At 30.0% G+C, this 72,089-nt stretch overlaps 4 protein-coding genes and 1 pseudogene across 4 annotated transcripts; 2 read left to right on the top strand and 3 right to left on the bottom strand.

Moving 5' to 3' along the window:
* Positions 1–23,589: 23,589 nt before the first annotated feature.
* Positions 23,590–24,444, top strand: LOC110645245 (uncharacterized). Its single transcript, XM_058145666.1, has 2 exons — positions 23,590–23,716; positions 23,794–24,444. The coding sequence occupies exons 1-2, from the start codon at positions 23,618–23,620 to the stop codon at positions 24,097–24,099; spliced, it is 405 nt and encodes a 134-aa protein (XP_058001649.1). The 5' UTR covers positions 23,590–23,617; the 3' UTR covers positions 24,100–24,444.
* Positions 24,112–24,825, top strand: LOC131183232 (uncharacterized). Its single transcript, XM_058153601.1, has 4 exons — positions 24,112–24,118; positions 24,219–24,226; positions 24,342–24,449; positions 24,544–24,825. The coding sequence occupies exons 1-4, from the start codon at positions 24,112–24,114 to the stop codon at positions 24,823–24,825; spliced, it is 405 nt and encodes a 134-aa protein (XP_058009584.1).
* Positions 24,826–37,568: 12,743 nt separating this feature from the next.
* Positions 37,569–48,161, bottom strand: LOC110634907 (acetylserotonin O-methyltransferase-like; annotated as a pseudogene).
* An 11,438-nt stretch (positions 48,162–59,599) lies between these two features.
* On the bottom strand, positions 59,600–61,167 carry LOC110668985 (acetylserotonin O-methyltransferase). Its single transcript, XM_021830413.2, has 2 exons — positions 60,379–61,167; positions 59,600–60,087 (listed from the first exon to the last, which is right to left on the bottom strand). The coding sequence occupies exons 1-2, from the start codon at positions 61,135–61,137 to the stop codon at positions 59,791–59,793; spliced, it is 1,056 nt and encodes a 351-aa protein (XP_021686105.2). The 5' UTR covers positions 61,138–61,167; the 3' UTR covers positions 59,600–59,790.
* A 4,761-nt stretch (positions 61,168–65,928) lies between these two features.
* On the bottom strand, positions 65,929–67,019 carry LOC131183229 (uncharacterized). The gene is made up of 2 exons (XM_058153593.1): positions 66,666–67,019; positions 65,929–66,534 (listed from the first exon to the last, which is right to left on the bottom strand). Exons 1-2 carry the CDS (start codon positions 67,017–67,019, stop codon positions 65,929–65,931), a joined length of 960 nt encoding a protein of 319 aa, XP_058009576.1.
* Between the last annotated feature and the right edge of the window lie 5,070 nt (positions 67,020–72,089).

Below are 72,089 nucleotides of genomic sequence, written 5' to 3'. Positions count from 1 at the left end.
ACCGAGGCAGAGAGGTGCAGACGGTTTGAGGAAGGGCTCAATGACAACATCAAAGTCATGATCACAGCACTACAGATCACGGATTTTTCTAAACTGGTGGATGCTACATCAAAAGTGGAAAGGGTCAGAATCATTGAACAAAATAGAAGGGAAAGACAGCAGAAGAGGGGTCCAGGTCAGTCCAGTGCATTTTCTGCTCCCAATAAGAAGAGTAAGGGTCCTCCTGCTCAGATTTTAGGACCACCACAGGGTCAGGGCCAGTCTCAGGGGCCCAGACCACAGTTCATACCTAGGAGAGGCCAGTCCACACCATCAATGGGCAGCTCTCCAGGGACGGTGTTTAGGGGACTAGCCCCTGCATCTTTTGCTTGTCAATACTGTCAGAAGTGGCATAAGGGGGAATGTTGGCGAGTGACTGGTGCATGCTTACGGTGTGGATCAACAGAACATCAAATCAAGAATTGTCTGAAGAGGACTACTGCAGTTGCTCTAACACAAACTGACAGACTTACTCCTACACCACAAAGAGGTAGGAAGCCTGGTAAACCTAAGGCAGCTGGTCCATCACTGAGGCCTGCATCCGAGTTAGCTGAGAGGCCAGACACTAGAATACCAACCAGGGCTTATGCCATCAGAGCTCAGGAGGAGCAAGATGCCCCAGATGTCATTACGGGTACGTTTTCCCTCTACAACACTTCTGTACATGCATTGGTGGATCCAGGATCCACTCATTCCTACACTTGCATCAAACTACCCATAGAGAGGGGAGTTCTAGTAGAGGAGAGTGATCAAGATATTCTGGTCACAAATCCACTAGGCGACAGTGTGGTAGTGAATAAGGTGTATAAAGATTGCCCGTTGAGAATTCAAGGGTATGAATTCTCGGCAGATCTAATTGAGTTGCCCTTCCACGAGTTTGACGTGATTTTGGGAATGGACTGGTTGTCACGTCATCAGGCAATAGTTGATTGTAAATTGAAGAGAATTTCTCTAAAAACTTCTGAGGGTAATGAGATCACTGTTGTGGGTGAAAGGACAGATTTCCTGTCCAATGTTATCTCAGCCACAGTTGCAAGAAGAATGATGAGAAAAGGCTGTGAAGCTTACCTAGCACACGTGGTTGATACTAGGCAAGCTAAGTCAAACCTGAGTGATATACCCACAGTAAGAGACTTCCCAGATGTATTTCCTGAAGAGTTGCCTGGTTTACCACTAGAAAGGGAAGTCGAGTTTGCTATTGAGGTAATGTCGGGTACAGCACCCATTTCCATTGCTCCTTATAGGATGGCACCCACCAAATTGAGGGAGTTGAAAACTCAGTTGCAAGAATTGCTTGATAAGGGGTTCATACGCCCTAGTGTGTCACCATGGGGAGTTCCGGTGCTATTTGTGAAGAAGAAGGATGAAACCTTGAGATTGTGTATTGATTACCGGCAGTTGAACAAATTAACTGTGAAGAATAAATATCCATTGCCTAGATTGATGATCTGTTTGATCAGTTGAAGGGAGCCGGTGTATTTTCAAAAATTGATCTCATATCAGGGTATCATCAGTTAAGAGTAAAGGATGCAGATGTGTCAAAAACTACATTCAGAACCCGGTATGGGCATTATGAATTTCTAGTGATGCCGTTTGGGTTAACAAATGCACTAGCAGCATTTATGGACCTTATGAACCGTATCTTCCATCCATACTTATATTGGTTTGTAGTGGTCTTCATTGATGATATTCTAGTGTATTCCAAGACCAGGAAAGAACATGATGAACATTTGAGGATTGTTTTGCAAACCCTGCGAGAAAAGAATCTGTATGCTAAGCTATCCAAATATGACTTCTGGATCAGTGAAATCTCCTTCCTTGGACACATAGTATCAGCTGAGGGGATTAGAGTAGATCCCAAAAGGATAGAAACAGTGATGGAATGGAAGCCTCCCAGAAATACAACTGAGGTCAGAAGTTTCTTGGGGCTAGCTGGGTATTACAGAAGATTTGTGAAGGGATTTTCCTTAATAGCTGCTCCAATGACCAAGTTGTTACACAAGAATGTCAGATTTAACTAGAATGACAAGTGTCAGGCTAGTTTTGAGAAGTTAAAGGCTATGTTGACAGAGGCACCAGTGTTAACACAGCCAGTGTCGGGAAAGGACTTTGTGGTCTACAGTGATGCCTCTCATAATGGGTTAGGGTGTGTATTGATGCAAGAGGGGAAGGTGGTCGCTTATGCTTCCAGGCAGTTAAGGCCACATGAACAAAATTACCCTACCCATGATCTAGAGCTTGCAGTAATTATCTTCGCGCTGAAAATATGGAGGCACTACTTATATGGTGAAAAGTGCTACATTTACACAGACCACAAAAGTCTAAAATATTTGCCAACTCAGAAGGAGCTCAACCTTAGACAAAGTCGATGGATGGAGCTCCTGAAGGACTATGATTGTGTGATAGATTATCATCCTGGGAAGGCAAATGTAGTGGCTGATGCTTTGAGCAGGAAGTCCATCACAGCTTTAAGATCACTAAATGCTTGTCTGTCCTTCGCTCAAGATGGAGCTATTTTGGCTGAGTTGCAAGTGAGGCCAACCCTACTACAGCAAATACAAGATGGGCAGAAGGTAGATGAAAAACTAATGGCCATTGTGGGAAAAATTCTTGAGGGGAAGGAAATTGAATATGAGGTGAAAATAGATGGGTTTCTGTACTACAGAGGAAGAGTGTGTGTACCAGATGATGGGGAACTGAAAACTAGTATTCTGAAAGAAGCACACACTATTGTTTATGCTATGCACCCAGGAAGCACAAAAATGTATAATGATTTGAAGCCTCATTATTGGTGGCCTGGTATGAAGAGAGATATAGCCGACTATGTGACTAAGTGTTTGACATGTCAGCAAGTTAAAGCAGAACATCAAGTTCCATCAGGATTGCTACAGCTTATAAGCATACCTGAATGGAAATGGGACCGGGTCACTATGGATTTTGTTAGTGGTCTACCTCTCACCCAGAAGAAGCATGATGCAGTATGGGTGATAGTGGATAGATTGACGAAGTCAGCATATTTTCTGCCAGTTAGGACTAACTACTCACTGGAGAAGCTAGCAGAATTGTATATTAGTGAGATAGTTAGACTGCATGGAATCCCACTTTCCATCATATCTGATCGAGACCCAAGGTTTACATCGAGATTTTGGAAAAAGTTGCAAGAAGCCTTGGGCACACAACTCCATTTTAGCATGGCTTTTCATCCTCAGACGAATGGACAGTCAGAACGAGTAATCCAAGTAAACATAAGAACTAATTGAATTTTCGCAATTAATAAATTGAAATGATAGTAACAATGTGAATTATGTGATAGATCTTGGAGGATATGCTAAGGAGTTGTGTCATTGAGTTTGAGGGGAGTTGGGATAGATATCTCCCACTGGCAGAATTCGCATATAATAATAGCTACCAAGCTAGCATTCAGATGGCTCTGTATGAAGTACTGTATGGGAGGAAATGTAGAACCCCAGTATGTTGGACTGAATTAGGCGAAGATAAGCTGGTAGGACCAGACCTGGTGAAACAGACTGAGGAGAAAGTGAAGATAATCAAAGCTAACCTGAAGGTTGCCTCAGATAGACAGAAATCATATGCCGACTTGAAGAGAAAAGAGATAGAGTATGCAGTTGGCGATAAAGTGTTTCTCAAAGTCTCACCATGGAAAAAAGTACTGAGGTTTGGGAGAAAGGGTAAGTTAAGTCCTAGGTTCATTGGCCCATATGGAGTCATTGAACGTGTGGGACCAGTGGCCTATCGGCTAGCTTTACCACCAGAACTGGATAAAATTCACAATGTGTTCCATGTTTCTATGCTGAGAAGATATCGCACAGACCCTTCACATGTCATTTCCATAGAAGAGATTGAAATCCAACCGGACTTGACATACATAGAAGAACCTATACAAATCCTAGCTCGGGAAGTGAAGGAATTGAGAAATAAACAAATTCCACTGGTGAAAGTGCTTTGGAGGCACCACAATACTGAAGAGGCAACTTGGGAAAGTGAAGAGATAATGAGGCAACAGTTTCCTCAACTGTTTGCATCAGGTAAATTTTGAGGACGAAATTTTTATTAGAGGGGAAGAGTTGTAACATCCTCACTTTAGCTAGTCCGTACAGTCTACTGTTTCACTAAATGTGACACCCCTTACCCGTCTATAGCGTAGTCGAGCAAGTTATGCCACTCAGTGTGTCAGAACACCAATTCATGTTTCAATTTCAATTAATCCCTTTTTATTCATTTATTTATAATTTTTGATAAATCTAAATTTTTCCGCAAATTTTATAGAAAATCCAGTAGAGTGCCGGCTATATATTGGAAAACAGTTCTTCTGAACCTGTTTAAAAATACTTCCAATATAATTATAATCTCAATCTCAGTCAACCACCAACATTTTTCAACAATTTCTCAAATCAATTCAGTATCTCAAAATTCACATTTATCTCATATCACACCCAATTCAATGAGAAATACTCATATTTATTTTTGAACACAGCTCATGGGTAATTACAGCAAAAATATGATTACATGAGTTTATAATAGACATAACAAAAGTTTACAAATACAAAAGACTTAGGTAGCTCAATGTCCTACCAATGCACTGCAATTGTGAGGTGACTTTGAACTCTGAGTGCAGATTTGAAAATTCACCCTATATGAGGTCTGCTGGACTCCCCAGCTATGTCTCCAGTACCTGCGCGTGGCAAAAGCGACGCGCTAAGCAATTCTGCTTAGTGGTGACAATATAAAATAAAATAAAATAAAATAAAAATATGTATGCAGAATGTATGTTTACATTTTTGGGTAGACTTAATTTCAAATATTTATTGCAATATTATTCGATTAAAAGTTTGGTAAGATTTATTAACATTGCCCGAGTAACCTATACTAGTTGACTGGACTGGATAAACGGGTAAACTGGTACTGGGTACTAAGTACCTCGGACCATCACACCATCGGTCACATTGTGTCTCCCGGTGTGCAACAGAAATAAGCTATAATAATTATCGAGGATTAAACCCGAGTATAACAACTCAATATCATAGCCAAAGGCTATTATGTCACAGAATGGTATGGAAAGCCATGAAGTACATAATGGCATGAAGCCATATGCAGTACTGCTAATAGAACCCTATTGGCATGCCAACCTATCCAAACCAATCACATTAGACCTACTAGGGCATTTAACACTTTTCATTTATGTAATTCTTTGAAATTGAATTTTTATGATTACTATTCATTTCATTAGTCAACCAAAATGTTGACTTTTGCATTGGCAATAGGTAAATTTAGTTTAAATATCATCAACATACCACATTTTGCATTTTAAACTTATTGGTATTGGTTGCCAATACCATCTCTAAGCTTAATGTGAATTGGATAAAATTTTCAGTTTTCAAGCTTTGGGTTTACTGTTCCATTAGTTACTTTTGCAGTAGGAATTTGGAAAAATGATCAATATGAAAGTTGTTCCTTATTTTGTCTAGTTGAATTTCATTTTTTGAATCACTCCATTTGGAGTTTTGTAGCTCAAGTTATGGCCTAAACACCATAACTGGCCGGATTGGACAGATTCCAAAAATCTGGGCAAAACTGGTTCTACCAAATTTGGTAACCTAAGTTTAGTTGGCAATTTCATTAGGTTATAATCATAATTTGGGTCAGGTTTCTTCATGAAAGTTGTTGGTCTATAACTCAGATTGTTTCTGGTAAAATTTCAGGTCAATTGGACCTTTCTACATTGAGTTATGGCCAAATGACCAAACACTGTTCATTTGGTCACTTTGCCCAGGCAGATTACAGGTCACCGGGATTAGGGAAAACTTTTGGTCATTGGTTTGGTTTTCTGGGCATGGTTTCTTCACCAAAGTTGTGCCATTATGTGTCTAGTTTCATGTAAAATTGGCCTTGCACCAATTGGACCTCTATAATTTAAGTTATGGCTGCCCAAACCTGCTGGACTCATGTCCAATTCTGCAGGTCACCTAGGGCAGCCACACCAAACCCAAATCCCATCACTCAACACACTTCATTTTTGGTTTAAACAGAACTAAATGGTCACTAATTGACCATTAATACCCATTTTCATCATTACATGGTCAAAGTCCCATTTCTCCACCCCAAACCCTAACTCACACATTACCATTCATGCATTTTCATTGCATTTCTTCAATCCACTTACAAAATGCACATTAAGGGCAGCCATAATAATCTTTTAACTTCATTAAAATCATCACAAACAAACCCTAACTATGGCTGCCAAAAATTTAGGGTTTACATACAATTGGTATTCAAAAATTTTTCTTTGTAATTTACACTCATTTATACTTACTTAACATAAATTTGAAAAGAAACATAAGTTTAAGTCACTAACCTCTTAGGGAGCTAATCCAAAGCTTGCAAGAACTCTTTCTTTTTAATTCTTTTTGCTCCCAAAAGCTTCACTAGGATGTAAGAACAAATTTTTATGTTGCTAGGTTAGGGTTTTATTGAGAAAAGACTAAGGAATTCAAGCTTTGTAAGCATGAAAATGGAGGAGGAAAAGGAGGAGTATGGGCCGTCTCTTTTGGGAAGATGAGTAGCTGCAGATTTTTTTTTTCTAGAATTGTCTTTTTTTCTACCCAATTTATATATTATAAATGTCTTCCTTTAATTTGATTGGCCATCCCTTTTTAATTACCTCATGCTTACATAAGCATGAGGTAATAAATCTCATTTTCTTTCATTTTCTTTTCATTTATTATCTAATTAATTTTGAATTAAATTTTTAACAACATTTAGTCACATTTTATGTTATATAAATTATTTATTTAACTGGACAAGTTGGCCAAAAATCATCTCTAAAGACGAAATGATCAAAATGCCCTCTGTTTGGCTTAACAAGCCAAAATTGTCTGTACCGATTGAAAATTTTTTCTAAGTATTTTCTTAGCATTTTAATGCCATAAGAACCTCAATAACCCTTCTCTAGAGTCCCAGAAATTATATTATAATTTTTTCCTCGGGTCTAGGGCTCCTAGTTGCGAGAACCGTAACTTCTCGCTAGGTTACCCATCGCTAGGGCACCGGCTCATTTAACTTGGTTGTATTTTATTTCTAAAATTTTTGCTAAATTTTTATTATTAATATTTGAGTTAATTATGGTTCTTCACTTTAGTTTAAATATTTTTTCGGACGTTTTAGCTGTTTGGACAGACACTGGTCACTGGAACAGTAGACTGTACGGACTAGCTAAAGTGAGGATGTTACATGACTGACCAACAGTGCCCTGATTGCTTGAAGCAGTGCCTCTACCTTTACCTCTTCCTCTGCCAACTGACTGTGAACCTCTAGGAGCAGGACTCTGAATAGATCCTTCGGCAGTAGTAGGAGCTGGACCATATTTAGGAGCACTCGTGGAGTCTTTTGCAAGATGGCCCTTGCCTCCACAGTTAAAACAGGCTCCAATGGCCCAATAGCATTCCCCCCCATGAATCTTGCCACAAGTCTCATAGGGGTAGGCAGAATATGATCCCCTGCTCGACTGCTGACCAGACCTAGGGGGTCTCTATCCAGAAAATCTGCCCCTACCAAATCTTCCACCTCGACCCCTACTGGGTCCACTAAATTTCTTCTTCTTTTCAGAGGTACCACCAAAACTTGGTTCGACTGACTTTTCCCCTTATCTTTTTCTAATTTCTCAGCTTTCTCTGATTTTTCTTTTGTTGGGGCCGCTTTTGATTCAATCCTTTCTAACTCGAGTGCTTGAGATATAAGTTCTGAAAAATTCCTGTGTCTGAATCCCACTACTTGCATTCACAAACTGGGCTTCAAACCAGTCTCAAATCTCTTGCATCTTACCTTGCTAGTAGAAAGGAGACTCCCAGCATAGTGGCTTAAGCGAGAGAAATCCCTCTCATCTGTTCCCTTGTTTCAGACTCAGAAATTCTTATAACTTTTGATCCACATATGCGTCTGGAATGTATTTCTTTCTAAACTCTCTGATGAAGTCATCCCAGGTCAGTACTGGTGGTTCAGCCAAGCTGTGGGGGATGGTCTTCCACCAATCATACGCATCCTCTTGTAGTAGAGACACAGAGTATTCAAACTTCAATTCATCTTGGCAGTGCAGCTTCTTGAACACTCTGTCCATTCTTTCAAGCCATTGCTCTGCCTCTAAAAGGCCTCTAAAAGCCATTGTGCACAAACCTTAAGCGAGTCGCCACTTGGCCTTGACTCGATTTTTCAGGTTCTTTCCCAGTGTTCTTTTCGACTGAAATACACAATTTTACAGTGTTTCAGTACCATAACTTAACATAAATCCAAAAATAAATTTAACTTCACTTTTACCTAGCTCTAATGTGCTAAACTCGACGTTCTTTAAATTTTGTGTTTCGGGGTTACTATTCACTACACTATTCAAGTCAAATTGTTAACTTTCTAAGGCTTAATAGGTATGAGAATTCCAACTTCACCCACATATCACATTTTGGTCACTAAATTTGTTGGTTTTGGTTGTTTATTCAAATTCTAAGTCTTTTAGGCAAATTTGATAATTTTCAGTTTTGGTGTATAAGGTTGCACTGTTCCATTGGTCATTTTACTGTTAGAATTTGACAAACCTTTTTTCATAGAAAATGTTCCCTATTGTCTTAGGTTTATTCTCCTTTTTGAATCACTCCAATTGGAGTTTTGTAGCTCAAGCTATAGCCGTTTGAGTCATGGTTGCCGGATTGGACTTAACCCAGATTTCTGGGCAAATTTTAGTTCTGGCAGTTTAAGGTCACCAACTTGGGGTGGCCAAATTCTTCATAAAAGTTTTAGGTCTATATCTCCTCTATACATTGGTAAAATTTCAGGTCATTTAGACATGCCTACCTCCAGTTATGGCCAAATGAACAGTTGTTCATTTGGTCAGTTTGTACAGAGTAGACTGAGATTTTCTAAATTTGGTCAATTTATTCACTAGGTTTTGGTCACTTTTTGGGCATGCTTCCTAAATGAAAATTGTGTCATTCGGTGTCTATTTTCATTCCCAATTGGTCTCATACCAATTGGACTTGTAAATTTTCAGTTTTTGTCCCTCAAATGGACCTTGGTCATGCTGCCAGCAGCATGACCACATTGAATCCGAATTTTCTTTTGGTTCAAACACTTCTAACACATTCCATTTGGTCACAATTAGCCATTTCTCACTTCAAACTAGGTCCAATACATCTTTTACCAATTTTTCACATTTTTGTCTCTAACCCTAAGTGTCCCAAAACCCTAGTTCACAATGTCTTTGCATTTAGTTAATTCAAAGCCTTTAACTATAATCACTCAACTACTTGAGGTTTATATTCCCTCCTAATTCAATCAAACCATGCAAATATACCCCCATACACATGCTGGCCGAAATTCACTTGTGGTCCCTCAACAAAAATTTTCTTTTTATTTAAAGTTTATTTCCGAGTTCAATAAGTTAAAAATGTAGAAATCAAACTAAAATTATCAAGTTTGCTTACTAACCTTTCTTAGAACTTCAAATCCTTCAAATCTCTATCTTTTGTTCTTCTTTCCTCTTTCAATCTTCTTCTTAGGTTGAGATAACAAGCTCTAATGAGGTATTTATGGAAACTATTAAGGTTTAGTGAGGAAATTTAAGCTTGAGTGCAAGCTTCAATGGAGGACAACCATGGAGAGGGAGAGAAAGGGTTTCGGCTAGCAAGAAGAAGAAGAAGAAGGAAAAAATGATTTTTGTTTCTTTATTTTGTATTTTTATCCTCTAATTGACTTAGTCAAATTATCAAGTAAATAAAATTTATTTATGACCTCATGTATGATGTCACCATGATAATGTCACTACCTTTTTAACTTTTCCTTTTCTTTTTTTTTCCTATTTATTTTTCTATTAGTTCTTTAATTTAATTTCCAACTCTGAAATTTTTTTTTCTCTAATTTTATTTGACAGTTAGGTCAGGAGTCAGCTCTCGGGGTCAATTGACCAAATTACCCCTCGCCGGTTCAACTCGGTTTGTAAATAATTTAATATTTCTTCCAGCTCCCTGACCTAATTATTTGACTGACTTAACAATTCTTTTTCATGATTTTCTCTTTTCCACTATGTTCGTAAGGGTCCTAAGGACCGCAGTGTCACATTTTACGGTTCGAAATTTGAGTTTAAATCGACTTCGCAGTCATTCCCGAGAAGGTCACCCATCGTTGTGACTCTCGGCTCGTTTAACTTCTTATGTACTGTTTTTCTTATTTATACTTAACTAATTGACAATTATTAATTATTTGTGTTTATAGGTTATCTAGTTGTCTTAAGAGTGGTTCTAAACCCCTTAATTGTTCGGATAGACTCCGATCATCGGAACAGTAAAATATAACAGGCTATACAAATAGGGGTGTTACACTATTACCCTTGTCATATACTCTTTCTAACTCTACCCTGTCATGAGCCTTTTTAATTTTCTTCCCTCTGTTCACTTTACTTGTCTTGCCTAAAATAGGGCTCTAGTTATTTCTCTCAGTAACTATGTGTTTCTTCCTGATCAGATAGTCACAATAAGTGACTATACCTTTTCATGGTCTTAGCCAGGTCATGCACTTCACTTACATATTCTAATCATTGGTCCTTGGACCACTTTGGATTGCACTACCCTTAGTGTACATGCCCTTTAACTTGCTAGACTAAAGACCAAATCTACTACCTTAACCCTCGTTTTTATGTCCTTCCTCCTATCTTTTAGTGCCTATGGACTAGTTGTCATTGTCTTATCACCATTTTCCTTTTCCTCAGCTAAGTAAGTATTCTCATCCTGTACAATAGGAGGCTAAGGAGGGAATAAGAAGAAACGGTCATGTTTTCCTCACTTACTACCCTTTTTTCTCTACTCAAGTTGTAGACTACCCCTTACAATTTAAGGAAGGGGTACTATTAGGGTTTCTCTATCTATCTCTATCGCTTATAGTTAGGGTTTAGGTTACTAGGTGTGTAAGATTCTATCATGATTCTCTAAGGCTTTGTATCTATTAGAATATATATCTAATCGCTATCATAGGGTACTTGTAACACCCTACCCTTATAGAATAAATTTTTTAAGAGTGGGAGGCGAGGAGAAAGGAAGAAAAGCCAAATGAGTGGTTTTCAGAAGCCAAAAGTGAATTTTGACAGCTGAAAGTCCCTTTGACTAGATACGTATAAATAGAACCTCTAGTGGATGAAGGGAGGGAGAAATCGATAAGTATCTCTCCTGCCCGCCCCCAAAAGTCCACCTCTGTTTCAAGCTTTTCTTTCATTTTCTAAGCCTCCCAACTTTGCTAATCAAGATTTTTGGTTGTATTGAACAAGCATGAGGAAAAAAATTAAAAAATGCCCTTTGATTTGTGGCTTTGAACAAAGTTGAAAAAGATATGAGTATTAGATACTGTAAGAGTTTCTTAAAGTCTTATGTGTTAGATGTTCAAGATCGGATGTAATTCGACTATTTTCTTTTAAAAGATTTAGTCTTTTTCCTTATTTTGCATAAATGTTCTTGTAATCTTAATCCCTGCACGTTAGGGCTTAGGTTAGAATTTAGGGATTTTTCAAATTCTATATCTAAACTTTAATGTTTGAATTGAAACTTACACATGTAAAAGTTTTAGTTATTTAAATGCTCCTTCCAACAAGTTCTTTGGCCTTGGATGATTTGAACAAATTTAATAGGGATTATGAAATTGATTTAAAAATGGTTCTTTAACAATGATTTTGGGTTTTAACAAATTCTTGTTGCATGTTAAGGTTTGAGGTTGCCTCTTGTTGTTGTGACTTATCTATGTGAGTTTATATGTTTGGTTAATGTTCTGAAGCCATATGGTTTGAGTTTGATTGTTTATTTTGAGTTGGGTTATTGTAGAATAGAGCTTGAGAATTCTAAAAATTCCTAGATTTGACTGCCGAAATGGGGACTTTTGATAGCCAAAGTTGCTACTGTTCCTCGAGGACATTTTATGCTCTGGACTTCAGTAACAGAAGTTCCTCATTTTGATAGCTGAGGTAGCTACTATTTCTCAAGGGTTTTTAAGTTTTAAAACTTTAGCAGCTAAAACCTTAGGGTTTGACAGCCAAAGTTGCTTCTGCTAGCAACTATCTTCTATTGCGTTTAAGGCTCCAAAACTTATTTCTAGGTACCGAAATAGCCTAGAATCAAAGGTTAAGGTTCTTAATATGTTTCTAGAGAGCCCTGTATATAGGAGTGATGTATTTTATTGATTCACCACTTATCCAAAGTTGGTGATCAAGGTCCAAGGAAGTCAGACCCTAAGTTAGGTTAGTGTCAAAGCACCCTAGGAAACACATAATGAACTCTAGGAAACACATAATGAAGTTAAAGTCTACCTGCCAGATCTAAGGGGCAAAAATAATTGATAAGTTCTATAAGAAGTATAAACTGCTTAATTGAATTTTAAATTCCTTTATTGATTAAATTTATGCTCTAAGCATAATCATGCATCATTAAATGCATTGATATTAGGGTTTAATGCATTAGAAAATACTTTACTATAATTGCATAATATCTACAATGTAAGGTAGATTATGGATGACCCACTGACTCCTAAATGGTATATGAGATTATGTGATGTTTTGTTATGTATGTTTCGTATTTAAAAAGCTAGGTGAGGACCCTATAAGGCCCTGGTACATGACACATGTCATGTTTAAAGAGGAAGTCTTAAGGAACTTCTATATGAGCTACGCGTATTGGTTATAGTAAGAGGAAGTCCCAAGGAATTTCTATATGAGCTAGGAACATTGGTTTATAAGGCAGTTACAGGTGACATTACTTCCATGTCTGGAAATGTTTGAGATTTGTTGCATTCATGTGTTTGACACTCATGCATATGTGACCGAAAGATATATATAATTATTTTAAGTAGTTTATGCTTACTGAGCCTCCCAGCTCACCCCAACCCCCCCACCTCCTAAACCAACACAGGTTTTATAGGTAGCAGATGCACAAGAACCAAAGGACTTTTACATGTTAAAAAATAACTCATGTAATTGTGGTAGACTCATAGATGTGTATTTAATTAGGTTCATGTCATAAATGTATTAGAATATGATCACGTTTGTTTATGTCATGTTTGTATTTATGTAATGTCAAGTTATGAGGTAGCCTAGTATATTTACATATATATGTATGGTTAGTGTGGGCATGTGTATCTAATGTATGTTAGAATGTGAAAATGCTTGCCAGTAGGACTATATGGTAATGGATGAATGAATAAAGGAAGTAGTGTCTTATTAATCACACTAAATATGAAATTATGTAATGGTAGTCTACTGAGGTAACTAAGGACCCTCTTATATATTTCAATACTAATGGTAGACTTAATGATAAAAGAAAAGTAAAGTCGAGTGTGATTAATAGGATGCAGTTAAAGTTAAAATACAATTATGTAAAAGAAGTTCCTTAAGAGAACACTTCCAAAGTTAATATATCAAATGTTTTTTATAGCTATAAAAGAAATAAGAAAGTAAAAGAAAGTTAAATAGCTCTAGTAGTCTTACAAAGGATGCAAAATGAGTTTAACTCTGCTTAAGTAAAGTAGCATACAAAGGAAATGGTAGAGTAAATCAAGAACAGAAAAAAAAAAATTTAGCATAACGCACTCAATGTACTAAGTTCTTTCTGTGAGTTTGAGTCTTATTAGAGGAAAGAACCTCCCTTTGACTTTAGAAAAAGTTCCAAATCTACACAGTGGGCCCTTAAAAGGTCAAAGTCTATGGTCTAAAACTTGTTATGGGTTTCAAAAGCCTTCACCTAACTGATTTCCTAGTGCCGGTAACAACCTCCTAGTTAGGTGGTTATAGTACTAAACCCTTTACTAGGTGCCATGGTTACACATTTGTTAAGGCACTTACTTTTAGAGCGTCTGTCTTAGGGTACTAAAGCCTTGTACTAGACTTAATATCTCTACTCTTGTCTTAACTCTATTTATTTTCTACTCTCTCACCCTCCACCAGGGTAGGTGAGGAATTCATTCGGTGAACACATTTATACTCTATTAGAAGGGTGTCATTTCTTAGGTTTGAATATTGTCCATAACCTTATATCTCTTTGAAAATGAATTCCTTAGCCAAAATCATTTCAGATTATTACTTCTCCCCATTCGTTGCTATCAAATGCTAATGTATCATGATTGATTGATGCATATAGTTGGTCCTGGAGATGGGATTTGATTGAACATATTTTTTTGCCCGTGGACATAGACCATTTTTGTTCTATCCTATTAAGCTCTTTCAATAGGGCAAATTTGTTGGTTTGGTTCTTCCATTCTAGAGGGCATTATGTGTCTGTTTGGCATTGAAATTGGAGGGTTAAAACTGTTTTAAGGAAAAAAAACATCATTTTAGATGCTGTTGAAAAAAAAAATAGTTTAGAAAAAACTTGTTGGACCTAGGTTTCTTAACCCATGTTTTGATGATAATAAATAATTAGTGTGCTACTAATATACTTTGGAAGTGTTTGTGTTGAGTTTGTGGGTCCTAGATTCAAAATTGCCAAATTGCTTCAAATCAAGGTTAAGGAAGAGCAAGATAAGGAAGCAAACATTTATGGGACCCTACAATGTAACTTTTATTTATTTTATATCTTGTAAATCTCATTTTATTAATTATGTTGGCTCAAGTCTAGGTGGTACTAAGAATATCTTGTTCAACTTAGTTTTTACCTAACACTACAAGAAATTTAAAAAACTGCGACTAACTTTACCGACTAAACAAATATGGTCATAAATTACTGATTTATTACCGGCTAAATAACTATGACAATAAAAAAAAATGCAAAATAATGTTTATTGACTAAATTACCGACTAACTATTACCGATTAAAATTTTTAGTAGGTAAAATTGGTTCAAAAAATGCTCAGCAAAGAAAGCGACGAAATAGTAAATATTACAACTAAATATATAGTCGGTAATTACTGACAATTTAATTGTTAGTTGGCATTTACCGATTATTTTCTTTTTAGTTGGTGAAATTCAAAACTCATAACGTCATAGTTTTATAATTCAAAAAATACTACCAACTAAAATATATTTAGTTAGTAGTTACCGACTATATATTATTTAGTCGGTAAATCTAAAAAACTCATGAAAATAAAATTTTACAATTAGAGAGAAATCATACAAACTGCATTGTCATTTAATTGGTAAATACCAACGAATGTTATAGTTAGTCGGTAAAAATAAAACTAATAAAAATAAAAATTTTTAATTTGAGAGAAATATTACAGACTAAAGAGAGTTTTAATTGGTATTACCAACTAATTTACTATTAGTCGGTAAAGTTAAAGATCATTAAAATAAAATTTTATAATTCGAGAGAAATAATTCGAGGAACTATATGACTGTTTAGTTGGTAATTACTAACTAATTTAATTGTTAGTTGGTAAAGCTAAATCTTAAAAAAATAAAATCTAATAATTCGAAAGAAATAATGCCGACAAAATTATGTTTTAGTCGGTATTTACCAACTAAGAAGTTTTAGTCGGTACCATTAAAGATCATTAAGTTAAAAGTTTTGTAATTTGAGAGAAATATTATCGACTAAATGCTTATTTAGTTGGTATTTACCAACTAATTTTTCTTTAGTCGGTAAATTTAAAGGTAATAAAAATAAAAATTTTTAATTTGAGGAAAATATTACCGACTAAATAGTGTTTTGTTGGTATTACCAACTAATTTATATTTAGTTGGTAAAATGAAAGCGCATAAAAGTAAAATTTTATAATTCAAGAAAAATAATTCGAGGAAAATTTTACCGATTATATGACAGTTTAGTTAGTATTTAGAACTAATTTAATTTTTTGTTGGTAAAGCTAAATATTAAAAAAATAAAATCTAATAAGCCGAAAGAAGTATTACCGACTAACGTTTTGTTTAGTTGGTAATTACCGATTAAGCTATTTTAGTTGGTATTTACCAACCACCTTTTCTTAGTTGGTAATGTTAAAGTTCATTTAGTTAAAAGTTTTGTAATTTGAGAAAAATATTATCGACTAAATAATGATGTAGTTGGTATTTACCAATTAATGATGTGGTTAGTCGGTAGAGTTAAAGGTAATAAAAATAAAAAATTTTAATTTGAGAGAAATATTAGAGACTAAAGAGAGTTTTAGTTGGTATTACCAACTAATTTGCTATTAGTAAGTAAAGTTAAAGCTCATGAAAATAAAATTTTATAATTCGAGGAAAATGGTACCGACTATATGACTGTTTAGTTGGTATTTACGAACTAATTTAATTGTTAGTCGGTAAAGCTAAATCTTAAAAAAATAAAATATAATAATTCGAAAGAAATAATGCCGACTAACATATGTTTTAGTTGGTATTTACCAACTAAGTTGTTTTAGTCGGTACTATTAAAGCTCATCAAGTTAAAAGTTTTGTAATTTGAGAGAAATATTATCGACTAAATGCTTCTTTAGTTTGTATTACCAACTAATTTTATTTAGTCGGTAAATTTAAAGGTAATAAGAATAAAAATTTTTAATTTGAGGAGAATATTACCGACTAAATAGAATTTTTGTTGGTATTACCAACTAATTTATGTTTAGTCGGTAAAATTAAAGCGCATAAAAACAAAATTTTATAATTCAAGAAAAATAATTCGAGGAAAATTTTACCAATTATATGACAGTTTAGTTGGTATTTATGAACTAATTTAATTTTTTGTTGGTAAAGTTAAATCTTAAAAAAATAAAATCTAATAATTGGAAAGAATTTTACCTACTAAAGTATTTTTAGTTGGTATTTACCGAACCAACTACGTTTTTTAGTCGGTAATAAAATTTGCTATTAGTAAGTAAAGTTAAAGCTCATGAAAATAAAATTTTATAATTCGAGGAAAATGGTACCGACTATATGACTGTTTAGTTGGTATTTACGAATTAATTTAATTGTTAGTCAGTAAAGCTAAATCTTAAAAAAATAACATATAATAATTCGAAAGAAATAATTCCGACTAACTTATGTTTTAGTTGGTATTTACCAACTAAGTCGTTTTAGTCGGTACTATTAAAGCTCATCAAGTTAAAAGTTTTGTAATTTGAGAGAAATATTATCGACTAAATGCTTCTTTAGTTTGTATTTACCAACTAATTTTCTTTAGTCGGTAAATTTAAAGGTAATAAAAATAAAAATTTTTAATTTGAGGAGAATATTACCGACTAAATAGAATTTTTGTTGGTATTACCAACTAATTTATGTTTAGTCGGTAAAATTAAAGCGCATAAAAACAAAATTTTATAATTCAAGAAAAATAATTCGAGGAAAATTTTACCGATTATATGACAGTTTAGTTGGTATTTATGAACTAATTTAATTTTTTGTTGGTAAAGTTAAATCTTAAAAAAATAAAATCTAATAATTGGAAAGAATTTTACCGACTAAAGTATTTTTAGTTGGTATTTACCAACTACGTTTTTTAGTCGGTAATAAAACTAAAAAATTTTCATTTGAGAGAATTGGCTAATTCAATTAACACCTCATAAAATTATGATGCATATATTTAGAAGTGGCTAATTCAATTTTGGACTTAGATAATTCAATAATTAAAATACACTTTTAATTTTTCTTTCTTTAGTTTATGATTTGAATTAAATTAGACTGTTTAAAATAAAAATTATTAATATAAAAAAATTGAATTATATCACCACTTTTTGAAGAAAAATAAATGATATTTATATAAAGATAAGATTAATGGGAAGGAAAACCAATGATGAAAAAAGCTTGACTTATCATTAAGATTTTTGGTATTTCTTGAATATATATATATATATATATATATATATATATATATATATATATATATATATATATATATATATATTATTTTAAAAGAAAAAATTTTAGGGAATGAGTTAGTTGATATTAAACAAAATTTGTCAGCATGTCCTATTTCAATTTTACTTTCAATATTTATTTTTTATTAAATTTTACTTAAATTTTAATTTTTTATTACTTTTTTTTATTCCATGATTTTTATTAGGGGCATTATCATTTTAAAAGAATAAAAGAAAAAATAAGGAAAGAAACTAAAAAAATATATATCTAATAAGAATTGAAATTAAAGAAAAGAAAAATGTAAACAATAAAATAAAAAGGAAGAAAGAGATCATAGCCGTTTATTTTAGGTCTTTATTTTAGACCATCAGATCATACTATATAAATTTCTCTAATATCAATCCAGCTGCTTCTTCTCTTTCGCCGGCCGATTCTTTCACCCATGGTGAGATCGTCTCCTGTAATCTAAGACACCACACATCAGCTATCTTTCATCTCTCTCTCGAAACCCAAGTCTCATTTCCTTTTTTTCCTTAATCTCGATCACTGTAGAACCCAAACACTTCCTCATCCATTTTTTTTTTCAGTCGAGGCACACTTTCAAAATCCCAATTTGGCTACTGTTTATTGCTTCCCTGCTGCCGTAGCACGCTCATGATTCTGTTTTGCTGCTTTGCTAGGCACACTCGTGATTTTGTTTTGCTGCTTCACTCGGCACGCTCGTGATTCTGTTTTGCTGCTTCGCTCAGCACACTTGTGGTTCTGTTTTGCTGATGTCTTACAGGTAGATTCCTTTCTATTTTATCTGTTTATAATATTCGTTGAAAGGTCTGGTTGCCCTATCCATGGGAATTAGTGGAGTCTTAGAGGAGTGGTTGTTAATTTAGCCAGGATAATAAGTATGTGTTTCGGAGAAAATTCAGCATATTGTCTTTGTTAGTGAAAAAATTTTCTATGGATCTCAGTATGATAAGGCATAATTTCACCTTTCCGTGGAGATGAAACCCACGCATGTATCCAGAAAATTTTTATGGTAAGCATTTCATTTCCCAAAAACCAAAATGACATTGTTTTATTTATTAGATGTAAAGCATTGGAGTTTGGTATTTATTTGTTTCATGTTCTTGTGTTGCTTGGTTCAACTTCAGTCTATCCCTGCTACATGGGTGGGTAAACACATCTCTTGTAGAGAAAATCAAGATGTGATTCTATGTATTAAAGAGAATGCTTGGCGCACAGGATTGTATTATCATCTTCCTACTTGTAAAATGTTCTGTTTTTAGCTATGCTCTGTAAATAGCTTTTAAACTGTTTTAGTTGTTTATATGTATTAGCTTTCCAGTACTGAAACTTTTTGTATGTAAAAGTTGCTAGTTTTTATGGTATCTTCAGAGAGATACATTTTAGAATTAATCATTTACTATGTTGGATTTTATGAGAGTTTGGACTAATAGACGTTTAGGTTATCTTAATCCAAATATTAGGCAAGAATTTTCCATACTTAACTACTATGTAATAGTTTCCCTGAATAAATAGTCTCTAATTAAAAGGAATTCATAAATAGTCACTGCTTAAAAGGAATTGAATTGATAAAGATTTTGAATTTATATACTAACCATATATCTCATTAAAAAGGGGCTGATTCCCCTCATTTTAATTCATGTGAATTTTTTTTATAAATCATGAAAGATTGATGTATGCTTATAGGAGAGGACATGGCATGTTCAGTTTTGCATAGAAATTAAATTTGGGTTGGAATCAAAATTAGTTTAGTAATTTAATTAAATATAATTAGATTTAAGGTTTGAGTAAATGAAAATGATAAAAAGCAACAACCTTATATTTTTTTAATTAATTAAATTTAATATTATTTTATTAAATTTGTTATATTAATCTTAATATTAATATTAGTAAAAATGATGTATGAGGGTTCAGTTATGCATATTTCCTTGTATTTAGGCATTTAGGGTGCTGATATTATGCATATTTCCCAAGCAGTAATGTTTCATGGAGTTATTGATTGGTTTTTAATGCTTATGTTTCATGGCCATACTATATATAATGTTTGTGGGGCATTTTATTTTATTATTTTGTCTTAATAACAAATTTTAACTTGAAAGCATCCAATCGTTTTTAATATATATATATTAACCATATATCTCATTAAAAAGGGGGTGATTCCCCTCATTTATATATTAACCATATATCTCATTACACCTATTAAATTCATGACATTCAAGATAGAGAAATTTGTGATATTTAAACTTGTCAATTTAATGATGTGGATTAACAAATCTTATTAATTGGAAAATTATTAAGTGTATATTTGCATTTTAATACATGTGAAATTTTTTTATAAATCATGAAAGATTGAAGAGAGGACATGGCATGTTCAGTTTTGCATAGAAATTAAATTTGGGTTGGAATCAAAATTAGTTTAGTAATTTAATTAAATATAATTAGATTTAAGGTTTGAGTAAATGAAAATGATAAAAAGTAACAGCCTTATATTTTTTAATTAATTAAATTTAATATTATTTTATTAAATTTTTTATATTAATCTTAATATTAATATTAGTAAAAATGATGTATGAGGGTTCAGTTATGCATATTTCCTTGTATTTAGGCATTTAGGGTGCTGATATTATGCATATTTCCCAAGCAGTAATGTTTCATGGAGTTATTGATTGGTTTTTAATGCTTACGTTTCATGGCCATACTATATATAATGTTTGTGGGGCATTTTATTTTATTATTTTGTCTTAAAGGAAAAGTATGCATGTCTGAGTCTCCTTCAATTCTAAGTAGCGAAGACATTTTTTTACAGATAGAGGATTTGGGGTTGAGGAGAGTAATAGACATTTATGGTGAAGCAGTTAATTCTGTCATAACCAGAAACACAGGTTGGAGGAAAAAAAGCATATTTTGGGATTTACCATATTGGTCTTCCAATCTCATTAGACATAACTTAGATGTCATGCACATCGAGAAAAATGTCTTTGAGAATACTTTTAACACAGTGATGAATATAGAAGGGAAAACGAAGGATAATGCAAAAGCTAGGGAAGATATGGCACATTTATGTCATAGAAAAGAATTAGAGAGAAATGTGCAAATGGGCAAATATCCTAAGGCTTGCTATGTTCTCGATAAACAGCAGAAGCATGTTTTACGTGAATGGGTAAAAAACCTTAAGTTTCCAGATGGGCATGTGTCCAACCTAGGAAGGTGTGTTGATATGCAAAAGTACAAGTTTTTCGGCATGAAGAGCCACGATTGTCATGTATTTATGCAGAGGTTATTACCTATTGCATTTCGTGAGCTGCTTCCGAATACGGTTTGGCAAGCATTAACTGAGTTGAGCTTGTTTTTCAAACATCTTACTTTTACAAATATTAAGGTTCAAGATATGGAGCATCTAGAAGCAGAAATTCCCATTATTATTTGCAAATTAGAGCGCATATTTCTTCCTGCCTTTTTTGACTCAATGGAACATCTTCCCATCCACTTGCCATATGAAGCAAAAATTGCAGGCCCGGTACAATATCGATGGATGTATCCTTTTGAAAGGTAATAGATACTTCTTATTTTTCTTTAAATGTTATGAAATGTATCATCAACTTTTTGTAAGCCATTTGCCCTTTTTTTTTTTTTTAATTTTTAGATTTCTCCGCCACCTAAAGCAAAATGTAAAGAACAAAGCAAAAGTAGAAGGTTCAATATGTAATGCATACTTAGTTGAAGAAGCATCTAATTTTTATGCGCATTACTTTGAGCCTCATGTAATAACACGGGATCGACAAGTACCCTGGAATGATGATGGTGGGGATGATGCTGATTTCAAAGGAAATTTATCAATTTTCAAGTATCCCGGTCGACCATATGGTAGAGTGAAAACAAGGGTGTTGGCTGATGATGAATATAAGGTTGCCCAAATATATGTTCTACTAAATTGCCCTGAAATTGACACATATGTGAAGTAAGTTTATCAACTATCCAAAATTTAAGTTAAGTTTCTAGAATTCCTTGTGAATTTTCCTTTCCCTCTAAAAATGGCCTAATTTAATTGTTTATGTAGTTTGTTCCTAACTGAATTGCGACAAACATCACGTAATATTAGTGATGCAGAAGCTGATGAAGCACTAGAAAAAAGATTTGCAGATTGGTTCAAATGTTATGTAAGTATTTATTTGTTTAACTCATTTCATTATCAATCTTTAAAAAATATAATACGTTATAATAATGATTTCAATTCTCTTTAACTTATCAGGCCAGGCATTCAAATATTGATAATAAATTCATTAAGGATTTAGCAGAGGGACCATTGAGAAGTGTGAAATCATATCCTGTGTATTTCATAAATGGTTATAGATTTCACACAAGCAGTCATGGTGCTAATCGATCCACAATGAATGGTGGAGTTTGCATTAGGGGTTCAACATATGGTGACAACTCCAATGATTACTATGGTATCTTGAAAGAGATAGTTCAACTTGAGTACCCTGCATTACCAATAAAGAGAACTGTTCTCTTCAAGTGTGAATGGTTTGATCTAACTCCGAATGTTGGTATTAAGGTTCACAAACACTATAACTTAGTGGATATCAATCACCGAAAAAGATTAAATAAATATGAACCATTCATACTTGCTTCACAAGCTGAACAAGTAGTTTACATCCCTTATCCTAGCTTAAGATGAGACAAAGCTAACTGGTATGCCACATGCAAAATGAAGCCTAGGTCTGTTGTCATCATGCCTCAGACAAATGTAACAGAGCAAATACCAGACCAAGCATTTCAAGATGAGATAGTAGAAGTGTTACAAGTTAATACAGAAGTAGAAGATCAACAGATTGGACCATTACATGATTCAAGTGGTGAACTACTAGAGCTTACAACCGTTGAAGAAGAGGAACTATTGGATGAGGCAGATCTAAATCATACAATAGAAAGCGATGAAGAAGAACTCCATGAATATGATGATGATAGCGAGGATGATAGTGAATAAATTGTATTGTAATGGATAGTGATCTAAATTTCAAAAGTAATAAATAGTTTAACTTTAAAGTAATGATTGTTATATTATCATATTATTCATGTATATTATGTTATAATTTAACTTTATGAACTGTTTGTGACAAGGAGATGTGTATAATAAATGTGTAAGTCAGGATGGCACTGTTATTATTATTATTATTATTGTTGTTGTTGTTGTTGTTGTTGTTGTTGTTGTTGTTGTTGTTGTTGTAACTATTATTTGCAGGTTGTGTTGAGATTTTGGGAACATCCAATTTTAAGGGGAGGTTTTGCTAGATTTTTTGTACAAATAGAATAAATTTTAGTACAAATTAATTTTTCTTACTATGTTTATCTAATTTACAGATATGGTTAGGAGCAGACACAGAGTAGATGCTTCTCATGATGTTAACATAGGAACACCTACACCATCTGAAGGAGGCGAGCCTTTGACACCTCAGTCATAGCCATCAGTGCAGTTCAACGCACTAGTGGCTAGCCAAGAGACTGCAGCTGTGGATGGTTTAGATAATGCACCAAGGTCTTTACATGAGTTTGCAGTTCTTAGCTCACAAGATTCTCATCCATCCTTTGAAGCGGAGAGTGATTCTTTAGGGCAACAACGGTTACAACTTCGTGATGGCAAGTGAGTTAAATAATTATATTTTAATTACTTTATCAAGGTTATGTAATAAAAATGTACCTTTTATTGAAAATATTTTATTATATATGTTCAGGTTAACGGGTGGATCTACAATCGCTCGGATGATTACAAATACCTTTAAGCAACGGATCAACACTGAGGGTGTCAACTGGAAGGCTATATCAGAAGAGACAAAAGAATTTTACTGGGAAGAATTTAAGGTAACATCAATTTTTTTTTTTTCGGTCATATTTTGATCCTTATGTTAATCATTATAGATATGTATTTTTTATTGTAGAAAAAATGTTGTTGGGAGTCCTTCGAAGAAGCAGGGATAAAGGCTGCATGGAGATCAAAGGCAGCTGTACGCTACAAGGACATGATTGCAGATTTAAATAATTTCAGGAAAAGGCCCTTGTATATTTCTAAAGAAACTTGGGCAAAATTTGAGCAGCACTGGAATGACCCCAAGATCATTCAACGGTTAGAGATATATTCTAGAAACCGCCGTGGTGCTACAAATGCTCATGGACCGTCCACCCACACAGGTGGATCCATAACATATGCTGAATGGTCTGATAAATTGGTTAGTATTTTCACATAAGAAAAAAAAATTATGGATGGTTGTTGATGGAAATATGATGTAATGTGATAAAATTGTCATGAAAAATATTACAGATTGTTGTGCGATTGAATTGTGAGATTTTTGTTAATTTCTAGCAGGGGGAAATGTCAAAATATAGGGGAAACTCTGCCCGTTTTTATTTTCGTTTCATAATAAATTTTAATAATTTATTGTTTATGCATATAATAAATAGCTTCTGATAACTGTTTATTTTTGTCTAGGAGAAAGAATTGGGTAGAAAGCCAACTCCAACTGAGTTGTTTGTCCATACTCACACTCGAAAGCATGACAAGGAAACTTTTGTGGACCAAAAATCCAAAGAGATGCATGTATGGTACTCTTTTATTTATTTCACTACAATTTTTTTATTGTATTATGTGATGAATTAATTATAAAAAAATTTCATTTTTTTATTACATACAGGACGCTATAGTAGATAGGAGGGAGGAGCTGACACAGACCACACCTGACAACATTGATGAAAACCAACTTTATTTAGACGTAGTCGGAGGTGGGGAGAAGAGACGGAAAGTGTATGGCCTTGGATCTGAATCATCTACTTTTTACCCATTAGTTGGAGCATCTTTTAGCAGGGTGTCTGCATCATACAATTATCAAAATGCTGCATTACAACGACGAGTACAAGAATTAGAGAAACAGCTTGAGGATGAGAGGCAAGCAATGACAGAAGAATGGATCAAATGAAGTTGGAAATGGAGACGAATATGGAACGCATGAGAAGCTCTATGATGGAAGAAATGATGAGATTAGTCAGAGATCTACCAACATCTCGGCCTCCACCTCCACAAAATTGAGAGCTTAGAATTTTATATTTGACTTATTAAACTTTAGTTTGCTTTACTTTACTTCTATGAATTTTATATTAATTTATTATATGTAGTGATTATTTTTATTTTGAATTTTATTATTATTATTATTATTATTATTATTATTATTATTATTATTATTATTAGCATTTTCTTATTAATTTTTAACTTTTGATTTAATTTTAAAATATTTTAAAAATTGAAAATTTAAAAATTACATATATAAATTAAAAATACCGACTAAAATATATAGTTGATACATTTTTTCAAATTAAAATAAATACAGAATGACCTATTTTTTAATTTTAAAAATAAAAAATATTACCGACCATAACTTTAGTCGGTACATTTTTTAAAAATAAAATATATATTGATAAATTACCGACTAACATCATTCAGTCAGTAATTACCAATTAAGATATAGATGGTAAATAGTGACTATTTTCTCTCCTTACCGACCATCTATAAATTACCAACTAAATTTACCTACAAACTGTAATGTCGCTATTTAATTTTAAATAATTAAAAAAAGTACCGACCATAACTTTTAGTTGGTAACTTATGAAAATTAAAATATAATTTGCACTTTACTGACTAAACGTTTTGTCGGTAATTACCGACTAAATTTTAGTCCGTAAATAGTAGAATTAATCCTTATTGCCAATAATCAGCCTGCAAAAAATACCGACCAATGCAAACATTTTACCGACTAAAATTTAGTCTGTAATTACTGACTAATAATTTAGTTGGTAATTAATAGCGACAACTTAAATACTGATTAATATTAATTTGGTCGGTAATTGGTCGGTAACGGAAATTACCGACTAATTAAACATATATTTAGTCGGTAATTATAGTCGCTATATTTTTAGTTTCTTGTAGTCTAATTCTTTATCAAGGGAAAATTAAGTAAATTTTTCAAAAATGCAAAATTAATTTTGAAAAGTATTTTAGTTGCAAAATAAATTGAATTAGCTTTCCAATGGCTCAAACGGATCAAAAATCCGAGTTCGAATAAAAAAGTTATGAGTTTTTTAAACTCTTAATCTCTTAATGTCTTTACTTGTAACTTTTTCTTGATTAAGGGAGACTAAAATGAAATTTTCACAATTTAGAAATGAAAATTTGTTTTTAAAAGTGTTTTCATTGAAATGTTTATCAAATTAGCTTTCCAACGATTCAAACGGATTGAAAATCTGAGTTCCGATCAAAAAGTTATGCATTTCCTAAGCCTAAGTGCCCTTTTGACACTTTCTGTCCAGAGAGCACTTCGGCAGTCAAAAGTGGGAAGTTCAGCTGCCGAAGTTCACTCTTTAAATCATGGTTTTTGAGCATTGAAAGTCATTTTTTCCAAAGAGCACTCCGGCAGTCGAAAGTGGGAACTTCGATTGCCGAAAGTGACTTTTCAAAAGCTATTTTTTTGGCGCTTCAACCTTTAGTAGCTGAAGTAAATAACTCCGGCAGCCGAACCTAAGTTTCTGGAACTTGATAACATAAAGCTTTGGGTGGTTGAATGGCTAGTTTTGCATTTAATGCACTCCCAACGACTATTTTCTTGCAAAAACTATAAATAGACACCATTTATGACTGGAAACAAGTTTTACAACAACAATCTTTTGAAAATTTATTGTGCTCTAAAGATTTTCTTTATTCTCTCTTTAGAACTTGAGCTACCATAGATAATGTTGAGAACTTGATATTTAAGTTGTAAATTCATTGTTCTGAGAGTTCATTCAAGGTTATTGTGAACACTTATTATAATTTTGAGTGTGATAGAGCTTTAAATAGCTCTAGAGTGTAAAGAGATTTGTAAAAGAGCAAGGGTTTGCTCTTATGGTGATTGTAAGGGGTTTATTCTTCACCCAAAGAAGAATTTTAGTGGAGTTAACTCTCAAGGAGGGCCTTGAGGAGAGGACGTAGGCTTGGGATAGCCGAGCCTCTATAAGTTTCTTGTGTCATCATTCTTCCTCTACTCTTCTTTGTGCTTAAATTTCTTTTAATCTTTAATTTTGCAATTAGAACCCAATTCACACCCCCCCCCCTTCCTCCCCCTCTTGGGTTGCTACAAGGGATAACAAGTGGTATCAGAGCTAGTCTCCATTCTACAAGATTTAATCATCTTGGAGTAAAGATCAATGGCAACTCTCAATGCACAAGAAGGTCAATTGGTGGTAAGACCTCCTCTCTTTGATGGTAATGACTTCTTGTATTGAAAAAATAGGATGTATTATTTCCTTAAACCAGAAAGGGTTGACTTGTGGGATGTTGTAGAAAATGGGCCATTCACTCGAACTAAGATTGTAGATGGTGTGCATATAGCTAAGCCTAAGGGTGACTGAAGTGAGCAAGAGAAAAGAAGAGTGGCTTTAAATGATAAGGCTATTCATGTTCAATTTTGTGCATTAAGTAGAAGTGAATATAATAAAGTGTGTATGAAGTCTACTGCAAAAGAAATTTGGGATGCCTTAGTGGTTACTCATGAGGGTACTAATCAAGTAAAGGAGAATAAGATGGATTCCCTTATCTACCAATATGAATTGTTCAAGATGAAGTCAGATGAAACCATAAGTGAAATGTATGATAGGTTTGTGGAGATTATAGGAGGAATTAAATCTCTAGGGAAGACATTCGCAAATGAGGAGTTAGTAAAGAAGATTTTAAGAAGTCTTTCTAAGGAGTGGCTACCCAAAGTAACTTCACTCAAGGATTCCAAGGACTTGAGCAAGGTACAACTTAATGAGCTCTTAGGAAATCTTATTGACTATGAGATGACCCTCAAAAGAGAGCAAGTGGAGGAACCTAACAAAGCCAAAAAGATAATTGCCTTCAAAGTATCTTCCAAAAACTCAAGTGATGAAAATGATGAGTTTGATGAGGAAGAATTGGCTCTAATGACAAGGAGAATAAGGAAGATGCTCTTCCAAAACAAGAAGTTCATCCCAAAGAGGAACTTTAAGAAGGACAAGGGAGAAAGTATCAAGAGGGATCCTCCTATATGCTTTGAATGCAACAAGCCGGGTCACATTAGAACGGATTGTCCCAAATTGAAGAAGCCTTTCAAGAAGTTCAAGAAGAAGGCACTTAAAACAACATGGGATGAATCAAGTGACTTTGAAGATGAGGAGATTGGTGATCAAGTTGCCCAAATGTGCTTCATGGCAATGGAGGAAAGCTCCAATGAGGTAACTATAAATGATGATGCTATTGAATTTTTTTATGATGAACTAGTTAATGCACTTAAAGTTATGAATGATGAACTTGAGTTGAGTCATAAGAAAACAAGCTCTTGAAAAAGGAACTAGTTAGTTTAAGGAAGGAAAATGAGACCTTAATTAAGGATGATAAACCTTTAAGGGATGATATGCAAAAATCCTTAGATAAGCTCTCAATAGAAAATGAGAAATTGAAAAATGAAATTATTGAGCTAAAAACTTCTCTTTCCAAATTTGCTGAAGGAAAGGATAAACTTGATGCAATTTTGGACTCTCAAAGGTCTCCTAGCATAAAGTATGGACTTGGCTATAGTAAATTTGCGCAAGCACCTCCTTCCAAGACCATCTTTGTTAAAACATCTAGTTCTAATGAGCCTAGTCCCCAAGTGCTTAGTCCAAAGATGTCCAATTCTAAAGGACAAGAGCCAAAGAAATCTTGTGGTAATGAAACTAGAAAGACTTTATTTCATTAACATGTTTCGACAAAATGTAAATAGGACATATACATCTAGGAGAGTTGCATATAGGCCAAACCTTCATAGGGGACATGCTACTAGGCCTCATAACTATCATCACACTCACCATGCCTCATGCTCACATTCGCATAATAGACACAAAAAGAATAGTCTCATGAGACCATATTCACACTCTCATGCATATAGACCAAGAATAAGAAGATTCAATGGTCATTGTCACTATTGTGGCAAGTTTGGTCACACCAATTATAGGTGTGCTATTAGGAAAATCCATCTTGGATATGGTAGAATATTTGGATATAGATATGGAACTACTAACCCCCAAGGACTCAAGTACATTTGGCTACCTAAAGTAAATTGAATTATCATGTGTAGGTGTGCTTGAAATCCTCAAAGCTTGAAAGCAAGTGGTACTTGGATAGTGGATGTTCAAGACACATGACTGGGAATGCCAATCTCTTCCTTTCACTTGAAAAGAAAGATTGAGGTGGGCAAGTGACTTTTGGTGATAATGGTAAAGGTAAAATTGTGGGAATAGGTAAGGTTGGTAAGGAAAACTCTCATATTCTTGACAAAGTGCTTTCCATTGATGGTTTAAAACATAATTTGCTTAGTGCTAGTCAATTGTGTGATAAGGGCTATAGAGTTGTTTTTTAGTCTAAATCTTACTTTGTGTCTTGGATGAGTGATAACAAAATGTTGTTTATTGGTGAAAGAATTGAAAATATTTATGTTATTAATTTCCATGCTTTGTCTAACAAAGATGTCAAGTGCTTTGTTTCTATTAGTGATGACTCTTGGACTTGGCATAGAAGGCTTGCACATGCTAGCATGGACCTTCTTGCAAATTGGAACAAGGATGAGCTAGTTGATGGGCTACTAAAGATCAAGTTTCAAAAGGATAAGGTGTGTAATGCATGCCAAATGGGTAAGCAAGTCAAGAACTCTTTTAAATCTATTCATAAGGTATCTACTTCTAGACCCCTTTAATTGTTGCATATGGTTTTGTTTGGTCTTCCTAGAGTAGCTAGCTTAGGTGGTGCATATTATGCCTTGGTGATTATTGATGACTACTCTAGGTATAGTTGGGTTGCATTCCTTGCTCATAAGGATAAATGTTTTGATATTTTTGAGAGATTTTCAAAAAGGGTTCAAAATGAAAAGGCTTTAAAAATATCTTCTATTATGAGTGATCATGGTAGATAATTTGAAAATGAGAAATTTGATAAGTTTTGTAACTCACTAGGGATCACTCATAATTTTTCTTCTCCTAGGACTCCCCAATAAAATGGTGTTGTTGAAAGAAAAAATAGAACTCTTTTAGACATAGGGAGGACTATGTTAAATGAATATAATTTACCTACTTATTTTTGGGCAGAAGCCATTAACATGGCTTTTTATGTTTCAAATAGAGTTTTGATTAGACCTAATTTAAAGAAAACCCCTTATGAGCTATGGAATGGCAGAAAACCTAAAATAGGTTATTTTAGAGTTTTTTTGTTGTAAATGCTTCATTTTTAATACCAAAGATAATTTAGATAAATTTAGCTCCAAAACTGATGAAGGTATCTTCTTTGGGTACTCTATATCTAATAGAGCATATAGAGTCTTCAATAAGAGAACCTTAGTTATTAAGGAGTCAATGCATGTTGTATTTGATGAAGCTAACTCCTTTAGTCCTAGAAAGGATATTTCTTGTGATGATGATATTGTATGTAATCTTGATGAGTTGACTCTTGAAGATCCTCAATCTAGTGGAATTCAATATCAACACATGGAAGATCCCTTGAAGGACTTGGAAGTTAATCAAGTTGAGCCTCAAGAGCAACAAGGTCAACCAGTTTCATATCAAGAAGTTGAACAAAATCTACCCAAAAATTGGACATTCAAGAAGGATCATCCTAAAGACCTAATCATTAGTGATACATCAAAAGGGGTAACAACTAGATCCTCTCTTAGAAATATATGTAATAACCTTGCATTCATTTCTCAAATAGAACCTAGAAGCATAGATGAGGCCATTAATGATAAGAGTTGGGCACTTGCAATGCAAGAGGAGCTCAATCAGTTTGAAAGGAATAAGGTTTGGACCTTAGTTCCTAGGCTAAAGGACCATCCATCTATAGGCACCAAATGGGTGTCTAGAAACAAATTAGATGAGGATGGAAACATAATTAGAAATAAAGCTAGGTTAGTAGCCAAAGGCTATAACCAAGAGGAGGGCATTGACTATGATGAAACCTTTGCCCCCATAGCTAGATTAGAAGCCATTAAAATCTTGCTTGCATATGCATCATACATGAATTTTAAGCTTTTCAAAATGGATGTTAAAAGTGCTTTTCTAAATGGTTTTATTGATGAGGAGATATATTTTGAGCAACCTCCTGGTTTTGAAAATCATGAGTTTGCAAACCATGTTTTTAAATTGACTAAAGCCTTGTATGGTTTGAAACAAACTCCTAGAGATTGGTATGAAAGGCTTAGCAACTTTCTTTTGCAAAATCGTTTTTCAAAAGGAAAAATTGATACAACTCTTTTTGTTAAAAATCATGTAAATGACATCATTGTAGTACAAATATATGTTGATGATATTATATTTGGTGCTACTAATGAGTGTTTGTGTGAAGAGTTTGCTAATACCATAAAGAGTGAGTTTGAGATGAGCATGATGGGAGAACTCAAGTTCTTCCTTGGGCTTCAAATCAAGCAAGCTAAGGATGGCATCTTCATCAACCAAGCCAAGTACACCAAAGAATTGATCAAAAGGTTTGGGATGGAGAATAGCAAGCCAAGTAGAACTCCAATGAGCACAAACACCAAACTTGACAAGGATGAAAAAGAAAAAATGGTTGATGAAAAGCTTTATAGAGGTATGATTGGTAGTCTCTTATATCTCACAGTTAGTAGACCAGACATTATGTTTTCCATATATTTATGTGCATGTTTTCAATCATGTCCTAAAGAGTCTCATTTGCATGCTGTTAAACGTATTCTCAAATACTTGAATGGTACATTGCATTTAGGTCTATGGTATCCTAGAAATGCATCCTTTGATTTATGTTCCTACTCGGATGCCGACTTTGCTGGAAGCATCCTTGATAGGAAGAGTACCTCAGGTACTTGTCAACTCCTAGGACACTCTTTAGTTTCTTGGTGTAGCAAGAAACAAAACTCGGTTGCACTTTCCACGGTTGAAGCCGAATATGTAGCTGCAGGTCATTGTTGTAGCCAAATACTTTGGATCAAACAATAATTGAGAGACTTCAAAATATCTTTTGATCACATACCTATTAAATGTGATAACACAAGTGTAATCAATTTGACTAAGAACCCCATACAACATTCTAGAACCAAGCATATAGACATTAGACATCATTTTATATGTGATCATGTATTAAACGGTGATGTTGTTCTTGAGTTTGTTGATACACATCACCAATTAGCTGATATCTTTACAAAACCTTTGTGTGAAGATAGGTTTAATTTCATTAAGAGAGAATTAGGCATGCTTAACAACCTTAATGCTTGAAATTGTGATTTATTGTTCACGTTATTGTTCACATGAACAAAATATGGGTTTCCTATTTTTGGTTGCCAAATGATCACAATACTATTCCTTATTAATTTAGATTATTCTCCTTGATTGTTTTATGAAGGTTATTTGCCAAAATTCTATTGTTGATTTGAATAGACTCCTTGATGGTTTTACAAGTTCTATGCAAATGAAATTAGTGAATTTGTATTAAAGTCTTCTTGGCTCTTTGTAGGCTATTCTTAAGAATAGTTGTTTATGCTGCCTCTAGATTAAACATACACTAGATAGGTTGTTTGAGTGTCTAAACAATATAGTTATATTCATGATAGGATTAAAATCCAATAAGTTATGCCTTGTCTTAGAATTGCACCTTGTAAGTTTGCCATTATATGAAGAAGTGCTCTTATAATCTTTATATATTGCCATATGTTCTTATATCTTTTGGCATGGTAGTATCTTTCCTTTTAGAGTGTATTTTGATGATGCCAAAAGGGGGAGATATATAGCTAGTGGATGAATTAGCTAAGTGGATGAATAATTCCAAATGTTAAGCTTTAAACATGATATATAAATGATGATTTAGTGGGATACATGTTTTGGGTATACTTATATGATGCTTCTTGGCAATCATTTGATACATATTCTAAATTGTTTTTGATATAAAAATAACCTTACATCATCATTCACCTAGGACTCATGGCATTGCATTCATTGAGTCAAAGCCTCTCTTATGTGCTCTCCAAATTCTATTTATTAAGGCAAAATTTGTTTTTGAAAGGGGGAGTACATTAAGGGGGAGAATTTCTGAAAAACACACACTTTATTTGTGCTTAATTTTTCTTATCCACTAATTGTTTGTCATCATCAAAAAGGGGGAGATTGTTGAACCTAGGTGTCTTAACCCATGTTTTGATGATAATAAACAATTAGTGTGCTACTAATATACTTTGGAAGTATTTGTGTTGAGTTCGTAGGTCCTAGATTTAAAATTGCCAAATTGCTTCAAATCAAGGTTAAGGAAGAGTAAGATAAGGAAGTAAACATTTATGGAACTCTACAATGTAACTTTTATTTATTTTATATCTTATAAATCTCATTTTATTAATTGTATTGGCTCAAGTCTAAGTGGTACTAAGAATATCTTGTTCAACTTAGTTTTCACCTAATTCTTTATCAAGGAAAAATTAAATAAATTTTTCAAAAATGCAACATTAATTTTGAAGTATTTTAGTTGCAAAATACATTGAATTAGCTTTCCAATGGCTCAAACAGATAAAAAATCTGAGTTCGGATAAAAAAGTTATGAATTTTTTAAACTCTTAATTTCTTAGTGTCTTTACTTATAATTTTTTCTTAACCAAGGGGGACTAAAATGAAATATTCACATTTGAGAAATGCAAATTTGTTTTTGAAAGTGTTTTCATTAAAACTTTTATCAAATTAGCTTTCCAACGGTTCAAAAGGATTGAAAATCCGAGTTCCGATCAAAAAGTTATGCATTTCTGAAGCCTAAGTGTCCTTTTGACACTTTCTGTCCAGAGACCACTTTGGCAGCTGAAAGTGGGAAGTTTGGCCACTGAAGTTCACTCTTTAAATCATGATTTTTTATCATTAAAAATCATTTTGTCCAGAGAGCACTCCGACAGCCAAAAGTGGGAATTTCGGTAGCCGAAAGTGACTTTTCAAAAGCTATTTTTTTTTAGCACTTCAACCTTTGGCAACCAAAGTAAATAACTCCGGCAGCCAAATTTAGATTTTTGCAACTCGATAAAATAAGGTTTTGGGTGGTTGAACGTCTAGTTTTGCATTTAATGCACTCCCAATGGCTATTTTCTTGCAAAAACTATAAATAGGCATCATTTATGATCGGAAATAAGTTTTACAGCAACAATCTTTTGAAAATTTATTGTGCTCTAAAGATTTTCTTTATTCTCTCTCTAGAACTTGAGCTACCATAGTTAATGTTGAGAACTTGATATTTGAGTTGTAAATTCATTGTTCTGAGAGTTCATTCAAGGTTGTTGTGAGCACTTATTGTAATTTTGAGTGTGATAGAGCTTTAATTAGCTCTTGAGTGTAAAGGAATTTGTAAAAGAGCAAGGGTTTGCTCTTATGATGATTGTAAGTGATTTATTATTCACCCAAAGAAGAATTTTAATGGAGTTAACTCTCAAGGAAGGCCTTGAGAAGAGGACGTAGGCTTGGGATAGCCGAATCTCTATAAGTTTTTTGTGTCATCATTCTTCCTCTACTCTTCTTTATGCTTAAATTTCTTTTAATATTTAATTTTGCAATTAGAACCCAATTCACCCCCTTCTTGGGTTGCTACAAGGGACAACAAAACTATTTTATTATTTTAATGTTCTTATGACTAAAACTTATTAAATTTAATTTTAAATTATTTTTTAATACTCTCTAACTGGTATATTTTAAAAAAATGTTTTTTTTTTCAACAACAGCTCAAATAACAATGCCAAACAAACCCTATGTTATTAAGACTGGGTATAGGGTTGCTTTTATACATTCTTTTGAGAAGGCTGGATCCTCCTCCTCGGAGAGTTCGAAGTTATGGAAGCTGGTTTGGAAACTTCTAATGGAAGTGTCAAATTTCCTATGACGAGCCTTATTGGATATTCTTCCCTCACGGGTTGTTCTTCATAGTCTGTTCTGCTATACTACTATTTCTGTGATGCTACAGAGACTTTCGTTCATCTTTGTAGAGACTGCCTGATAGTTCGTGATGTTTGAAGATGTTGTGGTTTTGCTTTGGCGGTGGATTGTGCTAGATCGTCTTTCAAAGGTTGGTTCTCGAGTGTTTTGGACCTTCTATCTTCTGCTAAGCTAGCAAATTTTAGCACTGTTTGCTATAATATTTGGTACTTAAGAAATAAGTTTTTATTTGATGGTGTGCCATTAAGAATCCAGAGTGTGATCTCTATTGTTCAGCATATATGTGGCGTGCATATTCGGACTGATATTTCAGCTTTAGGTGACGCTGTCAATGGTTCTGTTGTTTCTGACATCCCCCGTTGGAGTCTGCCTGCTGCTGGGGTTGTTAAGCTCAACATAGATGCTAGTTTTTTGGGTCAGGATTCAGTTAGGATGGAAATGGTATGCCGAGATGATTCTGGTTCAGTCCTTGCTTGTGCTTTTAAACAGCTGCATTGTAGCTAAGATTCCTTTTTTTTGGAAGCTAAAGCTTTCACCTATACATGGATTGCAGCTTGCTTTGGATTTTTCCTTTTTCCTCTGTGGTTATGGAATCAAATTGCAAGTTTATGGTTAATAAGCTTTGTGAGGATGTTAATCTTCGAAATGGTTTGGGTATGGTTATTGTAAACTGCCTTCACCTTCAACATCAATTTGTGTAGTGCTCGTTGTCTTTCACTCGATGTACATGTAATTTAGGCATACACATTATTTGGCTAAATCAAATCTTGTGTCTGAAAAGGAGTATGTGTGGATTGAGGAATTTCCTCCTTTCCTTTCCTCTTGGATTGATTCTAATGTAATGCCTTATTCTTAGTCAATGAAGTTGTTGCTTTTTATACAAAATTAAAATTTTTAAAAGCCAATTGCATCAAAAATACCAAAACGTTTACAAGAATTCGCGATTATATCTTATTTTTTTAATTGTGTAAAAATATCAAACCTTTAACATTTGTCAACATTGTATCTAGGGACTAAATTAAATTTAGAAACATTAATAATAACTAAAATATAATCTCTAAAATTTTATTTGATTAATAAAATAATCTATCATTTTAAACTTTATAATTAAATATTATTTATTACATAAAATATATTTTACATTTATTTTTAATTAAAATTTTACACTAAAAATATTTTTATTGATTGAAAAAGTAATTATGTTAATAGTTTTTTAGTTGCATTTTGTTTTTGCTCTATGTGATATGTGAATTACATTATGAAAAATCTTAATTTATTTAGAATAACCTTAAAAATTAATTAAAGGTCAACCGTACAATTTATATGACATGATCCAAACATAATTTATTTAAATTTAATTATATTCAATGAATTTAACTTTAATTTGAAAGTGAAATGAATAAAATTTATTTTCTTAAACAAATTAATATTTTGATTGTAATTCGTCACTCAAAAAAAATTTTTTTTATATAACGAGTCAATGGACAATTTAAAATAACTCATAATTCCAAATAATACAATTTGACATGATTTCGTTTAAAATAATAATAAATTCGCTCTTGGCTGCTTCGATTCCGGTGGGGTAGCTAATTCTCGCTAGATTGCGAGTTAGTGTGCTCTGTGTTTGTTTCTCGCTTTTGTTATTAATAATAATAATAATAATAATAATAATAATAATAATAATAATAATAATAATAATAATAATAAATTCAAGATTGTTTAAAATTTAACATAATTAATTTAAAAAATTTGTATATAATATTTGAAATCCATATTTTTTTTATTGAAAAAAGAATTAACTTAATATTTTACATTTTATTTTTAATACATAAATTTATTTGATTTGATTAAAAAAAAATTTAAATTACTTTGAGCCAATAAAAATATTTTTTAGCATAAAATTTTAGTTAAAAATAAATATAAAATATATTTTATATAATAAATATATTTTATATAATAAAAAATAATATTTAATTATAAATTTAAAAATAATATACTATTTTATTAATCAAATAAAATTTCAGAAATTATAATATAATTCACCATTAACTTTTTTTAATTCAATTTAGTCTTTTGAATATGTCAAAAGTTTGATATTTTTCACACACAATTAAAAAAAAAATTATATAATTGTACATTCGTGTTTTTAAATTACAATTAAAATTTTTTTTTTGCAGATTCTTGTATTCAAATACACCAATTTTAATTATATATGATTTTTATTTATTTAATTTCAATTGAAGTGTATACATATATATATATATATATATATATATATATATATATATATATATATACTGAATTTTTATTAATTGACTTTTTGGTATGGTACCGAATACGTACCTAAGAAAATTACACAATTTAAACTTGGACATGTTTAATTTTAAATATTTTAATTGATTTCATAAAATATTTTTTTATTAATAACTAATATTTCAAATAATTAAATTTTATTTATTTCAATATATATATATATATATACACGCGCACACATCTCAAAACCAATTCGTACCCGATTCCCTAATCACTCACATATATTTAATATGCAAATGCAAATTTGGATTGAATAATTATGAGGAGCACAAAATCAGCCAAATAGTGGAAAATATCACAAATTGAAAAACAAAACCCATCATAGCAATCTTCTTTTGCAATAAAAGCATAAAAAAGCAAGCTAAGAATATGTCAAATGACTATAAGCTTTGGAACCCAAACTTGGAGGTGGTGATCAAGGAAAAGCCTTAATAACAGAATTCACTTCTCTGATAGGCCTTACAGTGTGACAGCTAAAATCAGCCTCGCCTGAAAGAAAAATAGCAGCAAAAGTGCAAAATTGGCAATTTAAAAATTTTTGAACTTTAATGTTTCATGTAACATGTAAATTTATTATGCTATTGCAAAAACATATTTAGGTTACAACAGTTGTAACTCAATTACTAAAAAACCTATTTGTCATTAGGAAACTTAAATATTAAAATTATTAAGATAAAATTAAGAATTTTACTCATATAGGCGCAAAATTTCATTCAGCACCTAATACGGGAAGTTTAGATCACCAAGAGTCGATCCTCTAATCCGTCCACACGAACAAGATGACCAAAGCATCAATTTTCACCCAAAACTCCTTTGTGCTTCCTCTCCTTGTCTTGAGCAAGTTTGCACAAAGATGAAGTTTAAGGTTTTTCTTGGTTTTATGCTTATGGAAGTATAGAGAAATAGTTTCTCTAACTTTAATAAATTCCTCTTGAATTAAGAACGAAAAAAAAGGATGGGAGAGCTTGGTTTGAGAGAGAAAAGTAGAAGAAGAAGAGATTAACACTTAATCTTCAAAAGTTGTTATCAAATCTCTAACTATTAGAGATATTTAATTCCCCTTAAAGTCAATTAGTGGTTAACCACTAATGATTATCTCCTTTACAAGTGTCCACATCTAATTCTCTAATTAGATGTGTTTTCGAATTTTGGTTTAGTCACTTATCAAGTTAACTTAAATTAGAGAATTGAAACACTTATTAATTAGTATTATAATTAACCACCAAGTTTTCTCTCTCATGACTCCCTAAATCATTTTAACCAAATGAAAATCTCTTACCTTATAATTAATTAATCAAGGTTATATTTAAACGCTTTAAACATTAACTTGAATACTTCCATTGATGAATTTAGTTTCAAGTTATGTTAGAGATTTTACAATCTAATTGTAAACTAAAAACATTAATTTAATTAATTAATCAAATTAATTATACTTTGATCATGTTATTCTTGTTATACATGACATTCTAGGTTCATTACTAATTGGCAAAGAGAATAATATTAAATATATAATATTATTAGAACTATTCCATACTTAGAGTGAAATTTTCTTACCACTCTTAGTTCTCATAAATCATGTTTGACACCTAGCATAGTATACCACGACTACTCAACTACTAATGAATTAATTTATACTTAACTCATGAATCATGATCATACATACCATGCACTAAAATCTCTCTGTTACATAATCTCAATTCTAGTTAGGGTCATGGTCTATGTCAAACCCTAATTACTTAGAATCATATATCCTCATTTTAATTTCAATTCTTGATTAACAGGACTCTTCAATTAGAAACTCTTTTCTAAATAAGTCTATTTGTCTTGGCCAGTAACTTTATTATCAAGAACAACTAAGATAGACATAGGATTTTCTCTCAATTTACTTAGGGAAACGAATTCCATCTTGACTTAACACCTATCTCCATATATAACTAGTCGGAGCCAACACACGCCTGTATACTCATACCCAGTACAAGTGTGTAAGCTATATCAAACTCAAATCACCTATATAGAAGATAACTGTGTCATCTCAGGTTAAGAGATTATATGCACTATTATGATCTAGATGATAATGTATTGACAAGAGTAAACTCTATGTATATATCATCTTAATGTCACTAGTTTAACCTACTTATCTCATAAGTGCCTTCATGTTTGTTATATGGTATGAGATTCACCATTCCATCTTATTAATATATACTCATACCCAGTACAAGTGTGTAAGCGGTATCAAACTCAAATCACCTATATAGAAGATAACTGTGTCATCTCAAGTTAAGAGATTATATGCACTATTATGATCTAGATGATAATGTATTGACAAGAGTAAACTCTATGTACATATCATCTTAATGTCACTAGTTTAACCTACTTATCTCATAAGTGCCCATCATGTTTGTTATATGGTATGAGACTCACCATTTCATCTTATTAATATTTTATACTAATCTATGGAAGCAAACAAAGGTGACAATCTATATGGATAAATCATACCCAATGAGGTATCCTTGACTGTGAATAAAAATTTATAACACTTGTACTAGATTATTCCGTCACTCATATTCTTAACATCTTAAAATGAAATATCTAACAAGCTGTTAAAGGATTTTTTCAATAAAATTTAAACAATTTAAATTAAAAGAAAAGATGTACACCATTAAATAGGAATTCATATTTATAAGATACAAATTACAAGTTATCCTGTAGGGCATACTACTAACAATTTCTAACTTGCACTAGAGCCAATTACAACAAAATCTAAGGCTTTTTATCAAGTAAAAACAAAACCTAAGATAGACTTTTTATCATCCACATCTGATTGGAAATCACCTCCTCCATAAATCAAGATTAAATCTTTAATTCTTCTCAGGTACTTAAGAATACTCTTAACTGTAGTCCAGTGTTCTAAACCTAGATTAGATTGAAATCTGCTAGTCAAACTAACAGCATAAGTAATATCTAGCCGTGTACACAACATAGCATACATCAGTCTTCTAATTGCTAAAGCATATGGAATTCTTACATCTTTTCTCTTTTTTTAGGTGTCTTTGGAGACATTTCTTTGAAAAGATGGATACCATATCTTATAGGCAATAATCCTTTCTTGGAATCAAGCATGTTGAAACTTTTCAACACTTTTTTGACGCATAGACTTTGGGATAAACCTATTATTCTTTTCAATCTATCTCTATAGATGCGAATTCCCAAAATAAAGGTTGCTTCTCCTAAGTCTTTTATGTAGAAAGTACTAGACAACCAAATTTTTATAGTTGTTAGCATACCAATATCATCTCCTATTAACAATATGTCATCCACATACAAAGACTAGGAAAGTTGTTGTGCTCCCACTAACCTTATTGTATACACATGGTTCATCTTCATTTTTAATAAAACCAAAATATTTAATGGCTTCATCAAAATGTATGTTCCAACTCTTCAAAGCTTATTTTAGACCATAAATAGATCTTTTAAGTTTCCATACTTTAGAGCCATCCTTGGATTCAAAACCCTTAGGTTATTCCATGAAAATATATTCCTCTATGCATCCATTGAGGAAAGCAATTTTGACATGCATCTACCAAATCTCATAACTATAGTATACTGCTATTGCCAATAAAATCCTAATGGATTTTAGCATGGCTAAAGGAGAAAAAGTCTTTTCATAGTTAATCCCTTAACTTTGGAGAAACTCTTTCGCTACTAGCCTTACTTTATAAGTCTTTACCTTTCCATCTGAACCAAATTTTCTCTTAAAAACCCATTTATTTCCTATTAGTACAATACCTTCGAGTGGATTTATAAGGTCCCATGCTTAATTCTTATACATGGAATCCATTTTGGGCTTCATGGAATCTATCAATTTTAAAGAATCTACATCTAATATAGCTTCTTCATAAGTCATAGGATCATCACCATGATCAATTTCTTCCTAAACAAACAACTCTTATTCATTCTCATGAAGAAATCCATATCTATCCAGAGGATGAGATATTCTACTTGATCTTCGAGGAATTGATATGGAGACATTATCAATAAGTATAGGCTCACTGGATAGATCAATATCCATTTTGTCTATTTATTATTCAGAATTCTCTAATTTCAATTCTATCTTCCTTCTTTTGCCACCTTCTTGAATAAACTCTTTTTCAAGAAAAATAGCATCTCTGTTTATCACAACTCTTTGTGCTATAGGAAGATAGAAATAATATCTAAAACTATTTTTTAGATAACCAATAAAATATCCCTTTTAATATTTTATTTCTAATTTATCAGTATTAAGCTTTTTCATATAAGCTAGACAACCACAAATCTTAACATGTTTAAGACTTGGTTGTTTTTCACACATCTCATATGGAGTGGAAGAGACTAATTTGGAAGGGACACGATTTAAAAGATATAAAGTTATTTCTAAAGCATATCCCTATAAAGAGATTGGAAGGTCAACAAAGTTAATCATACTTCACATTATATCCAATAGGGCACGATTTCTCATTTCAGATACACCATTCAACTATGGTATTTCAGGAGGAGTCAATTGAGAAATAATGCCATGTTCTTTTAGAATCTCATTGAATTCAATACTTAAGTATTCAACTCCTCGATATGATATTTAGAGTTTTAATACTTTTTCCTATTTGTTTTTTCATTTTAGATTTGAATTCTTTGAACCTTTCAAAAGATTCATGTTTGTATTTCATTAAATATAAATATCCATACCTGGATATATCATCTGTAAAAGTAATAAAGTGGGAAAAACCTCCTCTTGCCATTTCTTTAAATGGACCACATACATCACTATGTACTAACTCCAAAACTTCTTTAGCTCTTATTCCTTGTCCAACAAAAGGTTATCTAGTCATTTTGCCTTAAAGATAGAATTCACAAGTTGGAGTAGGTTCAAAACCTAATGTGGATAATATCCCTATCTTTTCCATCTTTGTAATCCTGTCTTCTATAATATGACCTAATCTTAAGTGCCAAAGTTGCCTTGGACTTGATTTAGATTCAATGATTACATTACGCTCAATTTGGTTGCTTAGGGTTGTTTTGTTATTATTATCTAAATAATAAAGACCATCTTGCAAATAACTCATGCTAACAATTTTATTTCTAAAATAAATATTGCAAACATCATTTATGAAATGAAATTCATATCCATTATTAGTCAAACTAGATACAGAAATGATATTTTTAAAAGCATTAGGTACATACAAAATATGATCAAAAAACAAAACATATTCTTTTAGAAACATAGATTTAGACCATATGGCTAATGCTGTAACACTTGCTTCATTGCCAATTCGAAGTCTAACATCCTATGCCTTTAAGCTTTCATTGCTTGCTAGTTTCTGCATATCAAAACATATGTGAGAACTTGCACTAGTATCTAAAATCTAAGCTATAGATAAACTATAAGTATTATCAGTATCTAAATAACAAGATATGGACATACTTTCAAAAGGCTTAGCCTTCTTGTTCTTTAGAGATGCCAAATAGTCAGGACAATTTATTTTCTAATGCTCTTTCTTCTAACACTGGAAACATTTTCCCTTGTCTGCAATAGCTTTAGTTTTTTTCTTCTTCTTAGATTAGTTTTTGGATATTCTCCCAAAAGGACTCGAGGAGGAAGTTTTCTTCTTTTTATTGCCTTTCTTCTTCTGGAAGAATAAGTAACTAAAACAACTTCCTTCCCATTATTGCCAGGCATATTATATTATGTAATTACCAGCAAATTTAGTAACCCTTCAAGTGTGCATTCAATCTTAGTCATATAGAAGTTTATGACAAATGATCCAAATGACTCATAAAGGGATTGTAAGATCAAATCTGTATGAAGTGAGAAGTCCATTAAAAACTCAAGTGCCTCAAGCTGCTCAATGAGTATGATCATCTTGTGTGTATAGCCTCCCACATTCATCCCTTCTGTCATCTTCATCCTAAATAATTGCTTAGATATCTCATATCTAGCATTCCTGCAATATTCACCATATAACTCTTGTAAGTGATCTAGGATTTTAGATGATGTATGCATCTTTTCATGTTACTTCTGTAATTCATTAGTCATGGAAGCAAGCATGTAACACTTTGCTATGGTGTCATCCATCTTCCACTTAGCCAAAGTATCATGTTCCTCTTAAGAAGTCCCTTCAGGTAAGGGACCGAGCACTTTTGAGTCCAGAACATATCCAATATGCTTTAAATTAAAGACAATCTTGAGATTTCTTAATCATTCTGAGAAGTTAGGCTCAATTAACCTATTGTTATTGAGTATACCAGCAAGAACGTTAGAGGGTTTTAATGTCATTTTATTAGAATTAACCGTAAAAAGTAACAAGATTCTAATTAGTATATTATACCAAGTAATTAACCAAGATAATCATAGTTTTTTAATAAAATTGGTCATCCCACTAATTTAACAAATCTTACACTTCCAAAATAGGAAACGAAAATCCTAGTTGGAACAGATTTCTAGTAGGTGATTAAATTCTTGTAAATCATTAATCATCCTCAAGTACATATATTCTTGGATTCATGACAATTTATAAGTGATTAATACTTTACTCTTCACATCTCGTGTGAGGTTCAATCAATTATTTAGCTCTTAATGCTCAAAACCTCAAGTACATCCATTCTTGATTTATCTTACATTAGTTAAGTTAAGCCCACTAAGTCAATAAGCATGCAAATTTGAACCTTATTGATCTTAGGTACATCCATTCTTGATCACTAAATTATTTACATACTTACAACATCTCATGTTTCAATAATTACTTTAAGAAGATCTCTTAAACCAAATACATCATTTGTATGTTACCATATCCAATAATGTAAATGTTTAAAACTTCTTAAATAATTGCCTTAGTGGAGAGCTATGATGTAATTTCCAAAATTACACCATTATTAACTTAATCATTTGATTAAAAGATTTCTTGGCCAACTTAGTTACTATTTGGTCTCACTTTGCATATTAATCATTTTTCATGCATATCTCATATACATTCATGAATATATATATCTCATACATACATTCATCAATGGTAATGTACAAGGCATGATCATAGACTATTTTATGAGAATCCAATCCTAGCCACAAGGATTAGATTTTAGGGCATTTAGGTTAACATTCATCTATTAAAACCAAGCTTGACAATCTTCAACTCTTGAAGTTTTGTGCTCCTACTGATCTCCATCAATGATATAAACTCTTTTCTTCTTGTAATTTCCACCAAAGCCAATTACATTAAGTACTCTTGGCATACCAAGATAAAAAATATATATATATATATATATATATATATATATATATATATATATATATATACACACACACACACACATGTAAGCCCAAATAAATGAATTTACAACCTAGGACTAATTATAACAATTTTATAATACATTCCCTTTGTAAATAATAAAAATAATTATTACATTCCCATAAAATAAAAATAAATAAACCAATCACATAGGTCAATCTAAGTTCATAATCATCCTTCATGCATTTCTATATTCAACTCTTGAATAAAAAAATAATTTTTAAATAGCTAATATTAAAAAAAATAATTATTTTCCTTTGTGAATCTCATCTAAAAACATGTTATTTTGGTTGGGGTTATGATTAAACACTTCAACCATAAAGAAAAATTAAAAAAAAAAAAAAAGGAAAAATAACACTTTTGGGCAGAACATATCCTGGTCATATTGAATAACATGCCCCATGTTATGCAACACGGCCTGGGCCGTGTTCTACAATAGGCCCATGTTTTATAACACACCCCATATTATGGAACATGCTCACCCCATGTTTTTCTCTAAAATTACAAATTTCAATAGAATGTTATACAGCCCGTGTTCCAGAACACACCCCAGGCCATGTAACAGGTCTGGAACTCAAAAAATTTTAATTTTAACATTCCAAAATGAATTTTTCTTTATTCCCAACCAACATATAACATGAAATGAAGTTCTAATGGCAAAATAGGGTGGCTCTTATACCAATTAAAAAAAAAAAGCACTAAAGGTGCAAAATTAGGAATTTTAAAATTTTTAAACTTCATGCAACATGCAAATTCATTATGCTATTGCAAAAACATATATTTTAGGTTACAAAACTTATAACTCAATTGCTAAAAAGCTTATTTGTCATTGGAAAACTTAAACCTTAAAATTATTATAAAATTAAGGATTTTACCCATATAGGCATAAAATCACATTCAACACATAATCCGGGAAGCTTGAATCACCACGAGTCAATCCTTTAGTCCGTCCACACGAACAAGATTACCAAAGCACCAATTTTCACCTAAAACTCCTTTGTGCTTCCTCTCTTTGTCTTGACCAAGCTTACACAAAGATAAAGTTTAAGATTTGTCTTGCTTTTATGCTTATGGAAGTATAGAGAAACAACTTTTCTAACTTTAATTCAAGAGTAACAAGTTCAAATTCCTCTTAAACCAAGGATAAAGAAAAGGATGGGTGAGCTTGGTTTGAGAGAGAAAAGTAAAAGAAGAAGTGATTAACACTTAATCTTCAAAAGTTGTTTTCAAATCTCTAACCATTAGAGATATTTAATTCTCCTTAAAGTCAATTAGTGGTTGACCACTAATGATTACTTCCTTTACAAGTTTCGCATCTAATTCTCCAATTAGATGTATTTTCTAATTTTGATTTGATCACTTGTCAAGTTAACTTAAATTATGGAATTAAAACACTAATTAATTAGTATTATGGAAAATATTAATTAACCACTAATTTTTTTGTCTCATGACTTCCTAAGTCATTTTAACCAAATTAAAATCTCTTACCTTATAATTAATTAATTAAGTTTATATTTAAATACTTTAAACATTAACTTGAATACTTCCATTGATGAATTTAGTTTTAATTCATGCTAGAGACTTTGCAATCTAATTACAAATCAAAAGCATTAATTTAATTAATTAATTAATTAATCAAAATAATTATGCTTTGATCATGTTATTCTTATTGTGCGTGACTTTCTAGGTTCATTACTAATTGATAAAGAGAATAATATTAACTGTTTAATATTATTGGAACTATTTCATACTTAGAGTGAAATTCCCTTACCACTCTTAGTTCTCATAAATCATGGTTGACACCTAACTTAGTGTACCATGACTACCCAACTAGTGATGAATTAATTTATACTTAACTCATGAATCTTGATCATACATACCATATACTAAAATCTCTTTGCTACATAATCCTAATTCTAGCTAGGGTCATGGTTTATATCAAACCCTAATTGCTTAGAATCATATGTCCTCATCTTAATTCCAATTCTTGATTAACAAGACTCTTAATCAGAAACTCTTTTTTGAATAAGTTTATTTATCCTGGCCAGAAACTTTATTTATCAAGAACAACTCAGATAGACATAGGAGTTTATCCCTATTTACTTAGGGCAATGGATTCTATCTTGACTTAACACATATCTCCATATATAACAAGTCGAGACCAACATACGCCTATATACTCATACCCAGTATAAGTATGTAAGTGGTTTCAAACTCAAACTACCTATAAACAAGATAATTGTGTTATCTCAAGTCAAGAGATTATATGCACTATTATGATCTAGATGATAATATATTGACAAGAGTAAACTCCATATATATATAATCTTAATGTCACTAGTTTAGCCTACTTATCTTATAAGTGCCCACCATGTTTGTTATATGGTATAATACTCACCATTCCATCTTATTAATATCTCATACTAATCCATGGAAACAAACAGAGGTGACAATCTATATGGATAAATCATACCCAATGAGGTATGCTTGATTGTGAAACAAAATTTATAACACTTGCACTAGATTATTCCGTCAGTCATATTCTTAACATTATGAAATATCTAGCAACCTATTAAAGGATATTTTCAATTAAAAGAAAAAGATATAAGCCATTAAAAATTGAATTAATATTTGCAAGATATAAATTACAAGTTATGCTCTAAGGCATACTACTAACATCCCCAAGTATATATTCCCATTCCTTAAAGGTCTTTTTTTTACCTAAGTTAGTATGAGCCCTCATCACCATGTCCAGCATAAGCCTAACAAACTCAAGCTTGTCATCTTTTGTTTCTCCCACTACAACTTCAACCATTATCACCTTCCCATTATCCTTTAGAATTGCTTCCTTACATTTCTTTAGGATCTTTATGTATTCATCATCATTCCAATTGTGCAGAGCCCACTACAATTCACGCAAGTAAATGAGATTAGTGTTCAGAATTGGAAGCCCATTTTTTTTCCTCGTCGATTGGGCTGCTTTGGTTGAGATTTGAATTCATAATCTCAGGACACATATATATACATATTATATTATGTCTTGAATTCATATATGTAGATTTTTTTTTCCATTATACATACATATTGCATTATGTCTTAAATTCATGATAGAATGAATTTTGCTGATAATTTATAGAAATGTATATAAATATACTATACTGACTATGAGAAAAGCAACATCAACTTTGGGAACACTCTCAAACATGTCACCAGCAACATGCCTAACACCATCATATTCTGGTGTAGTGGAAAGTACATGAGGAAGATCAAAATTAAATCCAGGGACAAGCTTTAACTAACATACTCAGAGCAGTCCCATTAACCCCACTAACATCTATTAGAGTTTTTACCCCATCAAACACCTCAAGACACCTTTCAATCATTCTATGTACAACCATCCTCTCATAACAAGCCATTACATCATCAATTAGCTTGCTATGATCAAGATTTACAATTGCATATTTCCATATGTCATTGTCCTGAGCCACCTCAAATGCTGCAATATTTGGTTACCTCTTGGTTCCTTGACTAGCCATTTCTTGATTTTGAAGATTCAAAGCCCTAATAATGTCTTGAGTTTTGTCATGTTAGCGCAAAGTATGGCCTCTTACCTTTATTGATTCCATCATATTAGCATGAAGCATGGCCTCTTGCCTTTGCTCTAATTCATAAAACATGGCATAATTTTCCATTTCCACTCTTGCCCTCTAGTTCCTTATGCCATTTCTAAGAATCATCGACTCTGGTACCAAGTGATACAAACTATAGAAAGATTGAGCGAGAACCGAGAAGAAGAAGAAGAAGAAGAAGAAGAAGAAGAAGAAGAAGAAGAAGAAGAAGAAGAAGAATTCATGTTTAATTCTTTACATTCATCAAATACATGTTGATTCTACAACTCTATTTGGTTATTATAGCAATTAACAAACTAACCAACTCCCTAATTGATTTGTAACACCCACCATTTTCTGACATTAGAATTTTTATCGATGGAATATTCTGACAAATTTGAAGATTCCATAGACAAGGAAGTGATGGTAAGAAGTGCATGTGTTTATATGTATGATGTTTCTAAAATGTATTTAAAAAAATGAAAAATGAATGAATGAAAATGTTTTAATAGTTTTGCTCAAAGAAAAGTTTTAAGTAACTTTTGGACAAAAGGAACTTCGGCAGCTGAAAGATGGACTTTCAGCTACCGAAGTCCTTTTTTACTGTTCAAATTTATTTTGGGGAGAATGGACTCCAGCAATAAAACCCTTGGCTTTTGGTAGTCAAAAGTCCCCTCGATAGCATAGGGTATAAATAGCCCATTGCCTGTTCAAATTTCAAAGAAAGTGAATTTCTCTCTCTCTTCCACTCTTTGTTACATGCAAGGAAGAATTACTTTAGTTCTCTTGGTTAATTTTGTGTTGGTTGTGCTTAGAAGTGTGGATTATCATTGGAGACTCAAGAACTCCAAGATAATTAAAGCTTATTTCCCTTTCTAGCTATTCTTATAGGAGAAAGGTACCCCATTCCTTTTTTTCATCTTCAAAATGCTTGTCCAAGTGTGTTTTCTTGGGGTTTTTATGAGTAGTTGTTCTGCATGTAGGTTTTTAGGTCGTTTTTTTATTGCATGTTCTTAGGAGAGTTTTGAGTTGGGTAAAGTCAAGGGTTATGCTTTACATGTTGGTTCTTGAGGTCTTTGATGCATTATAATATGTTATTTTGAATTTCTATCATAGCTTCTAATATGTGTAGGCCTTTTATGACTAGTTTCCTTTGATAGACTTGAAAAATTTTGTTAATAATATGCTCAAAGTTGATGTGGAGATTTTTAATTTCAAGTAATGTTTGGCCTTAGACATGTGTTTATAGGCTTGGATTGTGTTTTGGAACTTTATGGCAAGTTTGGATATGGTTGGGAGATCAATTCTACTGGTTTTCGACTTAGGAATTCTAGAAATTCCAGGTTTGTGACTGAAGTCTAAGCCTTGGCATGAATGGCTACTGCCTAAAATGGGCACCCGATGATCAAAGGTTCGACAATTGAAGTCCAAAACTCTAATAACTAAACTTGGTTCTGCTAGCTTTATTTCTCCTTTGATTCCAAGGTCCCAAAACATGATTTTTTAGTTCCTAAGGGCTTAGAATAAGATGTTTGGTATGTGTATAGAGTTCTAGAAGCTTCGAATAACTCATTAGGTTCCAATGATTATAGGAGCCAACTTGAGGGATTTAGAAAGCTAAGGATCCAAGGTTAACTACCATTCGTGTTAGGTGGTTGATAGGCTTAAGAGGTGAGTAATTCTAACCTTAATAAATGTAAACCTTCTAAATGAAATTATAATCATCCTCATGCATCATGACATATTTATTTAGGGTGTATGTATCTAGAATATGAATATGTTATATAATTGCATAATTATTCTTAGTGCATGATGGATTATGGATGACTCACTGATTCCCCCCATGTTTATGACCATGTTATGTTATGTATGTTATGGATCCATAAAATCCAAGATGAGATCTTTATGATGCCTCTTGGTGCATGACGCATGTCATGATATAAGCAGAAGTCCTAAAGAGCCTTTTTATGAGCCAGGCATATTGGATTAGGGGAGTCACGAGTGACAAGTCCATCCTATGTGAAATATTTATGATGTGAAAACTCATATGGATAACGCATTACACATGTATGAGATAAATGTTATAAATAAATGTTGTTGGTTAATTTACACACTAAGCTCCTGTAAGCTCATCCTTTTCCCCTATCCCCAGGTGCAAGAATAGAAGAGCCTTTTGGAGTTTGAGTAGCAAGGGTAGTTGTAGAGCATTGTATGTATGTCATTTAATTAGTGGACATATAATATATAAAGGAATAGTTTCAATGCTGGTATTCAAGATGATAGATGTTTTATCTTAAAAATAAGTGTTGTAATTATGTATGTTTTAAATCTAAGCCAACTCCTTATATGAGAATATAAGTATGAACTTATTACATTTTAGTGATCTTATGTGTGTAAAGGTTCAAATTTTGAACCATATTTATGTTAATGATGAATGAGAAAACTAAAGTGTAATAGTTTGGAGTATGCTTGGATTGTAAGATATAAGATTATGTTTATGTTTAATAGGTATTAGACTTGCTACGGGTTCCAGTAGCCTTAAGCTGACCTGATCCCTAGTACCAATAATGGCCCCCTGGTTAGGTCATTATAGGATTGATAGCTCAGCATTTCAGTTACAACTGTCTAACATCTCAGGATGCCACCAACTATTCTCTTATTTACGACAATCAGTAGCACCACTTTATTCATACAGTGCCATTTTTTATAAGAGCAACACACCCTTTTATTAAATAATACCCTTCATTTTTCTCGTGGTTCATGTCTATACCACTTTCCCTGTCATTTAGCGATCTCCCCTACCCTGATGGGGTAGGAGGGGATTTTCTCCTCTATCCTGGAAAGTGGGTTTCTCTCTTCTTACCTCTAGACAAGTTGTAAATAAATAGTGAGAGAGTTTTGGTGGCAAATCTAGCAACACATTGAGAGGGACAACATAGATATGCCTTGTTAGGTGTAATGGAGTGGTGTGCAGCAAGCTTAGTCTATATTCTTCGTTGGCATGCGGCAGATTTGTCGATTCTGGGTTTTACCATAGCAAGATGCTTAATAAAGCCTTGGGGAGGCATCTCTAGGGTCTCTCCATCAGCCATGGTCAATGTTCATCAACCTCTTAAGGTTATATGAGAAAGCCATTGAGCTTTGTCTCTCGCTTCACCCATGGGTCGCGAAAAGGGAGCTATTTTTAGATGTTTTTGAGGTCCTGTTTTTTATGGAAGTTGAGCTTGCTAGTGCTTGTGCTTTGTTCTGAAAGCTGAAAAGGGCTTGCTTTGTGCTTTGCTTGGGTTGTTTCCATTCTTGCATGTCCTATTTTTGTCTTCTAGATGGTGAAAATGATGGTTACTACTGAGTTGCCAGCAGTGCTGAAGACAGTTTCTTCATTCTAACTCTATCAGCTATAGTTCTTGTTATTTGGGCTTTAAGCCTGATGTATGTAGAGCTAATATTTTGGGTCTCAGCCTATTAACTTCTTTTAGTGATGTTTGGACTTGTAGGGCTCTATTAGTATTCGGCCATAAGCCTTGTCTCTCCCAGATCATATCAATAGAACTACTATCTTTGGATAAAAGGAAAAAAAAAATATCAATACCATCAATGTTACTGGCTTTATCTATCAAAAATACAATCGACATACTATTGGCTTTATATATCAATAATGCAATCAAGATATTACTAGCTTTATTTATTAATTTATTTATCGATAATGCAATAAAAAATTTAACATGATTACTGAACATTTCTAACCTTTTTGTGCACTCATATTTATAGGGAGGCAACTTCTTTTCAATAATGCAATCAATAGGCATTGGAAATTTAATTTCTACTTTTCCTCCTTTTTCAAGAGATCACAACTGGCTGTGATAAATAGCATTTTTTTTATTTTCTGAATTCAAGTTTTTAAACATTATTTTCAACTTTTATAATACAAATTAATAATAAATGTTATATTAGTAATGAGTGATTGATATTAATGTCCACTTCTTAAGTTTTTCTAAGATTTCATTCTCACTACTTTAAAATTAGTAATTTTTATCCCTATACATTTTACTCTTTTCTTTTATTATTATAAATGTTCTCATTACCCTTTGCTTTTATAACATTTTAAGTAATTAAACCATATCTTAATTTTTAAAATTTTAAATTTAATCATATTTTAATTTTAAATTATTTTATTATAAATAATTTATTTTTTATAATATAAAATTTTTTATTTTTCATTTATAATTCATAAAGTCATATGGAATTTGAGCTATTAATTTTGAAACACTAAATATCAAAATATTTTTTAGTTAAAATTTAAGAGTTTTCTTAACAATTGACTTTTTTTTTATAATTGGTTTAAATTGAAACTCATAATTGACTTCTTTGTAATGATTGATTAGTGTATATGAAGCGTAAGGAGGTATTTGATTTAGTTGTTGTACACAGTTAATAGATGATAGTTAGACATTCAAACAGCTGAATTAATATGTTTGGTAAACTTATCAAAAAATATAGCTGATAGTTGATAGACTATTTATTGGTTATAATTTGTGTCGACTCTAATATATGAGTTTTTTCTTATCAGTTAATAGTTGATTTGATTTTATTTTTTATTTATACTATATATTACTATTTAAAATTTATTAATTATAAAATATTTATGTTTCTAAATTAATTTTTATAACAATAAATTATTTATAATGATAAAAAATAATAGAGAAATTTAAAAATATTATAAATAATAATTAAATAAATTATTTTATTTTTATAAGATAAAAATATGTATAAACAAAAAAATTATATATATATATATATATATATATATATATATATATATATATATATATATATATTCAACATTAACATTTAAACATAAATTTACTAAATGCTTAGAATATGTCATTTATCATCTGCTATTATTTTATCAATTACATCCTAGCTACTAAATCTTTTAAAACACTAGAAGATGGGATGGTCCTCCTGCCTTCTACAAGATCAATATAATCGAGAAGGCGGCTCTTGCATTTTATTAGGCGTAAAAGTTCTTCTTTTTTTTGGGTAAATTAATAAAGTTCCATAAAAATTATTACATATTATATTTTTTAAAAAATAAGTTAAATAATTTTTAATTAAATATATTAATTTTAATTTTTTTATTATATTTTGTTTTATTATCTTTTAAATAAAATAAAATTTTTAATCTCTCGTGTTATATTTTTAGGAATTAAAAAGTTATTATGTTTGAAACTTTTAAGGGCTAAAACGTTGTTTAAAATAAAGTCTTAAGAAAAGAAATATATTATATTGTAGAAGAGGCATTAAGCACAAGTGTATAACGAAATTTATAAAATAATAAAAATTATTTTATGAAAATAATAATGAGTATATGTATTTTGCGCAACCATATTATAAAGAAAAGATATTCCAATAACTGAAAAAATAATATAAATATAAATTATATGATTGTGTTTTTATATAAATAAATTTAAATATTTATAAAAAAATATAAAATGTCCTAATTTGAAGAATTCGATAGTGTTAACAAAGCATTTAATTTGACAAATGGCATTCAGACGCAGTGATGATATATAGCCACTGTTTTAGCTCAATGGTCTTTTTATGAATCCCACCTTCAAATATTTTTATCTCCTATTAAAAAAAAATAGAGTTAATTGCCAAAAAAAAGAAAATTTTAAAAATTTTGCAATCAAACTCTCACATTTGATTAATGTTTCAAATTGACTCAACCGTCAATAAATTATTAGTATATTTGACATGAGCTCTATGTCAGCTGCCATATTATACCAGAAAAGTCACATCAGAAATCCCAAATTAGGGTTAATTGTCAAAAAAAATCATGAATGTTGTCAATTTTGCAATAAAACCCTGAAATTTACATAATTATCAATTAAGCTCTCATATTTTATTGATGTCTCAAATTGACCCTATTATCAATAAACCATTAGTATGTGGTATTTGGAAGGTAATTGTAATAGTTTTTATTTTGACTAGTTTGGTTGGAAGTTGTACTTTATAATTAAGTTTATTGATAACTGATATTAATGAGCAATTGATTTAGGAAAATGACTGTTCTTTCTTCCAATGATTTGATCTACTTTGTAATGGCCAAGAAAAGGAACTACCGATAAATTTGCTTCCACAAAGAAATGCTCTTAAGGAGAAAGTTATAAAGTTGGAGAATATTAATAACAAAATCACTTGGAAATGGATATAACTTAGTGAAAAGTGATATCAAAATGATAAATTGATTAATGGTTTACAAAGAAGAGTTGAAGTGTTGACAAATAAAAAAAAAAGGATGAAATAGTTTATTTGAAAAATAAGTTGACTGTATCTGAGGAGTAAGAATTTAATTTTATTTTGTTTTGCCTAATTTCTAGGATTGTATCACGTTGTTATACATATGTGCAGTAATAATGAACAAACTTTGTTAATATTGGTTTGAATGTATAAGTTGATTAGAATGAGATAGGATAATTGTATTTGTAAAACATAATTTAGCTTGTAATTTATGGTTTGTTGGAGTATACTAATGATTTGTGGACGGCCAATTCAATTTGAGACATCAATCAAATATAAGAGTTTAATCAGTAATTTTCCAAACTTAGGGTTTAATTGCAAAAATTGTTTTTTTTTTTTTGTAATTAACTTTAATTTGGGGTTTCTAATCTTTTTCGGTGATGATATGGCGGTTGACATAGAACTCTCGTTATATATATTTTGATGGTTGAGTTAATTTGAAAAATCAATCAATTATGATGATTTTATTGGTAATTATAAAAACTTTATAGTTTAATTACAAAAATTAATAAATTTCATAATTTTTTCTTTTAATAATTAACCCAAAAAGATATGCTCTTTGTATGATACTCCTATCTAACAGCCAAAATAATTCATCTAAAAATTCACAAAAAAAAATCATCAATTAGGAAAAACAACTCCATAGAGACAAAACAAAATCAACTTTCTATTTAAATGTGTAAATATGAGTTTAGTACCTTTCAATTAAAATTCGATTTTGAAGTTTTTATGTCAAGGATGTAGTAAAGCAAGGTAATACTTTTGCTTGCTTAATATTCCCTATGCAATATATATATATATTTATACTCAAAAATAACTTTACAAGAATATGCTACCTAACTTAAAAGTATGCTTAAAAATTTATTATGTAGCAGTCTATTTCTTTTTTTATTTTAATAATTTTTTATATAAAAAATTAATTTATTTAAACGTTTTCAGCTAAAATCTTATCTCATACAAAAAAAATATATATAATTATTTAAATTTTTTTACTACATCTTTTAAGAATTGCAAAACTCTTAAGTTTACAATTTCAAATAATATCTCTAAAAATCAGTCATTTTTTAATTAAATTTTCGATCATACTAGAAAACAAATGAATTATTAGACAAATATATATATATATATATATATAAACAATTATTCAATAAAAAATTATTTATAAAGTTTAAAATTTTATTTTTGAAAACATTTCTATATTTAAAGTCTAAAAATTTTAATAATAGTATTTCAAATACTGTCATGTGGCATATATATTTTTATTTTACTTTATTTATCATTTTATTAATATATGTCAATTAATTTAGAAAATAATAAAAATAATTTATTAATCAACTTGTTTATTTATTTATTAATAATTAAAATAAAATTATAATTAATTAAAAATTTTATTATTAATAAAATTTTATACTATACATATTTTAATATGTATTTTTATATTTTATATTTTCTTTATCATAGTATAAAATTTGATCATTAATAAAATTTTATACTATGATAAAGAAAATATAAAATATAAAAATACATATTAAAATATGTTATTAAAATAAAAAATAAATAATTCGTAACACGGTAATTTCAAATTATTTGCAGTCATTTGTATTATCCATCTCACAAAATCCATCAAATTTAGTGAGTTTTTCTTTTTTCTTTTTTTTTTTAAATCAGGAAGCTTTTGGTTCTTTAAATTAACATTAACATCTCGTCATCCAAAAAATAAAGTACCCGTGTAAATTACATTACTTGATTTTGAACCTATCAACTTTAAATATTTTGATTAATGATCTACATAAAATTTTTTTATTGATAATTTATATTTTATATTTAACAAATTATATATATATATATATATATATATATATATATATATATATATATATATATATATATATATTTGGATAACAGATACCAAACCCAAATTGAACTTGATGGATACGAATATTATTTACCAAACTTCAATCCATTTAAAACTTAATTATATACCATACAAACGTAACAGTTAGAGTTTCACTTACAACATATATTTGATATGCAAATTTAAATTTAGATTCAATAATTATGAGAGCACAAAATAACCAAATATTGGAAAATATCACAAAATATCAATACCAACAATACAAATAGTACCCATCTTCCTAGAATTGAAAAAGAAAACACATCATAGCAACCTTCGTCCGGAATAGATGTACATTAAAGCAAGCCAACCACAGGCATGACAACTATGGTCTATTTGAAACTGCTGTTGAGAAAATCACTTTTTTAAATATACTAGTTAGAGAGTATTAAAAAATAATTAAAAATTAAATTTGATCAGTTTTAGTCATAAAAACATTAAAATAATAAAACAGCTTTTTCTAAACTGCTTTTCTTAATAACATCTAAAATAATGCTTTTATTTAGAGAAGCAGGTCAGACTCTGAAATTCAATGTCAAACAGGGCCTATAAGCTTTGGAATGCAAACTTGGAGGTGGTGATCAAGGAAAGGCCTCAATAACAGAATGCACTTCTCCAATGGGTCTTATAACGTGATGGCTAAAACCAGCCTCCTCAAGTATATATTCCCATTCCTTAGAAGTCCTCTCTTTACCTGAGTTAGCATGAGCCATCATCACCATGTCCAGCATAAGCATAACGAACTCAAGCTTGCCACATAAATTATATGCATACCACTATGTATATTTATATTAAATTCATTATATTAAATTTAATTATGATTATGCATGCCACTATAGCTACTTGCGACCGTTTGGTATAACTTCAATTTCATCCTCCAAATGAAGTGTTTTTTTTTTTTTTTACAATATATATATATAGCCATTCAAATTTAAAAAAAAAAAAAATATGATGAAATCATTGATCATGGGTGGAACTAAAAAGATTATTTGAATCAAAACTAAATGTTGAAAAGACTGATAAAAATATAGAGACTAATATAACAATATAAAATGTTGAGAAATTAAAATTGAATATTATAAAAAAAATATGAATGAATTCTATATAAAATTGTAGGGGTTGAAACAAAAATAAAAATATTAAAGGATCAAACAATAGTTTTTTTCAAAAAAATAAATTAAATATTATCGACAAATTTTTAATTTTAGAAATTTTTAGGGGGCAACAATAATTTTTTAAAATATATATAAAAAATGTATAAGTAAATTTTTAATTTTTAAATCCTTTGGAGGGGCAAGGCCCCCAAGCTAACACCCAGTTTCGCCACTGATGATAAGTGTTTTATACAGTCATATTATAATCAGTAATTATAATTTATTCATTATGCATAGAATCACAATATATTTTGATATTTTTAAATAAATTAATTTCTTTTATGTTTAACCTAAATTACATATTATGAAATCACAATATTTATTATAATTCTACTTACTATAAATGTTAATTTCATTTAAATTTATTAAAATATTGTTCTTTTATTATTAAATTTATAAAAAAATATAATTTTATTTAATATTTATTTTATTATTTTTCATTCAATTATAAGTTTCCGTAAAGTATTATATTTTTAAATTTTTTACTATTTTTTATTATAATTTTTTTATTATCATAATTTAAATAGTTTATTATCTATCTTACACTGCATTTAAAAATTTTACTTGATTAAATTAATTTAAATTTTTTTTATTTTATGCCAAATTAATCCATTACTTATATGCTAAAATTATTATTTTAATATTTAATTTAAAATTTTATATATGAGTCTTGAGATTTGAAATCATTGTATTGTCTACCACAGTTTCTCAAATGCATGATCCTCTTCACATAAAGTTAAATGCCAGAGTGTAAATTTTTCTAGAACTCACTCTTTTTAACATGTCTTAAGTAAATTTTAGAAAATACATATAAAATTATATAATTTTATATGTCATTAAAATCTATCCTATATTAATTTACATTTCTATGTATATTTAATATCTATTTATGGGGTTTTTCGTCTTAGAATTTTATTTTATTTATTTGCTTAATATCTTGAAAATTTTGTAAAAAAAAAAAAATTATTTAGTACTAACTCACATGTGTTATGTCAAGCATAAAAAAAAATAGTAATTAATTTAGATGACATTTAGTTTAATTTATGAAAGTCAGCTTATAAGCATCTATGCATTATAAGCTAATTTAAGCTTATAAGCATTTTAAAGTTTTAACAATTACTTATTTGGTTAAAATGATTATAATTAAGTGACTGATAAATAATTAATACTTTTAGTAAAAATCAATTTATAAGTATTTAAAATTTTAAATAATTATCTGTTTAGTTAAAGCATTTATAAGTGGCTGATAAACATTCAATGTATTTTAAAACAATAACTTATAAGTACATTTATTATTAATATAACTAAAAATGATATTAAATAAAATTTATGATAAAATTTTAAAAATTAAATAAAGATAATATAATAAAATACTTGGTTAAACTAACGAGCTTATAAACGCATAACTTATAAGTATTAAAATAAAAAATTGTGTTTTTTGACCTTTTTTTTTAATTTATAAACTCAACTTATAAATTTAAATATTATTATAAATAAATAAATTAACATATTTTTATTGCTTATAAATTAATTTGATAAATTTATAAGTTGAGATAAACACTCTTTTAGTATTATGTGCAATAAAATTCCTATTGTCTTATTATTTACTACTAAATAGAAGTATAATTATTTATGAATGTATTGTAAATCAAAAGTGTTTTAGATAAAAAAAAAAATTAAATATGAACAATCCTACTACGTTGAATGGAATCTTTTCTTCTCATTCAAGTGACAACTCATATACAGATATAAAAATTTTAAATAAAAAAAAATCAAATACTACATAATGCAATGATCGAATATCTTTAACATCAATCTCTAGGAAATTAAAATCTCTAAATTCTGGATTTAAAAATTACACTGCCCTCCTGGAATGTATATATATATCACTTATTTTGATTATATAAAATTATTTTAAATATTAAAATTGACTAAAAAGAATCAATTAAATTAAATTTTTGTAAAATTTTAATTTTAAATGGGTTTTGATATAAGATATTTGACCCGAATTGAACTTAATTAATACGAATCTTATTTACAAAAGTTAAATCCGTTTAAAACTTAATTATATATTATTCAAACTCAAAAATGTTTAATCAGGTTGGATTTTCAGTTGCATATATTTGATATGCAAATTTTAATTTAGATTCAATAATTACAAGAGCACAAAATAGTCAAATAATGGAAAATATCACAAAACATCACAAAACATCAATGCCAACAATACAAATAGTACCATCTTCCTAGAATTGAAAAAGAAAACACATCATGGCAACCTTCGTTCGGAATAGAAGTATATTAAAGCAAGCCAACCACAGGCATAATGACTGTAAGCATTGGAACACAAACTTGGAGGTGATGATCAAGGAAAGGCCTCAATAACAGAATGCACTTCTCCGATGGGTCTTATAGTGTGGCGGCTAAAACCAGCCTTCCCAAGTATATATTCCCATTCCTTAGAGGTCCTCTCTTTACCCGAGTCAGTATGAGCCATCATCACCATGTCCAGCGTAAGCCTAACGAACTCAAGCTTGTCGTCTTTTGCTTCACCCACCACAACTTCAACCATTATCACCTTCCCATTATCCTTTGGAATTGCTTCTTTACATTTCTTTAGGATCTGTATGCATTCATCATCGTTCCAATTGTGCAGAACCCACTGCAATTCGCACAAGTAAATAAGATTAAAGTTTAGCATTATAAGCTTCTTGTTTTTTTCCTTGCTCTTATTGAGATTCAAACTCATATCTCAAAACCCTTAGATCAAAGTTCATCCAAAGCAACAATTTCATTTAACGAGTACTTGTGTCTAATCATGAATCTGAACACAGATAGGTGGATCTCACTTATTTCTTATATATAAATCTCACTATACATACATATTCTATTTTGAATTCATGCTAGATTGAATTTATGCAATAATTTATATAACATATATAAATATACTGACCATGAGAAAAGCGGCATCAGCTTTTGGAACACTTTGGAACATGTCACCGCCAACATGCCTAATGCCATCATATTCTGGTGCAGTGGAGAGTACATGAGGAAGATCAAAATTAATTCCCAGAATCCAAGGACAAGCTTTAACCAACATGCTCAGAGTAGTCCCATTACCACCACCAACATCTACCAGAGTTTTTATCCCATCAAACACCTCTGGACACCTTTCAATCATTCTAGGTACATCCATCCTAGCATGACAAGCCATTGCATCGTCAATTAGCTTGCTATAATCAGGATTTACAGCTGCATATTTCCATATGTCGTTGCCGTGAGCCGCCTCAAACGCTGCAGTATTTCCGTCCAGTCGGACACGATCGTTTAGAAAATGCCATGGCTTAAGCATCACCGGGCTGCTTTCTAGCAAAAACAGAGATTCCATGCTGTTCTCTCCCCGGCCGAGCAAACGGCGAGAAAGAGGTGTTTGCACATAGCCAATAGTGCCATCCACAATGGGTTTCTGTTTGAAAATATTGTTATGAACCAAGAACCTCATGATCCGATGAAGAGGGGATGGAGCACATCCAAGCTTGTTTGATAGCTCATACAGGGTGATAGGGCTATGATGATTTTGAATGGCATCAGCTACTCCAAGCTCAATAGCACACTTGACTGCTGCAACATTGGCAAACCCAAATATGTATTTCCACATGTCCACTTCTGCTTGTGCCTCTTCATCTTCTTCTTCTTCTTCTCTTCCTGTCATTTTTTTGAATCTCCTTTGTGTTTCTCACTCTCACTGAATGCTTCCATATATATAATAAACAATCCCATACATAGTATAGTAAGACAAAATCTAAGTTCTCAAAAAAAAAAAAATTCTAATTTAATAATGAAATGATATTTCATTACATGTTGTACAATTTTATTATTTAAATTTAATCTCGATATAATACATTGATATTAAAATTTATTTGAATTAAAATATCTTTATTATTTAAATTATAGTTATAAAGTTAAAATTAATTATTTAAAGATTAAATTATTACTCGTATGAAAAACGAGATTATTAATTTAATAAATTTAATGATAATTTGCCTTCTACTAGCTGCCTGTGAAATTTTCGTTTGAACTAAAATTTCATTATTATTTAAATCATAATTATAAAGTTAAAATTGATTATTTAAAAAGATTAAATTAGTACTCACATGAAAACAAGATTATCACTAGTAAAATAAAGTAATATAATAAATTTAATGATTATGCACTTCACCAGCTACTTATGACCGTTTGGTATAACTTCATTTTCATCCTCCAAAGCCAGTGTCTTCAAGAATCAAGATTAAAGAGTTATATATATATATATATATAAACCTAAATTATAACAATATTAAGACATGAATCACAATATTTATTATAATTCTACTTATTATAAATTTTAATTTTAATTTTATTTATTAAAATACTGTCCTTTCATTATTAAATGTATAAAAATATAATTTTAATTAATATTTATTTTATTATTTTTTCATTATATTCAATTATAAGTTTCCGTAAAGTATTAAATTTTTTAATTTTTTTACTATTCTTTGATTATAATACAAATTTTAAAAATTTTATTTGATTAAATTAATTTAAATTTTCATTTTATGCCAAAGTAATCCATTACTTATATGTTAAAATTATTATTTTATTATTTTAATGTTTAATTTAATGAAATTTTATATATTAGTCTTGAGATTTGAAATTATTATATTGTCTACCACAGTTTCTTAAATATATGTTCCTCTTCACATCAAGTTATATGCCAGAGTGTACTTAATTTTCTAGAACTCACTCTTTTTAACATCTCTTAAGTAAATTTTAGAAAATACATATAAAATTATATAATTTTAGTAGTTGTTAAAATCCTATGCTACATTAATTTACATTTCTATGTATATTTAATATCTATTTATGGGGTTTTTCGTCTTAGAATTTTATTTTGTTTATTTGCTTAATATCTTGAAAATATTGTAAAACAAGATTATTTAGTAGTAACTCACATTTGTTATATCAAGCATCCAATAAAAATAGCAATTAATTTAGAGGGCGTTTACCTTAATTTATGAAAATTAGCTTATAAGCACCTAAACATTATAAGCTAAATTGAGCTTATAGACATTTAAAATTTTAAACAGTTACCTATTTAGTTAAAGTGTTTATAAGTGACTGATAAATAATTAATATGTTTGGTAAAAAAATATCTTATAAACACATTTATTATTAGCATAGCTAAAAATGATATTAAATAAAATTTATAATAAAATTTTAAAAATTAAATAAAAATATTAAAATAAAATACTTGGTCAAACTAGCTAACTTATAAATACAAAACTTATAAGCACTAAAATAAAAATTGTATTTTTTCAACTTATTTTTTTTAACTTATAAGCTTAATTTATAAGTCTAAATATTATTATAAATAACAGATTAATATACTTTATTACTTATAAGCTAATTTGATCAGTTTATAAGTTAAGATAAATATTTTTTTAATATCATTCACGATAAAGTTCCTTTGGTATTATTATTTACTACTAAATAGAAATATAGTTATTTATGAAAATATTGTAAATCGAAAGTGTTTTAGATAAAACAAAATTAAATATAAACAATCCCACTACGTTAAATGGAATCTTTTCTGGATTTTAAATAAATTTTAAATTAAAAAAGAATCAAATACTACATAATGCAATGATTGAGTATTTTTAATATACACATATATAATATGTCTATTAATCTTTCTAAATTTAACATAGTATTATAATTTGGATTAGGTCGTGGGTTTCAAATTGCTTGCGAGAATGAATAATTACGTTCACATTGAGATAATATTAATTAATTATCAAGTGAAAATAAATTAAATAAAAATAATCACATTGAAAATATAATTAATAAAAAGCATAATATAAATGAATGAGTTGTAAAATTGAATTATTTAATATTATGTGTAAACAGTCCAATTATTTATATAAATTTCTATTAAAAATAAATTAATATATAATATATCAAACATTATCTCCGAATTTAACAATAAACTAGCAGCTAAAAAAAATAAATAAATAAACTACCCAAGCTGAATATATGGAGTAGTTTAATGGAATATTATTAACAAATCCTAATACATCCATCTAAAATTCTGCATGTGCCTGTTCTTCTTCTCCTTCTTCATCTCTCATTTTCCTCGTGATTCGATTTAGCCAATAGTTGGTAATGTATTATCAAGAAAACGTCACGTCTCTTTTCTCAAAAAAATTTGTTATGGATCATTATCTATAAATAATTCTTTTTTATATTAAAATTTTATTTATTTCATAAAAAATAATTTATATAAAAAAATATTTTTATAAAAAAATTTTTTATTATTTAATTAGAATATTAAATTAATAATATTTATTTATTTTATATATATATATAAATATATTTATATTTTAATAAAATTTTTAAATTTTAAAAAATAAAAAATTACTTTTTTTTAAATAAAAATTATTTTCTTCCATCAAGAAAATATTTTTCACTGATCAATTTTTTTAAATGGCCTTAAACACTAGAAAATTAAAAATGTTTTTCAAAAAATATTTTTCTTGAATCAAATGAAATCTAATTATTATTTATTTTTTCATTTCTCTTTCTATTATTATTATTATTATTATTATTATTATTATTATTATTATTATTTTAATATTTATGATTTAATAATAAAAAAATTATGTAATTAAATTTTTTATATATAAATTATTATATTACTTTTTAATGTAAAATAAAAATAATATTTTTATTTAATGTTTATATATGTATATATATATATAATTTATTTAATTTTATTAAGTTTTCTTTATTTTTCATTAATTAGTTATTTAATTATTTTAAATTATAATTAAATTATTAATTTCTCAATTCTTTATAAAATTCAAAGTTTTTGTAATTAAATTTATTATTTACAAATTATCATATTACTTTTTAATGAAAAATAAAACAATAATATTTTTATTTAATGTTTATATATATATATATATATGAAATTTATTTATAAAATATAATTTATTTAATGTTATTAAATTTTTTTTATTTTTTATTAATTAGTTATTTAATTATTTTAAATGATAATTAAGTTATTTAAGTTACAAATTATTACTCTTTTCGTACTATAATAACTAATCATTATTATAAGGTAAGTAATAATGCATTAATATGTATTTATTATATATATTTATAATTTTATACAATACATGTATATAATTTTATTTATATTTTTGATATATTAATATGCTTTTAAGAATTATATTAATATTAATAAATAAAATAATATTTAAATATATTATATTTTTTTAATATATTAAGAAGGTATAATAAAATTTTGATATTTAAAATGATAAAATAATCACCAAATAATTTTATATTTTTATTCAGTATTTTTATTATATTAATATATTTATATTATAAAACCTTTATTAAAAAGTTTAAAACATTAAAAATTAATAAAAATTTAAAAATTATTTAATTTTTCATATATTAAAATTAAAAAATATATATAAATTAATATTATTTATATATTAAAATTATTAATAATTAAATGTATTAGCACGGGCTATTCTTAATGCAATAAATGCTTGTGCAGATCTTCAAGTTGGCCAGTGGTATCCAAATAATTATGACTGGACAGGCTGGCCTGACCCAGGCTGTCACTATTGGTTTACACGGTTCTCAAGGGCCATTTTTTTTGCTCCAAAAACTTCTTCTATAATGGGTACAGTTCAATTGGCCACCATCAACAGAACCCCATATATCTATTTGATACAGCTTGCCTTCTTTTTTTAATTTTCTCGACCCAGTTTCTTCACCCCTTTAATTATTAGTTTTCTACTTTTAGAGTATGTTTGGATTTTTTGAAGGGGAGGAAGGAAAATAAGAGTGGAAAAATAAAATTATTTTTTCTTTTTTATTTTTCTTTCTCATGTTTGGATAAATGAAAAATAAAAAAAAATGAAAGAAAAATAAATTTATTTTTTCTTATTTGGAAAGAAATTGAGTGCAAAGAAAATAATATAAATTACCATTTTATTCTTTTTTATAAATTATATTTTTACTATATACTAGTAAATTCATAAATAATAATACAATTAAACTATTTAAATAATAATAATAATTTCCTCATCCTTTCTACTTTTACATGTAATATAGACGGAGATAAGATTAACACAAATAATATAATAATATTTCTTTCCTAAATAAAAAATAATATAATAAATTTTATAGATCACATAATATAATTAATTTTCTTACAATACTGGGATGCTTAGCATTCCTATGGCCATAATTGACATTGCCTATTGCTGCTATTGTTTCAAGCAAAATCTAATTCCAATATTGATGGTATGTCCTACAAACCATTAAAATTTATACATATAAATTAAAATACTATCATTTATGCCTAATATTACATACAAAATAAGTTCACATAACACTAAATATCATTAGTCAAACAACATGCAGTCAATTAGCCTTCATCTTTAGATCACTTGTCATTCACAACTCTCATCAACCATTCCAAACGCCTTGCAAGTGAAACACCAAAAAATGACCTTGTTGCTGATGGATTTTTTGAAAGGTAACAATAAGCTGTCATCACGAAATCCGGATGGACCTCTATTAATTCTAACTCTGTAAATAACTCTTCATCTTTATAATAATGGGGTCGACCACTTTTAAGAATTGCAAGAGACTTTTCTGCAATAGCATTTCCTCTTTCCAAGACTTCTGACACCCCTTCAATTCCACTATTTAACATTTCATATTGCTTTGCTAACATTTCCATCATTGAAACTTTGCGTTTAGAACCTCTAGAAGAAGTGGCCTGAGAATGAAGTGAAGGTTCAGGACTATTCATATTGTTATCAGTGACCTCATTAGCCCAATTGAACTCACTGTCAGACATTATGACATTTTCAAATGTGTCATTCAAATCAATTTGAGATGAACTTCCCTCCCGTTGCCAGCGTCTAACCTTTTCTCTTGCACTTTCTGCATATTCACCTGTAGCTCTTTGGTTACCATAAAGCTCATATAGCTTGTCATAATTATTAATTGGTGTATGCATCCACTTGCATGCTTCCGGTTTTTCCTAAATTAAAAAAAAAATACCAATTTATTAAGTAAATAATTACTTAAACAAATCTAAATTAATGCAAAAGCATATAAATTACACTACTAAACTTTAACTCAATATATTCTTATAAATATTATAACCTTTACCTGAATTAATTGCTCCCAAACATCAAAAGTTGCTTCAAACAATTTTGTTACAGGATTCCAAGCAAAGCCACTAAGACCATGAAATAAATCCTTACACTCAGCAAAGGTTCTCTTCAAGGTCTTCATTTGATTCTTAATGTTTGATTTTTGAATTACAAGGCCAAATGCTGCCCTTAACACTTGTAGCATATTGTCAAAAGCTCTAGTATTCCATATTCCTTCAGGTCGATTCCTTTTATGATCTTCTTCCAACATAGCATTTATCAACACATTGTCCATTTCATTTGTCCATACTACATGGTCTCTTCCATACATTGAACTTTCTTGGTTTGGAATCTTTTTCCTCCTTGGCATTTTTTATCTGCAAGAAAATTACATAACATATTTTTGCTGAATAGAAGATATTAAACATGGAATGTAAATTGTATTCCACACATGTATATATAATAACAATAAATATCTTAGCAATATATATTTACTTATTAATGTTAAGAGATCATACATACTAGTTACACATTGCTAGTAATTGTGATCACAGAGTGTTAATCAAAATTATTTTCTCCTGCTTATTTTCTTTCCTCTCCCCTTTCCCCCTTTCCAAACAGAGTGTTAAGCAAAAGCAACTTTTACCCAAAAATAATATGTATAAAATACATTATTATTTAATATCTAAAAATTAATAAAATAATTATTATATTTTTAAAATTAATTAATTAATTTTCATATTTAATTCCATTAATTAATATTTTAATTTTTCTACTTTTTTTTATAAGAAAAATATAATAATTTAAAAATTTTCCAATCTCATACAAATATAATTTAGAATTTTTAATAATTTTTTTACGCTATTTTCATAATTGTTCGAGTATCCAAAAATACTTAACAAATTTTTTTAATTTAGTGTAAAAATAAAAGAAATTAGAAATTATTGACTTTGACCAGTGTATGCCAAACAACACGTCATTTTAAAAATGACTGCGTTTTGTGCATAGTGAACAATTCTTTCTTTTGATCAACGCCAAATGACAAGTCATTAAGTCAATAGAATAGTTGATGCACGTAGGGCAGTATGGTCAATATTGACAGGTTAATGCACTAGTACTACCGTAATTTTGAACCATTTTCTTTTAATTATATTACTGTTTGACCTCCTGGGTTACTATTTTTTACCTTTCGACATTCCCAGAAGCATTTTAAGCTTATATATAAATAACTCTCCTAGCTTGAAAAATGATCACACCATCAAGAGAGAGAGAGAGAGAGAGAGAGAGAGAGAGAGAGAGAGAGAAATTCCACTTTATTTTTTGACCGTTTGACTAATCATCTATGAGCAAACTTGCATTCAAATAAGCGACTAGCCGTAACCATTTTGTGGCTAGAGGAAGGAGATCAGGGGAAAAGCCACCACAGCTATCAAGCTAAATTCCCCACAAAACAATAGTTAATCCCAACTATCTTAAGTGTGTGCTTGACATCTAAAACATTATCGTAGGCATTGGCTTTAATGATACACCAATGAGACACATCTTAAGCACACGTGCATCAAATGGCAAAGATGTAAATTGTGTGGCACATTTGGCACTGAAACTTATAGATAAATAGACCAATCAAAAGGTCACATATGAAAAACCCAATCTGGATCGAATTTTCATATTTAGTCTATCTTAAGGTATTTCGACATTTTAGACTTAATGGTGAAGTCCCTTTTTCAATTTTTTAACATAATTCTTGTTTTGGTGTTTAAAGTTTAAAAGATGAGTTTTTAGTTTAAAAACATTGTTTTCAAACAGTTAAATGCTAATAATATATACGTTCATATCAATCTCGATATCCAAAACCTCTATGAGTGTACATTGAATAATGTATCATTGCATTAATATTATGCTAATATGTTCATGCGTCAACCTCAATATCCAAAACCTCACTGAGCATAGTTCCATTGGTATTGGTTTTGTTCTATTCCTCATTTACAGATACGGATTGAGGCAGGTTTTTCCACCAAATTTAATGGAATGTGGAAAAGGATTGTGCTTTATTGTGCAAAATGTGATTGTGCTTTGTTGTCCAAAATGTGATTGTGCTTTACCATCGATACTGAGTAGGTTGTGTATTGCCTCTACTAGAAAAAGGAAGCAATGATTGTTTGAGCTTGTGCTTTACATCATTCCTTATTCTATGTACTAAATAATACGGAAAAATTTATCTAGACATGGTCTATTATGAATTCAAGAAATAAATATGTAGATATATAGTAAAATTATTATTTTTCCCTTCCTTTCGCCCTTCTCTGTCCATTCTTTTGCATTCTCTCTCACATTTTTTATAATTAATTTATATCTATTTATCATTAATTTATAATTTAAAATTTAAAATTAATTATTTTAATGTCTATGACTGATTATTTTATTAAATTTATTAAAAAATTATTTATTAATTTATAATTTTTATTTAATATTTATTAGTTTTTATTTAATATTTATTAGTTTATATATATATATATATATATATATATATATATATATATATATATATATATATATATATATATATATATCTCAAAAGAAAATAATTCTATTATTTAATAAAAAATGGTTCTTGGATTAAGTTGATCCAGAATTAATATGGATCAAAGGGTTCCTAACAATATGAAATACACTCAATACCCTTAATTAGTTTTGAAGACAAAGTGAAAGGTTTTTCCCTTCATTACACTATATTTCCTCCTTTCGCACTTTTCCTCCATTTTCTTTTATTATTTTTGGTTTTTGGAGCCAAAAACATCATTATTATGTTTTCATTTTCAATATCTCTTAAATGAATTGTGGTAAATAAAAAGTTGAAGATTAACCTTATTCTACACATTTTTTTTTTCTGCATATATACACCTTGAACAAAAATATTTATCTATTTTCTGTTTATATATCCAAAAGCTACTTTCTCCATCCTTTATTAATGGAAACTTTAATATGCTAGAGTAGCCAAGAGAATAACATATTTTCAAAGTGCAATTATATATAAAAATTTAAGTATAATATTGACTAATTTATACATTAAAATGATATAATTGCAATAATTTTAACATTAAACTGAAATTTAAGGCTCTCTCTCTCTCTCTCTCTCTCTCTCTCTCTCTCTCTCTCTCTCTCTCTCTCTCTCTCTCTCTCTCTCTCTCTGTGTGTGTGTGTGTGTGTGTGTGTGTGTGTTACACACACACACATTTATGAGTATATAATATATTCTATATAAATCTTATATAATATTTTATAAGTATATAATATATTAAGTAAGAAACTTAATGACACATTGATATGATAATTAAGTTACTTATGAGTATGCAATTAAGTCTTAAATAGTATTTGAAGCATATATAATTTATAGAATTTAAAAAATAATGATACATTGATAAGATAATTAATGCTTATATAATACTTATGAGTATATAGTATAGCCTATTTAAATTATAATGACACATTGATAAGATAATTGAGGCTTATATATTATTTTATTTGCATGTAATTAAGTCTTAAATAGTATTTTAAACATTTATAATTTATATGATTTAAAATATAGTGATACATTAATAAGATAATTAATACTTATATAGTACTATCACTATATAGTATAGCCTATTTAAACTATAATGACACGTTGATAAGATAATTGAGGTTTACATAATATTTTATGAGTGTGTAACTTAGTATTATGTAGTATTTTAAAAGTATATAATAAATTTGATTTAACAAATAATGATAAATCAGTAAGATAATTAAGGCTTATATAGTGCTTATAAGTATATATATAGTTGATTTAAACTATAATGAAATATTAATAAAAGGAATTAAGTCTTATATAGTATTTTATAAGTATATAATATATTATGTATTGAGCCTAGTAACATATTAATAAGATAATTAAGGCTTACATGGTACTTTTATGAGTGTGGAATTAAGTATTATATAGTATTTAAAGTATATAACATAAATGATTTTAAAAAATAATAATACATTGATAAGATAATTAAGGTTTATATAGTATTTGTGAGTATATATTATAGTCGATTTAAACTACAATGACATGTTGATAAAAGGAATTAAGTCTTATATAGTATTTTATAAATATATAATATGTCTTCCCTTTTTTTTGAGGGTGACCGATTATTATGTGGTAGAAACCGAATAACACATTAGTAAGATAATTAAGGCCTACATAGCACTTTATAAGTATGTAATTAAGTCTTATGTAGTATTTTAAAAGCATATAACATATCCGATTAAAAAATAATGAGTATATATAGTAATCTATGAGTATATATTTAACACCTAATAGCACATCTCTAGGATTAATAAGATTTATATTGTGAGTATCTATAAATATATACTATATAGTATTTAAAACAAACTGACACATATAAGATAAATAATACTTATATAATAATCTATGAGTATATATTTAACACCAACTTACACATTGCTAATATTTATAAGGTTTACTTTATGAATATGTAATAAGTATATATGATATAGTATTTAAAACCTAATGATAGATATATTGCATATAAGATAAATAATGCATATGTAATAATCTATGAGTATATATCTAACACCTAATGACATATTACTAAGATTAAGAAGGCTTGATTTGTGAGTATATAAGTATATAATATATCCCATTTAAAATATAATGATCGATAAATAATGTTTATATAGTAAAATGTGAGTATATATTTTAATCTTAAAGTTTATATGGTACTTTATGAGTATGTAATAAATAAAAAGATGCTTAATCAAAAATAAAAAATAAAAAGAAGAATTGAAATTTTAATTAAATAACAGTTAAAATTACATTAAAAATTACACATAAAAAAGTAAATTAAAAATAAAATAATTAAATTTTAATTAAATACTATATCACATTGTTAAAAATACTTTAAAAATTTATAAAAAAATGTGCATTAAAAATTAAAAATAAAAAAAATTAAATAAATGTTGTAGTTAATAAATAAAAGAAGTAAAAAAGTCAAGTGGGAAAATAAATAAGAGTGGGAGTCTTAATGAGTCTTGAATGAAGAGAATGTAGATTTTCAATTAAGAGAGTGAGAGAGAAAAAGAAGGTATAGGGAATAGAGGGAGAGTGAAAAATTTTGTAATTTTTTTTACCAGCTACACATTCTTGGCCTTTGAGAGTTCATTCACTATTAGATTAGGCTCATATTTGATTCGTAAGTTCCTAACATTTGGTTCTTCAGATAGTGGAGATTGAATATGAAAACTTCTAGCTTGATTTTTTTTGTCCACAAATTATACTTTCCATTTTAATGAAATTTTGCACTTGTTCTCTACATCTCTTGAGATTAATCTCTTGTTATTGAGATTAATTTATGCATCTACTGTGAAACCTTGGATAAGAGACGGTGATTATCCATTC

The sequence above is a fragment of the Hevea brasiliensis genome, chromosome 1, assembly GCF_030052815.1.
Source record: "Hevea brasiliensis isolate MT/VB/25A 57/8 chromosome 1, ASM3005281v1, whole genome shotgun sequence".
NCBI lineage: Eukaryota > Viridiplantae > Streptophyta > Magnoliopsida > Malpighiales > Euphorbiaceae > Hevea > Hevea brasiliensis.
Note: the sequence above shows the minus strand (reverse complement) of the source record. Positions and strands in the feature narration are given on the sequence as shown.

Coding starts and splice junctions, on each gene's coding strand:
- LOC110645245 (XM_058145666.1), top strand. CDS start 23,618: ATGATTACAAATACCTTTAAGCAACGGATCAACACTGAGGGTGTCAAC. Junction 23,717..23,793: donor TTTACTGGGAAGAATTTAAG/GTAACATCAATT, acceptor TTTTTATTGTAG/AAAAAATGTTGTTGGGAGTC.
- LOC131183232 (XM_058153601.1), top strand. Junction 24,450..24,543: donor AAAAATCCAAAGAGATGCAT/GTATGGTACTCT, acceptor TATTACATACAG/GACGCTATAGTAGATAGGAG.
- LOC110668985 (XM_021830413.2), bottom strand. CDS start 61,137: ATGACAGGAAGAGAAGAAGAAGAAGAAGATGAAGAGGCACAAGCAGAA. Junction 60,088..60,378: donor CTGATGCCGCTTTTCTCATG/GTCAGTATATTT, acceptor TGCGAATTGCAG/TGGGTTCTGCACAATTGGAA.
- LOC131183229 (XM_058153593.1), bottom strand. CDS start 67,019: ATGCCAAGGAGGAAAAAGATTCCAAACCAAGAAAGTTCAATGTATGGA. Junction 66,535..66,665: donor TTTGGGAGCAATTAATTCAG/GTAAAGGTTATA, acceptor TTTTTAATTTAG/GAAAAACCGGAAGCATGCAA.